Source organism: Aristolochia californica, unplaced genomic scaffold (assembly GCF_029961685.1).
Source record: "Aristolochia californica isolate CCGP_79_NKW_82.1479 unplaced genomic scaffold, dmAriCali1.0.hap1 SCAF_4, whole genome shotgun sequence".
In the NCBI taxonomy this organism is placed as follows: Eukaryota; Viridiplantae; Streptophyta; class Magnoliopsida; order Piperales; family Aristolochiaceae; genus Aristolochia; species Aristolochia californica.
Genome location: NW_027182103.1, coordinates 35,680,152 through 35,752,240, shown reverse-complemented (window position 1 = coordinate 35,752,240; position 72,089 = coordinate 35,680,152). Strand labels below are relative to the sequence as shown.

The window sequence follows — 72,089 nt, the reverse complement described above, 5'->3', positions numbered from 1 at the left end:
ACATATAACACGAACCAAAATAATAAACCTGGTAGAAGGACCCATGAAATAATCATAATCCAATATAAATATTTTTTCTTAGATGCATAAGCTTCATCTTTTGTGCTCCCCTTTTCCTGAATATTTTGGTCACATAAACTTATCTACAACATATGGAATAAAATACCTCTTTCTTTTACTTCTTGTACTTCTCCCCGTCAAGCTGGAAGGTAATGGCAGTGATCCCAACTTGAACCAAATATCATAGAGATAGCAATAAGCCAAAATAACATAGATGTAGTAATAAGCCCTTAAACCAAGGAGAAGTGAGATATTTTCCAAATATAGCAACTCAAATAGTGACGCAAAACAAAGGGCATAAATTCAGATTTTTTAATACAACAAAATACCAACATGACCTTTGATTCTTCCAATGCGAATAGATCTTTAAATATAGATCAGATTGACATGAAATTTTATCCTTATGAAACTAGAATTAACTACCTTTCATGCAATTATAAATTCTCTTCATATAATATAATTATCAGAAGATAAATAATCTGATAGATTTCGGTCTCTATCATTTGGCCGAACTAAGCATTGTTTTTCCTTTTTTTCCAGCATGACTATTGATACTGCCAAGATCAATATCTCCTTATAAAAAACTCAGATCTGGAATTGGTTGAGTAGGTATGAAAATAGACTTACATATATTACTTTTAATATATAATTCTCCATGTAAAGTCTCATTCTTGATAGCATAAAATACCTCAAAAGTTAAAGCTTTCTGCAGCTGGTCGAACATTTTTTTCAATCTGACCTTTGCTGCTTCAAATATCAATTTCTATTTGTAGATAAATCTGATTGAAATTTTGTTGAATATGTAAGAGAATATACTTACAGATATTTCTTTTGATATATATATCTCCATATAAAGTTTCATTCTTGATAGCATAAAATACCTCAAAATTTGAAGCTTTCTGCTGCTGCTCTAACCTCTTTCGCAATCTGACCTTCTCTCATTCAAATATCAATATCTCTTTGTAGATATCTCAGATTGGAAAAAATATATTTTCCTTGGAAATTAGACTCAAATATATAATTTTCAATATGAAAATCTCAGTATAGAGGTGAAAATGCAAGGAAAACAATGAGTGTAGGGACAAATAAAAAATAACTACAGACCTAGACTTAGGGTTTAGAGAAAAGGATCTCATTATCTCTGTGGGTTGACCTAGTCAACTCACAGAACCTTCTCTGATGCCATGTTGAATTTATGAAAAAATTTGTTTAACTTATTATAATCAGAGTACATGAACCTTTATTTATAATAGAGGAAGGTAGTAGAATCCAATTACAATAAACTACATTTGTCCCAATTACACCCAAACTTTAACACTTAAAGATAAGTCCTAGCATAATTAAATAACTTAATATAGATAAAAGACAAACATAACTCAAACTAGAACTCTTCTAGGACGTGACCATAAGATAAAGATGCCTTTGTGAGTCCTTGATCTTCCAACTTATGTGATAAGGATGTCAGCTTGTGGCAATCATGGTGGGTCCTAGTTATTATGGGCTTGGGCCCATCTTCTAGGCCTTTCTTGGTCGTGTGGCCCATCTTATAATACCTTTAGATATGTGGTCTTTCCTTGGTCGTGTGGGTCGGAGACCATCTTCCAACAGATGAAGTATGTGCCACATTACTCCGCATTCTAGACTCTTCTTCTCCTTCTCCTACTGAAGTGTCGTCCACTATGTACTTCGGGCATAGGGAAACATCAACCGACCGCGGCCGAGACCCGGGAAGAAATTATAGAGAATGACAAGGAAGAGGTGGAAGGAAGGGTTTTGTCAGAACAAACGGTAGGGAATGCACCAATTGTGGGAAATATGGCCACACTATAGATGAGTGTTTTAAAATCCATGGCATACCTGATTGGGTTAAGGCTAATCAAGCCTCAATAAGTGATATGAAAGAGGACTAGTCTTCCCCATCAACAGAAAAGAAAATCCTTACTGATGATGAGTATGACTTACTCTAGAAAATGAAAAAATTTATGGATTTTCCTCCAAGTTTCTCCTCAACTGCTGCTGCTACCATCGCTTCAGGTATGCTCTCTGCCACTTCCTCCTCTTCATCCTGGGTAATTGACTCAGGGGCCTCCGAGCATCTCATAGGTAACAAAAATCTACTCCACTCAGTTTATCCTTGTCTCTCAAATAAACTTGTTACCATAGCTAACGGCTCCTAAACTAAAGTTCTTGGGAAAGGATCCACCTCAGTTACACCATCAGTTCCGCTCACAGATATTCTTTTTTTTCCTACCTTTCCCTTGAATCTTTTATCTGTTAGTCAACTAGCACAACATTTTAATTGCTCAATTACCTTCTCAACAACTTCTTGTGTGTTTTAGGATCTTATAACAAAGCAGGTGATTGGTGGAGACCATGAACAAGTGGGGCTCTACTACCTAGACGTGCCTCAAATAAAAGTCATCTCAATTAAGGAAACTGAGACAAGTCTATGGCACCATCAGTTAGGGCATCCATCTACACAATCTCTTCATCTTCTTTTTCCAACCTTTAAGGATAGGTCGAATTTAAATTGTGAAATGTGTCAACCGAACAAACACCAGAGGACCACATACTCACCTTGTCCTGAACTTAAAAGCGTTGCTCCTTTTTCATTGATCCACATAGATGTATGGAGACCCTTGAGTGTCTAAAAGATTTCCCGAGTCAAGTACTCTATTACCTTTATTGATGATTTTACTCATACGACATGGCTATTTCTTTTTAAAGAGAGATCTGAAATACCATCCATATTTAAATCCTTTCATGCTATGGTTGTCACTTAGTTTGGTAAAAAAATCAAAGTACTTCAGTTTGATAATGCCAAAGAATATACTTCCCGAGATCTTGACTATTTTTTTTCAAGAGAATGACATTATCCATCAAATATCTTGTGCCTACACCCCCCAACAGAATGGTGTAGTAGAACGGAAGAACCGTCACCTTCTTGAGGTAGCTCGCAACTTATTGTATACCATGAAGTCCCATACTTTTATTGGCAGCATGCCATCCTTATTACATGTTTTCTTATAAATAGGCTACCCTCGTCCGTTCTTGGTCATAAATCCCCATATTCCTTATTGTTTCCACATGGTGATCCTTTTTCGCTTCCCTTGAAAGTCTTCGGTTGTACATGCTATGTTATACACGTAATAACATTATTATTTTAATTATTTTTATTTAATTTACATTATTTTATTTCAGTTAAAGAATTAATAAGCCATAGGGGCATTTTTGGAATATTTCATTTATAGGGGTATTTTTGGAATATTTTATCTTAAACCTTGTAAGGGTGAACCCTATTTAAGGGGTAAGAGTAATGAAAAAGACAAACATTGATTTAGAGTAAACAGGGTTTTGAGTTCTCCTCAATGAGCTCAGGGGTGTGCGTTCTCCTTAACAAACCTAGGGTTTTCAAGATTCTCTTTGGCTTGATTTTCATCTTTCTCTTATTCCTATCTACGAATCCATGTGTCAGATCCGGGACCATAACAACTAGTATCAAATAAAAATGGATTGCCATGCTCGATTTATTGGAAGAAATACGGGATGGAATGGATAGAACCTCCATTCAAATTTCTACAATGAATAGATATCTAGATGTTGCAGAAAAGAAAGTCATACGACCTAAAATCTCTGAGTACGAAAATTTCACAGAATAAAAGATAGCAGGCACTGTCTCGAACTGGAAGCAAGGCAAAGGGCTAGAAAAATTACCAATTTCGGCATAGGGAAATCCAAAGCCGAACAACTGGGAACCTATACATCAGAAATCAGAGTCTAAGACATCAAATCCAAAATCGGCCTCAAAACTTCCGAAATCAGACGGAGGGGACGAAGATTTTGGGAAATCGGAATGGTATTCTACCAAAACCTCGTTGGTAATGGCTGATTTGGGTGTGACATCAAATCTGAAGCAGAGTCTGTTGTAGAGGAACCAAGAGGCCTGTTCATCATCTCACTTCAAGGTTCTTCAGACCAACCCTATTCTAAATTTCGGCCACGATGTGCTGCTATTCACCTTCAAAAAAAAGTGAGACAACAATTTGCTGCTATTCACCACTGGAAACTCAAGAGGCTCCATCGGTGCCATCAGAAACAAATCTAGTGGGCTTTGGCTTCCGGATTCTCATTGTCAGTCTCAATCTCGCTCTCGGCAGTCCAGTGGGGAAAAAACTTCAACGTATTTGGGGGTAAGTTTCTGAAACACCCTCAATTTTTAGGTCCAATCTGTTGTTCCATGGTGTTGATGGAGCTCCAAGGGCCTGAGCAGCCGCAATGCTGCTCGAAAATTGTGGAAGGAGCTTCTCTATTCCATGAAGTAGAGAACCAATGCCCAATTGCTGGAATTCCGGCTGGGGTGTATGAATTTCGAGATGATATTTTTCTAGGGATACCAGGATTCATAAAAAAAAAATTTTGGGGACTGCGGAAATTATTTTTTGGGGCCTTTGTTTTTCTGTTGATGTATAGTACCTGTGCGTAGTTCGTTGTCAAATTGAAAAGGTGGGGCTTAATTTTTTGGGTTTCATAATTGCTTCTCAGGCACTGTTCGTGGAATGTTTCAATTCAGTGGGAGCTTATAATATGAGAAGGGAGCCAAGGTGGTAAGAAATGGAGATAAAAAGTTTTTGGGTGTGGGTTCTACTAAGACCATTGTTTAATCTAAACCTTCAGACGTGGAGGTTCCCTTCGTTGTTGCTGATTTGCTCAACATACAATCAATTCATGAAGAGGGTTAAACGGAAGACTTGTATGGTGCACATAATTATCTGAGTACCTGGACAGCATGGGCATGTATGGACTAGTTAGAAGAACAAATTGAAAGAATGTCACTTGATCAAGGAATTCAATGCTTTTCCTCAGGTTTTGGAATTACAACTTATTCTATGGGAGAAAATTTTCATCTAGATGAAAAAGCTGCGGAAGAATCTCTTGGTGACTCTCTGAAAGATGTCTAGGACATGCCTTTCAGGCTCTCTGTGGATGACAAATCTTCATCGAATGTTTCAGTAGAGGATAATCAGATTGAACTAGAGAAAGCTGCAAAAAAGGGAGACCTGGAGCTTCAAAACCAGGTCAAAACTATCTTGAGCAGGTTTCAGAAACCAAGCTCTGAAGCCAAAGAAAATGAAGTGGGAAGGAAACATAATGAAATTGGAGCAGGTATAGTTAATAAGTATACTGCTTTGAGGCGAAGCAAGAGGCTTATTGTTATTACATTCGGTATGTTTGAAATGACCTCTTGGTACCTAGACTATGCATACTTCAATGACATAGGGGTAGTGATTGCTAGCATAGTTTTGCCCTATTCTAAATTTCGGCCACGATGTACTACTGTTCACCTTCAGAAAAAAGTGAGAACACGATTTGCTGCTATTCACCTTTGGAAATTCAGGAGGCTCCGTCGGTGCTGTCGGAAACAGATCCAGTGGACTTTGGCTTCTGGATTCTCATTGTCTGTCTCAATCTCGCTCTCGGCAGTCTAGTGGGGAAACAACTTCAACGTATTTGGGGGTAAGTTTCTGAAACACCCTCGATTTTTAGGTCAAATCGGTTGTTCCATGGCGTTGATGGAGCTCCAACGGCCTAAGCAGCAGCAATGCTGCTCAAAAATTGGGGAAGGAGCTTCTCTGTTCCATGAGAACCAATGCCAATTTGCTGGAATTCCGGCTGGGGTGTATGAATTTCGAGATGAAATTTTTCTAGGGATGCCGGGATTCATAAAAAAAATTTTATGGGGACTGTGGAAATATTTTTTTGGGGCCTTTGTTTTTCTGTTTATGTACAGTACATGTGCGTATGTTCATTGTCAAATTGAAAAGGTGGGGCTTAATTTTTTGGGTTCCATAATTGCTGATCAGGCACTGTTCGTGGAAATGTTTCAATTTAGTGGGAGCTTATAATATGAGAAGGGAGCCAAGGTGGTAAGAAATGGAGATAAAAAATTTTTGGGTGTGGATTCTACTAAGACCATTGTTTAATCTAAACCTTCAGACGTGGAGGTTCCCTTCATTGTTGCTGCTTTGCTCAACATACAATCAATTCGTGAAGAGGGTGAAATGGAAGACTTGTATGGTGCACATAATTATCTGAGTACCTGGACAGCACGGGCATGTATGGACTAGCTGGAAGAACAAATTGAAAGAATGTCACTTGTCAAGGAATTCAATGCTTTTCCTCAGGTTTTGGAATTACAACTTATTCTATGGGAGAAAATTTTCATCTAGATGAAAAAGCTGCAGAAGAATCTCTTGGTGACTCTCTGAAAGATGTCCAGGACATGTCTTTCAGGCTCTCTATGGATGACAAATCTTCATCGAATGTGTCAGTAGAGGATAATCAGATTGAACTAGAGAAAGCTGCAAAAAAGGAAGACCTGGAGCTTCAAGACCAGGTCAAAACTATCTTGAGCACGATTCAGAAACCAAGCTCTGAAGCTAAAGAAAATGAAGTGGGAAGGAAACATAATGAAATTGGAGTAGGTATAGTTAATAAGTACCCTGCTTTGAGGCGAAGCAAGAGGCTTATTGTTATTACATTCGGTTTGTTTGAAATGACCTCTTGGTACCTAGACTATGTATACTTCAATGACACAGGGCAGTGATTGCAAGCATAGTTTTGCCCTATTCTAAATTTCGGCCACGATGTGCTGGTGTTCACCTTCAGAAAAAAGTGAGACCACGATTTGCTGCTATTCGCAACTGGAAATTCAGGAGGCTCCGTCGGTGCCGTCGGAAACAAATCCGGTGGGCTTTGGCTTCCGGATTCTCATTGTCAGTCTCAATCTCGCTCTCGGCGGTCCAGTGGGGAAACAACTTCAACGTATTTGGGGGTAAGTTTCTGAAACACCCTCGATTTTTAGGTCAAATCGGTTGTTCCATGGCATTGATGGAGCTCCAAGGGCCTGAGCAGCAGCAATGCAGCTCGAAAATTTGGGAAGGAGCTTCTCTGTTCCATGAAGTAGAGAACCAATGCCCAATTGCTGGAATTCCGGTTGGGGTGTATGAATTTCGAGATGAAATTTTTCTAGGGATGCCGGGATTTATAAAAAAAAAATTTATGGGGACTGCGGATTTTTTTTTTGGGGCCTTTGTTTTTCTGTTGATGTACAGTACCTGTGCGTATGTTCGTTGTCAAATTGAAAAGGTGGGGCTTAATTTTTTGGGTTCCATAATGGCTTCTCAGGCACTGTTCGTGGAAATGTTTCAATTCAGCGGGAGCTTATAATATGAGAAGGGAGCCAAGGTGGTAAGAAATGGAGATAAAAAGTTTTTGGGTGTGGGTTCTACTATGACCATTGTTTAATCTAAACCTTCAAACGTGGAGGTTCCTTTTGTTGTTGCTGCTTTGCTCAACATACAATCAATTCGTGAAGAGGGTGAAACGGGAGACTTGCATGGTGCACATAATTATCTGAGTACCTGGACAGCACGGGCATGTATGGACTAGTTGGAAGAAAAAATTGAAAGAATGTCACTTGGTCAAGGAATTCAATGCTTTTCCTCAGGTTTTGGAATTACCATTATTCTATGGTAGAAAATTTTCATCTAGATGAAAAGCTGCAGAAGAATCTCTTGGTGACTCTCTGAAAGACGTCCAGGACATGTCTTTCAGGCTCTCTGTGGATGACAAATCTTCATTGAATGTGTCAGTAGAGGATAATCAGATTGAACTAGAGAAAGTTACAGAAAAGGGAGACCTGGAGCTGCAAGATCAGGTCAAAACTATCTTGATCAGGATTCAGAAACCAAGCTCTGAAGCTAAAGAAAATGAAGTGGGAAGGAAACATAATGAAATTGGAGAAGGTATAGTTAATAAGTACCCTACTTTGAGGCGAAGCAAGAGGCTTATTGTTATTACATTCGGTTCGTCTGAAATGACCTCTTGGTACCTAGACTATGCATACTTCAATGACACAGGGGCAGTGATTGCTAGAATAGTTTTGGAACAATTAGCACAAAGGAAATTATAGTGCTGGACAACAATCACGTTGGGACACAGGATTCGGAGATATCTTGCAGCGTTTGGTTTCTTCCACAAATTGTTTTGTGTTGCTGCTGTGGCACTACAACAATCAATGCTGCCAGCCAGCCAAGCAAAAAATTTTGTTGTAGTAGTCCAGCAAACATTGTTGCTAGGCAGCCAAGCCAAGGTGCTTCTTGAGGATGCAGATGGCTATTTTCATGCAATCAAGGCATTAAACCAGAGTGCTGGAAAAGGAAAGTATGATTCAAGAACTCTTACATTAGTAGGTGCTGAAGTTTATCAATCTGTGATTGACATAGTGTATTTTTTCTGCTCATGGTTTGGAATTGAAACGTCAAAGGTGAGTCCCCTTCTTAGTATTGTTAATGAGATGGAAGATATACTGCAATAGGACATAAATGAATATGAAAGGGCCTTCAGCCTCAGTTGTACTCCTTTATTGGTATCATTGATCTCTCGCATGGTTAGTAATGGTGCTCGATTACTTCTGCCACTAACTAGCTCCAATAATGCTGTAATTGTTGTTTTTGACATTGAAGTGGGTGAAAGTGCCAAGGCAATAGATGTAATGAGTTTTCTACCCTAAGAATATGTAGCGGCGCCATTGCAGGAAGAGAGTGCAAAAATAGTGGAGATATATATATAATGTGTTCTGCTGAGCCTTCTCAATCCCAGGGGGCTGGTCAGGTTGTGTTGCTGGCATGCTGGAAAAGTGTGGGTAGTGCAACCTTGCATTATTGGGGGACGTCGTGAGGGGCAGTTTCACACCAGTCCAGGACTGATGAAGGGCAGAGATGCTACTTGGGGAGATGTGGCGACATTCGGCATGCCTCCCTATATTCAACCTTAAAAAAATTGTTACTATGGTGGAATGTTCCAGTTTTGGGCGTCCAAAGGGCGGACACAGCTACTGCAGATGCTACTTGGGAACAAGTGGCGACGTCAGTATACAGAACCTACCTTCGAGCTTGAGGACAAGCTCTTTCTCCCAGGGGGGTTTAATGTTATGCACGAATTAACATTATTATTTTAATTTTTTTTAATTTACTTTATTTTATTTCAGTTAAAGAATTAATAGGCCATAGGGGCATTTTTAGAATATTTCATTTATAGGGGTATTTTTGTAATATTTTATCTTAAACCTTGTAAGGGTGAACCCTATTTAAGGGGTAAGAGTAATGAGAAAGACAAACATTGATTTAGAGTTAACGGGGTTTTGAGTTCTCCTCAACGAACTCAGGGGTGTGCGTTCTCCTTAACAAACCTAAGGTTTTCAAGCTTCCCTTTGGCTTGATTTTCATCTTTCTCTTCTTCATCCCAACGAATCCATGTGTCAAATCCGGGACCATAACATGCTATGTTCATATTACCTCCCCACAACATAGTAAACTTGATCCAAAATTTGTCAAGTGTATCTTCTTAGGATACTCTCACACACAGAAGGGTTATATTGTTAAGTTGTGGAGCCTAATTAATGCCCTACATTGAGTTGTGGAGTCTATGACTTATTCCATGCTATATTAACTGCTATTTCACTAATGGTAATTTTTGAATTTTACTCTTGTATTGCGATTGCCCTAATTTTCTATTTATTATGAGGGGCACCGCTATTAGGGTTTCATGATCTTAATCTAAGGAGCATCTCGAGTTGCAGCCAAGAGGTTAGAGAGAAACACTTTTAAGTGTGTGATTGCTCTTGTAAACTATTTCATCTTCAGAGTGGATTACTGCAACGGTAGAAGACAGTACGTAGTCTCACCTTGAGGTGAACATATATAAATCTTTTTGTGCTTTTCCGTGCTTGTTTAGAATTATGGTGTCTAATTCCTTGCAAGTGGTATCAGAGCTTTGGTTCACTATTGAGAGCAATGGCTAGTGGAGAAGGATCAACACTAGGGATCAACAAGTTTGATGGTAAGGACTTTGCGTTCTTGAGGATGCAAATTGAAGATTATTTGTACAGTAAAAAGTTGCACGCACCACTTCTTGATATGAAACCAGAAGGTATGAAAGATGATGAGTGGAATCTCCTCGATAGACAAGTATTGGGAGTATTCTAGTTTAACATTGTCAAAAAAGGTTGCTAACAACATTGCGTCGAAGAAAACCACTGTGAGGATGATGAAGATTCTATCCGACATGTATGAGAAGCCATCCGCAAATAATAAGATACATCTCATGAAAAAACTCTTCAATTTAAAGATGATAAAAAATACATCAGCTGCATCGCATTTGAATGAGTTCAGCATGATTATCAATCAATTGGCACCTGTTCAAATTAAAATTGATGATCAGGTTCATGCTTTAATTTATTTGGCGTTTCTGCCAAATTGTTGGGAGACTATGAGGGTTGCGGTCAGCAACTCTATAGGCAATGGGAAGTTGATCTTTAATGATGTCCGGGATACCATTCTCATAGAAGAAGTTTGTAGAAAGGACTTCAGAGAATCGTTGACATCTAATTTTGCCCTAAGTGGCAATACTAGGGGTAGGAACTTTGAGAGGAATTCCAACAAGGGCAATGGTAGGGGGAAGTCAAGGAATGGTAGAAGCAAGTCCAAATTCGGAAGGAATGTGGAATGCTGGAATTGTGGCAATTCTGGTCACATAAAGAAGAATTGAAAAGCACCGAAGATGGATGAAAATAAAAATGATGTTTCAATTGCGGTGACTGAAGAAGTACAAGATGCTTTACTCTTGTCGGATTATAGCCCTATCGACTCTTGGGTATTAGATTCAGGAGCTTCTTTTCACACCACTGCACATTGTGAGATCATGGAGAATTATGTTGTTGGAGATCATGGGAAGGTATATCTTGCTGATGGAGAACCTTTGGTTATTGTCAGTTTGAGGATGTCAAACGGGACAGTGTGGAAAATTCACAAGGTGAGACGTGTACCAAAGTTGATGTGTAATCTGATCTCAGTATGGAAACTTGATGATGAAGGTTATAATGTAACTTTAATGGTGCTGCCTGGAAAGTCACAAAGGGATCCGTAGTTGTTGCACAGGGAGTTAAAACTGGAACACTTTACATCACTTCCAGTTGCAGAGACACAATTGTAGTTGTTGATGCTGTTACTGATTCTAACTTGTGGCATTATAGGCTCGATCACATGAGAGAGAAGGAAATTAAAGTGCTTCAATCCAAAGGGAAGCTACTAGGGTTGAAAACTATAAACAACAGTTTGTGTGAAGGCTGTATTTTTGGGAAGCCGAAAAGAGTTAGCTTTTCTAAGGCCAGAAAGAAACAAAAGGCAACACAGTTGGAGTTGGTTCACACTGATGTGTGGGGGCCTGCAACAGTTACTTCCCTTGGCGGTTCTAACTACTATGTGACATTTATTGATGATGCAAGTAGAAAAGGTATAGGTTTATGTCTTGAAAAAGACATTTGATGTCTTTGATACATTCAAGAGATGGAGAGCAATGGTTGAGAGTGAGACAGATTTGAAGGTGAAGTTTCTGTGTTGGAAGAAAAGATCAAGCCCAAACGACCAAGGAAGACCCACATATGTAAGATTATTATAAGATGGGCCACATGACCAAGGAAGACCCATAAGATGGGCCCAAGCCCATAAGAAGTAGGACCCACAATGATTACCAAGAGCTGGCATCCTTATCACATCAGTTGGAAGATCAAGAAGGACTCACAAAAATATCATTATCTTAGGGTCACCACCAAGAAGAGTTTTAGTTTAAGTTATATTTGTCTTTTATCAATATTGAGTTACCTAATTATGTTAGGACTTACCTTAAGTGTTAGAATTTGGGTGTAATTGGGACAAGGGTAGTTTTATTGTAATTGGACTCTACTACCTTCCTATATTATAAATAGAGGTTCATGTACTCTGATCACAACAAGTTATTGATGTCAATGAAGTATCTCACTTTTCCATAAATTCAACATGGTATCAGAGCAGGTTCTGTAAGTTGACTTGGTCAACTCACGGAGGTAATGTGATCATTTTTTCATTCCCTACACAATTAATTTTTGTTGTGATTTTCACCTCTATACGTAATTTTTCATATTACAAATTAGATATTGATGGAAATATATTTGAGTCTACTTTCCAAAGAAGAAGTATTTTTTCCAATCGGAGTTATCGACATAGAGATATCGATATTTCAATGAGTGAAGGTCAGTTTGCAAAAAGGTTCGAGAAGCAGCAGCAATCTTCAGATTCCGAGGTATTTTTTGCTATCAAAACCTAGAATTTATATGAAGAAATATATATCAAAAGAAATATCTATAATTCTATTCTTTTACCTATTAACCAATTTTTAATCTGAGTTATTTACAAAGAAAAATCGATATTTGAAGCAAGAAAGGTCAGATTGAAAAAGAGGTTCGAACGGCAGTAGAAAGCATAAATTTTTGAGGTATTTTATGCTATCAAGAAAGAGACTTTATATGGAGAATTATATATCAAATTAAATATAAGCACGTCTATTTTCTTACCTATTCAACAAATTCTCGGTATGATTTTTTTATAAGGAGATATTGATCTTGGAAGAGTCAATGGTCGTTCTGGAAAAACAGGAGAAACAGAACTAAGTTCAGTCAGATGACAGAGACCGAAAACTATCATATTATTTATCTTATGATAATTATATTTAATGAAGTTATTTCATAATTATATGAAAGGTATTTAATTCTAGTTTCAGAAGGAAAAAATTTCATGTCAATCTGATCTATATTGAAAGATATATTCGAATTGGAAGAATCAAAGGTCATGATGGTATCCTATTGTATTGAAAAATCATAATTTATGCTTTTTTTTTGCGTCATTGTTTAAGTGGATATATCAGGAAAATATCTCACTTCTCCCTGGTTTGAGGGCTTATTTAAAAATATCTATTATTTTGAATTATTGCTACTTCTATGATATTTGGTTCAAGCTGGGATCACTGCCCTTACCTCCCAGCTTGAGGGGAAGAAGTAGAACAAGAACAAGAAAGATGTATTTTATTCCTTATGTTATGGATAAGTTTATGTGACCAAAATATTCAAGAAAGGGGGAGCACAAAAGATGAAGCTTGTGCATCAAAGAAGAAATTTTCATATCGAATTATTCCATGGGTTCTTTGACAAAGTTTACTATTTGGTTCGTGTTATATGTGTTGGAAGATGGTCGTGTTATATGTATTTGCAGCTATTATGTCTCTTTGGGGACATTATTATTGAATAAGAGGTGGCCTCATGTCATCATTTATTTAACCCCGTCAAAAAGATCAAAATTGTTAGTGGTTGGGAGTCCACGATGGAGGAACTTCATCCCCGTCAAAAAGATGAAAATTATTTGTGGTTGGGAGTCCACAACGGAGGAACTTCATCCCTGTCAAAAAGATGAAAATTATTTGTGGTTGGAAGTCCATGATGGAGGAACTTCATCCCCATCAAAAAGATGAAAATTATTTTTGGTTGGGACTCCATGATGGAGGAACTTCATCCCCGTCAAAAAGATTAAAATTATTTGTGGTTGGAAGTCCATGACGAAGGAACTTATGATTACATCTATGTTATCCCCCCCCCCCCCCCCCCCCCCCCCCCTATAATGGCTTTTATGTTTCCTACCACTTGAGATTCGTTGTCCTGTGGAGGGACACGGTGGTGGACACTTCAGAGCAATGCCAATAGACACACTACCGATAGCAATAGAGTGTGCCCTACATCCAACATTAAGACTGGAGTATGAAGCAATGGCTTACCGGCTAGGAGTGAATTTTACGCTCTTATAATGCCGCATGGCCTCACGGAAGGACGCAACAGTGTGAGGGGGGATGTTGGAAGATGAATGCATATTGGAAGATGTGCCATTTTATACAAAAATATTTTATACATAATTTGTAGCAAGCTGGGAGTTCATGTTGTTCTCTCACCCCTAGCTTGAGGGGGAGTGTTGGAAGAGAAGATCAAGCCCAAGGGACAAAGGAAGGCCCACATATGTAATATTATTATAAGATGGGCCACATGACCAAGGAAGGCCCATAAAAAGTAGGACCCACAATGATTACCAAGAGTTGGCATCCTTATCACATCAGTTGGAAGATCAAGAAGGACTCACAAAAGTATATTTATCTTAGGGTCACAACCAAGAAGAGTTTTAGTTTAAGTTATATTTGTATTTTATCAATATTGAGTTACCTAATTATGTTAGGACTTACCTTAAGTGTTAGAGTTTGGGTGTAATTGGGACAAGGGTAGTTTTATTGTAATTGGACTATACTACCTTCCTCTATTATAAATAGAGGTTCATGTACTCTGATTACAACAAGTTATTGATGTCAATGAAGTATTTCACTTTTCCATAAATTCAATAGTCTGCAATCAGAAAAAGTGGGAGAATATGTAGATGATGATTTCAAGCGGTACCGTGCTGATAATGGAATTAATATGAAGAAGACCATTCCTGGAAAATCTCAACAGAATGGTGTGGCTGAGAAGATGAAGAGAACTTTGAACGAGCATGCAAGGAGCATGAGATTACATGTGGGATTGCCATAGATGTTCTGGTTTGAGGCTATTATCACTGCTGCCTATTTGATCAATAGAGGTCTCTCAACACCATTGGATTGCAAAATACTAGAAGAGGTCTGAAGCGGTAAAGAGGTAAACCTTTCTTTCTTGAAACTGTTTGGTTGTGTTTCTTTTATTCACATTGATTCTACTGCTAGAAGTAAACTTGATACTAAATCTAAACTATGTTTCTTTATTGGCTATGGTGGTACCGAGTATGGTTATCGCTTCTCAGATGACCAAATTCATAAGGTTATCAGGAGCTAGGACGTGATATTTAATGAAGGAGACTTGTATAAAGACAGATCAAGAATAGAGTCTAAGAGCACAAGTGATGAAGCCAAGAAGTCTGATGTGATTCAGTTGAGAGATCTTCCAGCTAATGAGATGGACAATATTGCTCAGAAAGACCAGGAGAACATACCCCCAGAAGTAAATCAAAACATTCATGTGATTAAACTCAGAAGATCTACCAGAACTAGTAGACCACCACAGAGGTACTCCCCTACATTTAATTATATTTTGTTGACTAATAAAGGTGAACCAGAGAGTTATGAGGAAGTCGTGTAAGTTGATGAATCAACCAAGTGGGAGTTGGCCATGTGGGATGAGATGGATTCATTATTATCCAATTAGACATAGCAATTGACCAAGCTACCCAAAGGAAAGAAGGCCTTGCAGAATAAATGGGTGTACCAAATAAAAGACAAACATGATGGCAACAAGTGGTACAAGGAAAGACTGGTGGAAAGGACTTTCAACAAAAAGAAGGCGTTGACCACATTGAGATTTTCTCTCAAGTAGTGAAATTGGCCACTTTGAGAACGGTGCTTGGACTAGTGGCAAAAAAGACTTGCACTTACAACATTTGGATGTAAAAACAATCTTTCTTCGTGGTGATTTGGTGGAAGAAATTTACATGATGCGGCCATAGGGTTTCAAAGCACAAGGAAAGAAGAAAATGGTGTGCAAACTTGAAAAGAGCTTGTATGGTCTTAAACAAGCTTCAAGATAGTGGTATAAGAAGTTTGACACTTGCATAAGTAGTAATAGTTTCTTGAGGTGCCAGGTAGATCATTGTTATTATGTGAAGAAGCTAGATGACTCCTACATCATTCTACTACTATATGTTGATGACATGTTGATAACAGGATCTTGCAAATAGGAAATGTATAATTTGAAAAGGGAGTTATCAAAGTTTGCAATGAAGGATTTGAGTGATGCAAAATAAATCCTTGGGATGAGGATTACTAGACATACTGATTTCTTGAAACTATCACAAGAAGAATATGTGAAGAAGGTGTTAAGAAGATTCAACATGAATGATAAAAAACCAAAGAGTACTCCTTTGGCTAGTCACTTTAGGCTATCTAAGGAGCAATCATCTTCTACAAAGCAGGAGCGAACCAATATAGCCAATGTGTTTTATGCTTCTGCTATTGGCAGTCTCATGTATGCCATGGAGTTGTGAGCTGATATATGAGTAATCCGGGTAAACAACATTGGAAAGCAGTGAAGTGGATTCTCAGGTATTTGAGAGGCACTATAGACTCAACCTTATGTTTTAGAAAGTCAGACATGGGATTACAGGGTTATGTAGATGCTAACATGGCTGGAGACATTAATGGCAGAAAGAGTACCACTGGATATGTATACACATTGGGTGGTACAACAGTTAGCTGGGTCTCTAAGTTGTAGAAGATAGTTGTTCTTTCCACCATTGAGGTAGAATACATCGCTGTGACCGAAGCCAGCAAAGAGATGGTATGGCTACAGTCTCTCTAGGAAAAATTAGGTCTCAAACATGGGAGGAATGTGTTATATTGTGACAGTCAAAGTGCTATTAATTTAGCAAAGAATCCTATTTATTATGCCAGAACAAAGCACATACAGGTGTGTTATCACTTCATCGGGTCGACTATGGTGGATGGAGTCTTAGCTCTTGAGAAGATTCAAGGAAGTCAAAATCTGGCAGATATGTTGACAAAGATTGTTGCAATTGTGAAATTGCAATTCTGTTCAGCTTCAGTTGGACTTCTCTCCAAGGATTGAGAAGTTGTTACCACTGCAGAGGAGATATTGATGATGGATTAGTCTCCAAGTGGGAGATTGTAAAGTTGTGGAGCCTAATTAATGCCCCCGCCCAGACCACGATATATTAACTATTATTTCATTAAGGGAGGTTTGAGAATTTTACTCTTGTATCACGATTGTCCTAATTTTCTCTTTATTATGAGGGGCGTTGCCATTAGGGTTTTATGATCTTAATCCAAGGAGCATCTCGGGTAGCAGCCCGAGAGGTTAGAGAGAAACACTTGTAAGTGAGTGATTTCTCTTGTAAACTATTTCATCTTCATAGTGGATTACCACATCGACAGATGACAAGACGTAGTCTCACATTGAGGCGAACCTGTATAAATTTGGTCATGCTTTTCCATGCTTATTTTTTCCCTTATTTGGTGTTTATTATTATTGCTCTCATTGGTTCGGAATTAGGATGTCTAATTCCTAACATATATTAGTTACAATCCCACTATCCAAAGGTTACTTGTGTCCATGGATGTAACTTTTTTTTAAGGTTCTTCATAATACTTTGACAATGCTTCTCCAAGTCTTCCTTCTATACCAGGCTCTCCTCGACCGGTTGTGCCCCGTGCTACGGAAACTTTTCAACCCCCTGAAGCCTTGGTTGACCCTATACCTACGGATTTTGTGGATTCCATTGAGGTAAGCTCATCTTCTCCTATTCTTTTTGGACCACAATATGATACTCGACCCATTGCCTTAAGAAAAGAACCCATAACTTGCACTAGGTCCTCTACTTCTCACCCCATATCTAATTTTGTGTCTCACCATATTTAATCCTCTTCATGTTGTCAATTTCTTGCATCTATCACCTACATCTCAGTCTCACAATCCTATCAGGAGGCTCTGAAACATCCAGGGTGGAAGGTGGCGATGGATGAAGAAATGTAGGCACTCTATGAGAATCAGACATGGGCTCTAGTTCCTCTTCCATCAGATAAAAAACCTATCAGCTGTAAGTGGGTTTTTACTATTAAACACAATCTGGATGGATCAGTTGCTTGCCTTAAGGCCTGCCTCGTTGCTAAAGGCTATATGTAGTGTTATGGAATCGATTATGTGGAAACATTCTCTCCAGTGGCCAAAATGAACTCAGTATGTATTTTATTATCTCTTACTGCTAATTCTTTTTGGCTAGTTTATTAGCTTGATGTGAAAAATGATTTTCTCAATAGGGATATAAAGGAATAAACTTATCTGCAACAACCACCTGGATTTGTGGTTGAGAGGGAGTCGGTATGTCAATTGAAGAAATCCCTTTATGGTCTAAAACAATCTCCTCGTGCATGGTTTGATAAATTTAGCAAAGCACTCATACGGGCTGGATTTAATAGATGTTTTGTAGATCATTCCGTATTTCTTAAAGACACACCTAAAGGCAAAGTGATTTTGGCTATATTTGTTGATGATATTGTCTTAACAGGTAGTGATCCCGAGGGCATTCAGAAAACCAAGGAAAAGATATGTGAAGAATTCAAGACAAAAGATCTTGTACTTAAATACTTTCTGGGTATTGAAGTACTATAGTCCAAACATGGGATTATACTATCTCAAAGGAAGTATGTCCTTGATCTACTAGAAGAGACGGGAACGATGGGGTGTAGACCAGTAGAAACCCCTATGGATTCCAATACAAAATTATCTGCAAGCATTAGAGGATATGTGGATTTTGAAAAATATAAAAGACTTGTGGGGAAACTCATTTATCTCCGTGTAACAAGTCCAGATATATCATATGTAGTACATGTGGTGAGTCAATACATGCACAAACCACAACTTAGTCACTAGAAATCACTAGAAAGAATATTGCAATAATTGAAAGGAGATCCTGGAAGAGGGATTCTCTATAAGAACCATGGTCATTTCAAGATAGAAGGGTTCTCAGATACAGACTGCGTCGGATCCCCGAATGACAGAAAATCTACTTCGGGATATTATACAATGGTTGGAAGGAAATTGGTTACATGGAGAAGCAAGAAGCATAATGTAGTTGCAAGGTCTAGTGCAGAAGCAGAATACAGGGCCATGGCACACACAATTAGTGAGCTTCTATGGATCACATCCATTCTCACTGAACTGGGATTCTATAAAGAAGCCCCTATGGATCTACATTGTGATAATCAGGCGACAATAGATATCACTTCAAATCTGGTCTTCCATGAGAGAACAAAGCACATTGAAGTAGATTGCCATTTCATACAAGTGAAATTCCAAGCCGGCATATTATCTCTCAAACATATCTCCTCACAAGGGCAAGTTGTAGACATTTTCACCAATTTAGTCACTCATAAGATCTTGTCCACCATCTGTAGCAAGCTGGGCATTTACGATATTTTCTCACCCCCATCTTAGAGGGAGAGTGTTACAAGGTGGGACCCACCACGATTACACGAGCTAGTGGGACCCATCGTGATCACGTGAGGTGGCATGATGAGTCATCACATGAGCTGTCATCCTTATCACATGAGTTGGAAGATTTGGAAATCTTCCTTGATTAATGTAATCGATTTATCTTTCATTTATTTATGTAGAATTGGATAATCATGATTGATGTAATTAGGGATATTAGGGATCTTATCTTATCTCTAATTATGTAATGAAAATAGTATAAATAGGGGTCTTGGTTGACGCGGGTTCAATCAAGCTTTCCTCTTCTCAACTCATGTAGAATCTCTCTCTAGCCTAAACTCTTTTTCTCTCTTTACTCTTCTCTCCTCTCTACCCTAGCTCTCTCTCTCTCTCTCTCTCTCACTCACTCTTTGCTCTTTTTCTTCTCCCTCTCTCATCTTGCTTGAGGTTTCAATCATGGGGTTCTAAATTCAACTACTCCCTTATTGCTTTTGATGATAAAAAAACTTAATAGAGCTAGAAATTTACAAACTATGTATTTTAGATACTTTACCTTCAAGAGACATGCATCTCAAGGTCTAAAACCTCAAAATGTTTGAGCCAAATCAAGACCTCAAGCATCATTGAAAGACAACTCATGAAGAACCACTCTTGAAGAAGACAACAAAGGATAGGAGTGTGCCCAACATCCAACGTGAATCAAGTCTATTATTCTCCCAAGAAGTGTTTGTTTAAGCTACCCTAAGAAAGTTGGTAAAAATTTTGCCCCACAGTAGGCCTACTTTTTTGCCTATGAAATTGAGCAAAAATTATTTTTGATTATGACCATTTGACTTGAGTATGGAGCGATGTCTTAAGGCTAGGAGTGATTTTAATCTCTCTTAATATTATTCCAGTTGGGTCTCTTGGAAATGAACAAAGAGACCACCAGCTTGAGGGGAGTGTTAGAAGATATGGTGGTCTGCCATTTTATACAGGAAGATCCTATACACCATTTGTAGCAAACTGGGTGTTTAAGATTTTATTTCACCCCTAGCTTGAGGGGGAGTGTTGGAAGATGATCACAAGTCCACACGACCAAGGAAGGCCCACATGTACAAGTGTGTGGAAGATGGGTTCAAACCCACAAAACAAGGTGAAGGTCCATAGGTCCACCCAATGGTGGCATGATGGTAAATAAAGAGTCATCTCATAAAGATGACACTGATGTAATTAGTTTATGATTTATGTGTCTTAATCACTCTTACTAGGGTGAAGGGTATTCTTGTAATATTAGTACTTTTGATATCTATAAATACAACTTAAGTGGGAGGGTTTGGACAAGTCCATTACCCTATTCTTCCTCTTTTTCTCCAAATTCGTCACTCTTCCTCTTCTCCTCCTAAAACCTTCTCTTCACAACTCTTCTTCTTCTTCTCACCCCTTATCCCTCTTCTACTATGATTATACATCATGGAATCCTAATTTTCAATAATGTCTACATTCTTCTCTATAATGATCAAACTAATAATCTTCGTCTTCAACACTAACTTGAACCTGAACCAAGAGTTTTGTCTGCATCTAAAAGATCTTCTTTATCACCTCCATGCATGAGTAATGCTTTTAGATGTTGGGGAAGACTACCAGTGTTGCATTTTTTAACTGAGCGTTGACTCCAATCTTGATTTTGATGGTAACAAAACTTAATTAATCTAACATTGGAAAATCTAGCATTTCAAATGCAATTCCTTCAAGAGACAAAAATCAAAGTCTATGCAAAGAACTGTAAAAAGCTTCCTAAAGACCACGAGCAACACTACCGTGTCAAAGTGATCTTGAAGAAGCACCTTCAAAAATAAGAATTAAAGAATTGAAGACTAGAGTTTCCAAAGTCTTGGAAAATCTCAAACACTCAGCCTATGTAAGAGAGAACCCTCAAACCTTCAAACTTGAGGTACAATGGAAGTTTTTGAAGCCTTGGGACAAAATTACATTATCTACATGTTTTATCGATGCATAAATAATGTTGATTTTCAGGACTCCATGGATTTAACTCATGGAGAAAAAGAGAGAGACACCCATTGAGAGAAAACAAGAGGAAGAAGAAGCTATGGACTTATGTACTAACCCTTTTCCTGAAGCTCAATTTATATATTAATAATCCTAAAATATCATAATTATGCCCTTAAAACTTAAATTAAGAAAAAACAAGAGGAAGAAGAAGCTATGGACTTATGTACTAACCCTTTTCCTGAAGCTCAATTTATATATTAATAATCCTAAAATATCATAATTATGCCCCTAAAACTTAAACTAATTACATTAACGTCATCTTTATAAGATGACTTTTTAGTTACCATCCTGCCATAATTGTATGGGCATGTGGGCCTTCTCCTTGGTCTATGGGCCTTGAGCCCATCTTCCACATCTCTTGGATGTGTGGGCCTTCCTTGGTCGTGTGGGCTTGGGCTCATCTTCCAACACTCGTCCTTGAGTGGGGGGTGAGAGAACATCATGAACGCCAACTTGCTGCAAATGGTGTATAGGATCTTCCCGTATAAAATGGCAGTCCCCCATATCTTCCAACACTCCCCCTCATGCTAGTGGTCTCCTCCATGAGGCCCAGTTGGCATAATATAAATGAGAGTAAAATCACTCATAGTTGTAAGACGTCACTTCATACTCTAGTCAAATAACTCATGTTGGATGTTGGGTACACTCCTATCTTTTGTAGGTAGTGGGTCTATACACAGTGCTCAGAAGTGTAATAAAACTCCTCCATCTTTGTGTCCCTCCATAGGACACCGACTCTCAAATGGTAGGAGTAAAGATGTCAATTAAGGGGGTAATGGGTAAATACCCAGAAGATAATATTTCGGGGCCACCATGTGTTTTTTCTTCATTAGAATAACCAATGCTGACAACAATCAACAACTGAAAAGCCCTTCAATAATAATGTCTCAGCCAAAGTGACACAATAGCAGTTGAAATGGGCATGGGCTCATTAACACGTACCAATTAATGAAAATCCTTAAAAAAGGACGCATAAAATAATATGTTTTGAGTCTGTGCATCAAATAACATGCTGACCAATGAATAAGCTGCCAATACTCCAAAATAATAATCCAAACAAAGAAAAAGGCACCAAGTCTAGCCGAGTCGAGTATCAGACCAATATAGCTGAGTCACGTAAGAAATAGTTATAGAACTCGGGGCCCAGACACGTATAACCAAGGTGGAAAACAAGTGGGCCAAGTCAAGTTGACCCAGAACCGAGTTGTCCTAGACCCTAGTTAACTCGGTTCGAGTTGACCGGACTGAGTTAACTCGGAAAAATAGAAGCAACCTCGGGTTCGCAGGTTTGTTGGGTTAACTCAGTCTGGTTCGGGTTGGGCTGAATGGGCGCTAGATTAAATCAAGTTTCCTAACCTGGATCCCTACTCCATCCCCTCCTCCTATTGATGCTCCACCGCCTATGTTCTCCGGTAGTCGGGATACATCATCCTCATACCGAGGACAAGGCAGAAATATGAGAGGGGGCAAAACTATGAAGGAGGCAGAAAAAAGAGGCAGTCGAATGAGTTTGAATAATTCCCGTACTGAGCCTCGACTTTGCACTTATTGTGGTGGTCAGAACCACCTTGTGGAAATATACTGGAAACTTCATGGCAAGCCTGATTGGGCCACAACTAACCCAGTCTCTATTAATGTTGAGAAACGTGAAGAAAAGGCCAACTCCCACTCCATAAATGTGACTCTCACTGTTGAAGATTACATTGAATTTTAGAAGATGAAGTCCTTAATGGAATCCTCCATTCCTTCATTATCTACTACTGCTACCACTATTGCCTTAGGTATGTTTTCTTCTTCTTCATCCTCTTCTTCTTGGATCATCGACTCAAGGGCCTTCGAATATCTGTCAGGTAACAAACACTTGTTTTAGTCATCATCTCCTTGTCTTCCTCATAAATTTGTTACTATTACTAATGGTACCCAAACCAAGCTCCTTGGCAAAGGTTCCTCCTCTCTTACCTCGTCTATTCCTCTTCAAGATGTTTTGTTTGTCCCTCAATTTCCTTTAAATTTGCTTTCTGTTAGTCAATTAACAAAATAGTTGAATTGCTCTGTCACCTTCTCACCGTCTTCTTGTATATTTCAGGATCTCACTACGAAGTGGGTGATTGGTGGTGGCCATAAAAAGGGGAGCTTGTACTACTTCACTCTTCTACCATTAGCTGCCCATTCATCCACTACATTCAAGGCCCAACTTTGGCACAACCGGCTTTGTCATCTGTCTACTTCTTGACTTCATTCTTTGCTTCCATCTTTAAAAGTACTTTCTAATTTTAGTTTTGAGGTTTGTCAATTAAGTAAACATATTAGGAGTACATATTCTCTTCGTCTTACAACTACAAGTGCTACTCCTTTTGAGTTAATACATTCTGATGTATGGGGACCTTTATATGTCTCAAATATTTCTCAAGTAAAATATTTTGTCACTTTTGTTGATGATTTGTCCCGAGTGACTTGGTTATATTTATTTAAAAAATGTTTAGAAATTCTTCCTCTGTTTAAAAATTTTCATGCTATGGTATTGATGCAATTTGGGAAGAAAATTTAAATCCTTAGGTCTGATAATGCTAAGGAAATTTGTCTAATGAATTAAAATCATTTTGTGAGGGTAATGAGCTTATCCATCAAACATCATGTGCCTATACCCCTCAACAAAATGGTGTTTCTGAAAGGAAGAATCATCACCATCTTGAAGTTGCTCAGGGCCTCCTCTACTTCATGAAGGTACCCTATTTATATTGGCCTCATGTTATACTTATGGCATGCTTTCTTATTAATAGGTTACCTTCATCAGTTCTTCATGATAAAACTCCTTACTCTGTTATATTTCATGGTGAAGATCCGTTTTATCTTCCTCTTAAAGTGTTTTGGATATACATGTATTGTTCATGTACATTTTTTTGGGGTACTCTCGCACCTAGAAAGGTTAGGTTTGTTAGAATCCTACCCTTCGGAGGATGCATGTTTCTTTGGATGTGACTTTCTTTGAGGACACCTCCTTCTACTCCTGCCATGATGTTCCTCCAGGATGGACATTTCCTTCTACCACTCTGTGTCTGCTTGTGTCTTTCAATGTTGATATTAATCCATCCCTTGACACACAAGCCATACCTTCACCTATGGAGTTGTCAGATCCACCAGAGGTAAGTCCTTCTCCTCCTATGTTTGGGCCTGATTTTGATACTAGGCCCATTACTTTAAGAAAGGAACGTCGTTCCTGTACTACTTTTCATCCTATGTCAAATTTTATGTCTCACCATCGCTTGTCTTCCGAGTGTTTTCAGTTCCATGCTTCTCTTTCTTCTACTTCCATTCCATAGTCGTCTCAGGAGGCTCTGAAGCATCTAGGATGGAAGGCGGCTATGGATGAAGAAATGCATGCCTTATATAAAAATCAAACCTGGTCCTTAGCATCACTCCCGAAAGGTAAAAGATCGGTTGGTTGTAGATGGGTGTTTTTGGTGAAACATAACCCGAATGGATCGGTTGCTCGACTCATTGCAAAATTTTATTCTCAGTGCTATGGGATAGATTATGAGGAGACCTTCTCTCCTGTTGCCAAATTGAATTCGGTATGTATCATCTTATTTATTGCTGCTAACTCATCATGGCATTTATATCAATTGAATGTCAAAAATACCTTTTTAAATGGTGATATACGTGAGGAAATTTATATGGTTCAATGTGGTTGAGGGGGAGTTGGTATGACGGTTAAAAAATTCTTTATAGTCCCCTCAGGATTGGTTTGATAAATTTAGTCAAGCACTTCTACGGTTTGGTTTTCACCAGCGCTCGATTGATCATTCAATATATTTTAAAGATATTGTCAAAGAGAAAATATTATTGGTTGTATATGTTGATGATATTATCTTAACTGGTGATGATGCTCGGAGCATTCAAGAAGTGAAGAATATGATATGTCAAGAATTCGAGACTAAAGATTTGGGTATGCTTAAATATTTTTAGGCATAGAAGTTCTTCAATCCAAGCATGGGATAATATTGTCTCAACGGAAATATGTCTTGGATCTCCTTGAAGAAACAGGAATGAAGGGTTGTCAACCAATTGACACACCTATGGATACAAATGTAAAATTGTGTACTATGACTGGAGAAGATATTGATACTGGTAAATATTCATGGGAAAACTGATATATCTCATGGTAACTAGGCCAGAGAAATCATATGTTGTAAGTGTGGTGAGTCAATTCATGCACAAACCACAAATTATCCACTAGCAGGCTTTAGAGAGAATATTACGATACCTAAAAGGAGCTCCGGGAAGAGGATTGTTGTATAAAAACATGGGCACTTCAACATAGAAGGCTTCTCAGATGTAAATTAGGTTGGATCACCTGATAATCGAAAATCTACATCGGGATATTGTAAGCTTGTTGGAGGGAAGTTGGTTACATGGAAAAGTAAGAAGTAGAATATAGAGCTATGGCCCATACAGTTAGTGAACTCTTATGGATGAGGACCCTTCTTACCGAATTAGGATTTTATAAAAGTGGTTTCATGGGTCTGCATTGTGATAACCAAATAACCATTCATATTACTTCAAATCTAGACTTCCATTAAAGAACTAAACATATTGAGGTGGATTGTCACTTTATACGGGAGAAGTTTCAAGCAGGAATAATCTCCCTCAAACATGTTTCATCTCAAGAGCAAGTGGCTGATATTCTCACTAAACTTGTTACATCTAAAATCCTATCTTTTATATGTGGCAAGTTGGGTATTTATGATGTCTTTTCTCCTCCAGCTTGATGGGGAGTGTTAGAAGATGGGTTCAAGCCCACAAGCTCAAGACAAGAAGCCCACACGTCAAAAGAGTGGCATATGTGTAAAATATGGCACTTTCCATAAAGATGGCATAGAGGTGTAAATATGTGTTCCTTTTATGTCTTTTGTTTTATCAAGTTGTAGCCCTAAGGGCATTGTAAAACTATAAATAAAGGCATTGGCTAAGAGGTAAAACATTGAAGTCATGTCCTCTTCTTCCACAAATTCATCCAACCTCTTTCCTTCTTATTTGACACAAACCCTTCTTCTCGGAATCTAAACTTTCTCCTTCTATGTTCTTCTTCTTCTCCTCTCCTTTCTCTCTTCTTATTCTTCTTCCTTGTTGATCTAAAGTTCTTCTCATGGGATCCTAAATTCTTCAACAAGTAAACACTGAAGAGTGGGATTGTATCAAACATAGCCCTTTTGTGTGTGAGAGTATCCTAAAAAGATACACTTGATAGATTTGGGATCAAGTTTACTGTGTTGTGGGGAGTTAACATGAAAAAAATATTGACACCCAAAGACTTTCAATGGAAGTGAAAAAGGATCATCATGTGGCAATAATAACGAGTATGGGGATTTATTACCTAGAACGGAAGAGGGTAACCTATTTATAAGAAAACATGCAGTAAGGATGGCATGCGGCCAATAAAAGTATGGAACTTTCATGGTATATAGTAAACTGCGAGCTACCTCAAGAAGATAAAGGTTCTTCCGTTCTGCTACACCATTTTTTTGAGGAGTGTAGGCACATGATGTTTGATTGATAACGCCATTTTCTTGACAAAAGGAGTAGGAGTCAAGGTCTCTGGAAGTATATTCATTGGCATTATCAAACCGAAGTATTTTTATTTTCTAACAAAATTGAGTGAGTACCATAGCATGAAACGATGTAAATATGGATAGTATTTCAGAACGTTCCTTAAAAAGAAATAACCAAGTGGTACGAGTAAAATCATCAATAAATGTAGTAAAGTACTTGACTCGAAAAATATTTGAGACACTCAGAGGTCCCCATACATCTGTATGAATCAATGAAAAAAGAGTAATACTTTTAAGTTCTGGATGAAGTGAGTATGTAGTCCTTTGGTGTTTGCTCAATTGACAGAATTCACAATTTAAACCTGACCTTTCATTAAGAGTAGGAAAATGACAATGAAGAGATTATGCTGATGGATGTCCCGACCAGTTGTGCCATAGACTTGTCTCAGTTTCACTGGTTGAAATAGTATTTAGTTTAGGCACATCCAGATAGTAGAACCCCCCTTGTTCACAAACTCCACCAATCACCTGTTTCGTTATAAGATCCTTAAACACACAAGAAGTGGGTGAGAAGGTGATGGAGCAATTAAAATATTTTGTGAGCTGACTAACAGATAAAAGATTCAAGGTAAAAGTAGGAATAAACAAAATGTCTGTGAGCAGAAGTGATGGTGTAACAGAAGTGGACCCTTTCCCTAGAACTTTAGTTTGAGAACCGTCAGTTATTATAATAAATTTATGTGAGAGACAAGGACAAACTGAGTGTAGTAGATTTTTCTTACTTGTAAGATACTCGGAGGCCCCTGAGTCAATTATCCAGGATGAAGAGGAAGCAGATAGCATACCTGAAGCGGTGGTGGCAGTAGCAGTTGAGGACGAACTTGGAGGAGAACCCATCAATGTTTTCATTTTTTGGAATAAATCATAGTCATCATCGGTAAGAGTTCTCTTTACTATTGATGTAGTAGCATGATCCTCCTTTGTATCACTTACTAAGGCTTGATTCGCCTTTGTCCATTCTGGTTTGCTATGGACTTTATAACATGTTTCTATAGTGTGGCCATATCTTTCAAAATAGGTGCATTCCTTGATATAGCAACGTATTTATAGTGTGGTCGTACCTCCCACACCTAGTGCATTCCTTTCAATAATAGGCAATTCAATTTAAAAAAATTATTCAATCAAATACTAATAAAAAAAAAAAACAAGTAGAGGTTTTTAACCAACTCGGTTTATGGAGAGGCTTAGCATAAAAGCTAAGTAATCATATTTCTGAAATTTAATGAATAATCACTCATAATAGGCTCAATACCAATCTTATTTATCAGGGAATCTTGTTCCCACATAATTATAACTCTTTATGCAAAAATCTCAACATACACTGGTGTCGGTCAAAAAAAAATCCTAACCAACAAAACTGCCTTGGTAACTTCTTCTAATCCAAGATGCATATATTTTCATAATCTCATAAGATGAAGTCATTCATAAAAAAATCTCTAAACTATATTCTAATATCCAAAAACCAGTAGCATAAATTGATAATATCATAAACAAAAAAACTTATCTCATGACCTTCAATCTTGCTTCATAAAGAGCCTTCTATGAGCAGCTTTGATCATACTTTCTTAGAGCATTCCTTTGATGTGGGGATCCTAAATTTGATGCTTTGATACCATGTTGAATTTAGGACCGCATTACTGATATCTCGAGCAAGGTGAGAGAGGGAAAAAGAAAAATAAGGAGAGAGAGAGAGAGAGAGAGAGAGAGAGAGAAGAAGAAGAAGAAAAAAAAGAGTTTAGGCAAGAAGAGAACTCTACACGAGAGAGAAGGGAGAACTACTTCCTTTGATGATTTAGTTTCGAGTACAAGCTCCTCTATTTATAGTAGAGGAGTGATAGAGTCCATGTACAATTAACTCCATTCTCCTAATTACATTCCAACTCTAACTCTTAAAGATAAACTTTTCATCAACATAATTTAGAAGTCTAACATAACTCAAACTCTAACTCTTCTATAAGGATGGCCATAAGCTGAAGATGTCAGCTCGTGCTTTATCTTTGTGGCTCCCACTTGATCTTCCAGCTCATGTGATATGGATACCAGCTCGTGCTTCTTATCTTCCAACTCATGCCACCTTGTGTTACGACTCCTCTTGGCTTCTCATGTCCTCATGGTGGGTCCCACCATCTCGTGCAACCATGGTGGGTCCCACATTGTAACAATTGCCAAAGGGTTTCACTAGGGCCCAGGGGTTGATTATCATGAAACCTTTGCTCCCGTTGTCAAGCGTACCACTACTCGCAATATTCTTAGCCTTGCAGTAAATCATGGATGGTCGCTTCAATAACTTGATGTCTATAATGTGTTTCTCCAAGGTACTCTATCTTAGGATGTCTTCATGGCACAATCATCAGGCTTCAGTGATCGTGATCACCCTCATCATGTCTACAAACTTTGCAAGGCCATCTACTGTCTCAAGCAAGCTCTTCGTTCTTGGTATCATGAGTTTCACGAGTTTCTCATCACCTATGGTTTCACCAACTCTCATGCAGACTTCTCTCTATTTATCTCTCACACAGTACTGTTGTGTTGTATACTTTGGTCTATGTGGATGACATTATCATTACTGGAGATAATGATCAAGCTATGGCAACATTCATCCACCTTCTTGCTTAGTGATTTTCACTCAAGGATATTGACTCCTTGACTTACTTTCTCGGAATTGAAGTTGTTACTCATTCTCAAGGATTTATTATGTATCAACGATGGTATATCTTTGATCTACTTGCTTTCACACGCATGACAATTGCGCATGTATTTGCACTCCTTGCCACATCATCTACACTCACACTTCCGTTTGGCACGACACTTTCTGATGCATCTGAATATCGGACTATTTTTGGTAGTCTACAATACTTGTCTGTTACTTGCCCTAACATTGCTTATGTGGTGAATAAGTTATCTTAGTAAATGCATTGCCCTACTACTGACCATTGGGATGTTGTCAAGCAATTGTTGCACTATCTTTATGGGACTCTGGATCATGGTATTGTACTACAACAATAATCTTTTTTGTCTTTCTATGTGTTCTTTGATGTTGACTACGTAGGAAACATGGATGATTTCACTTTCACAAGTGCCTATCTTGTTTACCTAGGTGGCAATTTTATCTCTTAGAATTCTAAGAAGCAACGGACTGTGGCTCGATTCTCTATTGAGGCAGAATATCGATCTGTTGCAACCATTGAAGTTGAGATCCGTTGGATATATTTTTTTCTCACTAAACTTAGTGTTTTTATTCTATAATAATCGGTGCTTTATTGTGACAATATCGGTGCTATAAATTTGTGCTCTAATCCAGTGTTTCACTCATGCATGAAACATGTAGTTTTGGATTACCACTTCATTCGAGAACAAGTTCAGAGTGGTGCTCTTCGGGTTACTCATGTCTCTTTTGCTGATCAGTTAGCATATGCTCTCACCAAACTGCTTCCATGAACACGCTTCCTCTTCTTGAAGACCAAGATTGGATTCTCCTCTCGGAGCTCCATTTTGCGGGGGCATGATAGAGATAAAATATATGGGCAGTCTCAAACTGTAACTTGTATCCAGCTATGTCGCGTAGCTTAAGAATTGTAAACTCTATGGTTCTATTGTAGATCATGCTACGACACTTGTTGTAAACCTATAAATACTGCATACCTATTCAATGAAATAAACATCAAATTATTCTTCGATCTACTTCTTCTATAGTCAAGAGGCATGTAGATGGGCTATTGAAGAGATCTATACAACTTATGTAAATATAATATTAGTACTACATTTTAATTATGAAAATATTAATCTACTTTTAAATTTATAATGTGATGTGCATATGTTTATGTCTTTGACTAAGTAATATGTTAACCCCATTAGTGTCATAAAGGTAGTTACATCTCCATCGGGAATTAGATCACACTATGTGGTAGACATAGGGAGCCTTATGAGCATTCTACTTTTAGTCATAAAAATTCCCATCTTGCAACAAACTTTACACAAAGCAGGGAAAAGCTCATGGAGACAAATGGATGACCAAAAGAGACATTATGCATTTTTTCATTATTATGACATTATTTATTTTTATTCTTGTAACATTATGTTCATAATTGTGACATATAATTTTGTAATATATTGTTTTATGAAATTTCATGAATTGTATCTTTTTAAAGATTGAGTGATATCTTATTATTATTTTAAGTTAAATAAACAATATAATAGGAGACACAAAATCATTTTTAAAAATAAAAAATAAAAATTATAGTGATGAAGTAGGTTTTGTCGTTAAAAAACTTTATCGACAAAGGACTTCATTGCTAATGGTGAAACAACATAATTGAACCATTGTTGCCTCATTTTTAGCGATGATGTTGTTCATTGCTAAAATAGAGTATTAATATCAAAATTTGTCTTCATCTTTAATAATGTTTCAGTGACAACTGAAGTTTATGGTTGGTAATATTTTTTAAGGTGAACTATAGCCTTGTTGTTAAAATTATTCTCAATAAAAAATGTCTAGGTCATTGCTAAAGGTCTTTGTGATAACTTCTCTTTTCGTCACTAAAAATACTTTTTGTGACACAAAATTGGGTTTTACAAGTAATTCTCTTTTCGTCACTAAAAATACTTTTTGTGACACAAAATTGGGTTTTACAAGTAATTTTTTAGTTGCTAACTTTTCTTGTATTAAAACACTTAATTTTGAAAGTTACTTTCAATAAAACGTTTTTTTTAAAATGAATATACATTTTTGTCATTTAAAACTTAATGCAGCAAGCTTTTAACAATGAGTTTTAGCTCCAAAATTATTCATTGTTAAGGATTTTAATGAAACATTTTGGACTTTTTAACAATCTAAACTTTTTTTAAAAGTCAAATTATTGAGTTGATAAAATTTCATTTTGTCAAACCCACTAAAAATGAAAAACTAACTTTAACCCCTTTATGAACAAATTCTATTAAACCTCATTAAAAAACATTATAATCCAACATCTTTAACATCCTACAAAAGTCATTTGCACCCATGCTTTTTAATGATTCTCTAAGATTGACATTTTTTTATACTTTTTTTTTCAAGAATGACAATCCTTTATACTCGTTTTCACAAATGACACTACATTAAGATAATGAATATTGTATTATATTATTGAAACTACATCATTAAGTCCTTTTTTCTGGGGTTAACAGAATGAAAACATTGTCAACTGAAGTTAAAGAAATAAAAATAGAGTTGAGAAGGTGGTGAAAACCGGGTTTTAGATATTTCCTTTCTTAATGTTGTGACAATGAATTAAAACCCAAAATCCAGATTTTTCAGCAGTTCTTAATTTACATCCACTCACAAGTCACTTGCCACCAAACATTCTCATAGAGCCTCGATCAATCCGGAAACGCCAACTGCTTTTCCGCTACTCCAGATCAAAATATAAAATATAAAGTACAATAGATCAAACTCCAGTGCATTCGGAGGCCTTAATCCTTCCTCCCGATTCCCAGAGTCGATCGTTGGCACCCAAATTATCATGGAAGAGAAGTGGCTGAGACGTTTCAGGTAATCCAGAAAACATATAAGAACGTTTCTAATGATAAACGGCTTGTCAGTCTCCGAATTAATCAGATTGTTTTCTCTCCAATTTGCTCTTCCTAGTCCATGCCGAAGGAATGACTCATGTTTGGATCAGAGGCAGCGACGTGAAGTTTTCTTGCCGAAGTGCCACTGCCTTTCCGGGTGCTCATTCCACGGAAAAAGGAGCACTCACAGCCATAGGAATCACCGAAACAAGAGAATAGACCCCCACTGCCGTCCGTCTTCCGCCTATTGTGCCGGTTCTGCACAAGTGATTCATCTGACGGAATGGTCCTATTGCCACCGTCATATATGGGCGGCACCTCCGTCTTCCACAGCTTCGACTTGAAATCATCTTTGCTGCTGGCCACACTCCTGTCCTCCAAAACTGAGCTCCCTACTTCATACTCCTCGTCAGCGACTTTGGCAGCTACAACAGACGGTGACTCAGGGACTTCGATGCTGGAGACGATTGGTTTTTCTGTGCCGACTTCGGAATGGATATCGCTCTTACTTTGGCGCAGGTGGGGAATGGGGTTCCCAGGCTGGGGTTGCTGCTGGTGTTGGTGGGAGTCTCCCATAAAATCACGGTAGCCCAAACCACTGGCGTTAAGTTGGGAGTAGAGGCGCATACTTCGCATTGTGTCGTCGAGGAGAGCCACGCCGACGTTTAGAATACCTTGGGGCCGACCAGATGGCCGACGAACCTGTTTGACAACATTAGTGAATAGGGGTCTAGAAGCCTAAAACGCGGAAGAGGCCGTGTTAAGATGAGAAGCGTTTTAGTTTCTCTATCATGACCAAAATCAAGCAACTTAATTTTTCCGTTCCGACAAACTGAAAGAAGAAAAGTGCGTAAATTGGCACACACAGATCACCTTCATTCTACGAGACAAATGTACCTGTAAGGCGACGAAGTGGCTGGGTATACTGCGAGGGGTGGCGGATGAGAAGGTCTGGAACGGGAAGAGATTGCTGAGGAGAACCCGCACGGTCCCAATATGGGAATCACGAAACGACCGAAGGCAATAGATCTCGATCATGATAGCAGAGGTATAGGAGCGGAGAAAGTCGTCATCGATACGGAAAACGAACTTATCGTTCCAGGTAGGGTTGGTGTGTCCATCCGGATCAACGCGCGTAGAGAGCTTGAGTTCGGAATGCACCCAGGCGACAGCGTAGGATTCCATTCGAGAGCCGACTGCATGGAGGTCCTGAGCTGAGATGACATTGATCTCCAGGAGGTGAAACAGTGGGGCGGTCTCTGCAGGGAGGGGCATAGTGGCGACGGGAGAGGGAGCGACCAGCCCTACCATGACCGAGATCCAAGGCTGATAAAAGCAGAAGAGAACTACGGTTTTTTAGTAGGTTTGTTGCGGATTACAGGGTGGGGCTCCGCGTGGTGCAGTTTTGCCTGCCAGGTTGATTATGGTTATTTCTGGTGTTGAATGCCAGTCCTCACCAACGCATCGCAAGTCGGAAACCCCCACTCCTCAGGCTTTATTTTTCTGGAAGGCTCCGCGGATGTTTGAAATTGCTCAACGGCCACGATTGCCTATTGGTCCATTTTGGCACCCTTACTTTTTTAAACCAATATTTCTGCATCTTTAGTCCATTTTGGTCCAGTCTAGCAGGTATGAGCTCTAAATATGTTTTTAATTATTGTTAATATTACTTTTAATCATTTATAATCATACTTTAAAGATTATCTATTATAATTTGTAATTATATTGCTTGAGATATTGAAGTGCTATGAAAGATTTTTCATGGGGGCAAGAAGAACATAATCATCGTGAATGAGGGAGAATACAATGGGACCGTCACATGGATATTATTGTTTTAAGTTTTATATATTTCAAATAAAAGCCATTGTTTACTAAGTAGGGTGCTCGAGGGCGTACCTAAACCAAGCATAATGACATAATTTAATGTATAATGACATAATTATAATAATAATATCTTAATTATCACAATAATGACATAAGTTAATGTATAATAACAATAAGTATAACACAATTAAAACATAATTATATAAGAAGATAATTTAATGTAGAGCTATGAACTTTGACATAATGCATTAAAAACCAGCATAATAAGAATTTTAATTTTTGCAATAGGAAACTAAAGCAATGAGCAATTTGATACTAATTGTAAGAGTAACATGTAACTAAGTGGATAATATGAAAGCATAAACTATAACACTGCAAAATACATAACGTGTTCGACCAAACTTTAGCTTAGGTAGGTATTTTTTTGGGTTACTCTTGTACTCAAAAAAGGTTATGTATGTTATAATCCCTCTCTTTGGGAGTTAACTGTTTCTAGGGAAGTCACTTGTTTCAGGACACATCTTTTTATTCCTCAAAAGATGATCCTCTTGGTCTTTCATAAGTTCAGGTAGCTCTGAAGCCCTTTGTGTCACTTGATGTAGATCTACTTTAGCCCTTTGAAGCATCGACCGACACCATACCTATGGAGTTTACGGATCCCTTCGAGGTAAGCCCATTTTCCCCTATTGTATTTGGCCCTCAATTTGATACTCGGCCCACACCTCTACGGAACGAGCCTAGGACATGCACTAGGCTCTTCACTTCTCATCCTATATACAATTTTTTTTCTCACCATTGATTGTCTTTTTCATGCTATCAATTTATTGCATTTATTTCTTCTATATTTGTTCCACAGTCGTATTAGGACGCGTTGAGACATTCAGGACGGAAAGCAGTAATGGAAGAAGAAATGCATGCATTATATGTAATTAGGGTGGCACTGATATAATTATTTTAAGTTTTTTTGTATCTTCTTCACTCTTATTAGGGTGAAGGGTATACTTATAATATTGGTATTTCTGGAATCTACAACTAAAGCTTTTGGGGGAGGGAGTGAAATGAACTACGCTAATTATTCCTCTTTTTTTTCTCAATGTGCTCCCTCTCCCTCTCCTTAGTCGTCTCTATCTATGGAATCCTGAAAATCAACATAGTATCGGAGCAATAATTTTCAGGATTCTAATTATTTTTCCTTGCTTAGATTATGCGTCATGCAGGAAACAGCTGACAAAGTTTTATTCTAAGAATCATTTTCTTCTCTGTTTTGTTTACTTCTGTTCGGTGGATGATCAACATGATGATCAATCTATCATTTTTTTTACTCTATCTTTGTTGCCTTAGTGTTTTGGTTTATGGATATTGGTTTCCAATAACCTTATCATCGTGGATAAAAAAACAATTCTACGGCATCATGATAGTTTTTTTGCTACGTGTTTTCTTCTCTTGTTTGTTGTTGCATGTGATTCAAATTATATAGTATCTTATCTTTTGGTTATCTCTGAGTATTTATGGCTGATCAACGTTCTTGTTTTTCAAGAACTTACAACAATTAGATAGAATCCTTATTAATCCATTCTCGGTTCAGCACAGTAATTGTTCTGATCATAAACTTATCAAATCAGAACACATCTTGTCTATTGTCTTCTATTTTCTGCTACTAGTTTTTTTCTTGGGTGTAGTCATTATTGTTGTTGTTGTTAACATTGTTGTGCTTGTTCATCGGGATTCTTCTATGCAGTTGTTTTTTTGGTTACTAGAGTTCCTCTCATCTTTTGGAGATTGTTATAGGAGTTGAGTCATTGTCTTCGGTTATTAACTTTTGTTGGTATTAACAAGGCTGAACATATGGATTAACAGAAGCTGGTGTGGCAGCTAAGATACAATTGACTCAACTTTAGAGGTTTCTCTTTATGGTTTCTCTATTTTGAGTATACCAGTAGCAGATATTATATTCTTAGAAACATAAGGAAGACATTACTCTTCTCTCAGACATCTATTATGGCAGCTACCTTTCTTATTGAAATTCTGCAGATTACGCATCTATGGCACGTTGTTGATTGAATATCAGCACCGGTATCTTCTTTGTCTGCAATAGCAATGTCATCTTCTAAATTATTGTATAATTTAGGGCCCCATGATTGAAACCTCGAGCAAGATGAGAGAGGGAGAATAAAAAGAGCAAAGAGAGAAAGAGAGGGCTCAGATAGAGAGGAGAGAAGAGAAAAGAGAGAAAAAGAATTTAGGCTAGAGAGAGATTCTTCACGAGTTGAGAAGTAGAGAGCTTGATTGAACCCTTCAACCAAGACCCCTATTTATATTATTTTCATTACATATTTAGAGATAAGATAAGATCCCTAATATCCCTAATTATGTCAATCATGGTTATCCAAATCTACATAAATCAAGAAAAAATAAATCGATTACATTAGTCAAGGAAGATTGCCAAATCTTCCAACTCATGTGATAAGGATGCCAGCTCGTGTGATGACTCATCATGCCACCTCACATGATCATGGTGGGTCCAACCAACTCGTGTGATCATGGTGGGTCCCACCTTGTAACACTCCCCCTCCAGCTAGGGGTGAGAAAACATCGTAAATGCCCAGCTTGTTGTTGATGGTGGACAAGATTTTATGAGTGACCGGTTTGGTGAGAATGTATGCAACTTGCCCTTGTGAGGAGATATGTTTGAGAGAAAATATGCCGGCTTGGAATTTCTCTCTTATGAAATGGGAATCTACTTCAATGTGCTTTGTTCTCTAATGGAAGACCGGATTTGAGGTGATATGTATTGCCCCCTGATTATCACCATGTAGAACCATAAGGGGTTCTTAATAGAATCCCTCTTCAGTGAAATGGAATCTGATCCATAGAAGCTCACTAATTGTGTGTGTCATGGCCCTGTATTCTACTTTTGCATTATACCTTGCAACTACTTTCTATTTCTTGCTTCTCCATGTAACCAAGTTCCCACCAACCATTGTACAATATCCCGAAGTAGATTTTTAGTCATCCGGGGATCCGGCCCAGTCTGTATTTGAGAACCCTTCTATGTTGAAGTGATCATGGTTCTTCTAGAGAAGTCTTGTTTCTGGAGCTCCTTTCAAATATTGCAATATTCTTTCTAGTGATTGCCAGTGAGTAAGTTGTGGTTTGTGTATGTATTGACTCACCACACTTACTGCATATGATATATTCGACCTTATTACATAGAGATAAATTAATCTTTCCACATGTCTTTGATATTTTTCGATATCCACATCTTCTCCAGTGCCTGCAAATAATGTTTTATTGGAATCCATAAGGGTTTCTACTGGTCTACACCCCATCATTCATGTCTCCTCCAATAGATCAATAACATGCTTCCTTTGAGATAGTATAATCCCATGTGTGGATTGTAGTACTTCAATACCCAGAAAGTATTTTAAGTAGTCTAAGATCTTTTATCGTGAATTCTTAACATATATTTTCCTTGGTTTTCTGAATGTCCTCGGGATCACTATCAGTTTAGACAATATCATCAACATATTCGGCCAAAATCACTTTGCCTTTAGGTGTGTCTTTAAGAAATACGGAGTGATCTACGAAACATCTATGAAATCCTACCAGAATGAGTGCTTGGCTAAATTGATCAAACCATGCATGAGAAGAATGTTTCAGATTATAAAGGGATTTCTTCAATCAACATACTCACTCCCCCTCAGCCACAAATCCAGGTGGTTATTGCATATAAATTTCTTCCTTTATACCCCATTGAGAAAAATATTTTTCACATCAAACTAATAGACTGGCCAGGAAAAATTAGCAACAAGATAGAATAAAATACATAACGAGTTCATTTTGTCCACTAGAGAGAATTTTTTCTCATAATCGATCCCATAACACTGCGTATAGCCTTTGGCAACGAGGTGGGCCTTAAGGCGAGCAACTGACCCATCCAAATTGAGTTTAACAGTAAAATCCACGTATAGTCAACATGCTATTTATTTGATGGAAGAGGAACTAGAGCCCATGTCTGATTCTCATAGAGTGCCTGCATTTCTTTGTCCATTGCCACCTTCCACCCTGGATATTCCAGAGCCTCCTGATAGGACTATGGAACAGAGATGGGGGAGACAGACGCAAGAAATTGACAACATGAAGAGGATAAATGATGGTGAGACATAAAATTGGATATGGGGTGAGAAGTAGAGGGCCTAGTGCAAATTCTGGGTTCTTTTCTTAAGGCAATGGGTCGAATATCATATTGTGGTCCAAAAAGAACATGGGAAGATAGACTTACCTCGATGGTATCCGCAAACTCCATAGGTGTGGTGTCAGCTAGCGCGTCAGGGGTTGAAAAGTTTTTGTACCACAAAGCACAACCGGTGGAGGAGAGGATGGTAGGGAAGAGAGACCAGGAGGAGCATTGTCAAAGTAGTATGAAGAGCCTTCAAAAAATGTTACATCCCTGGACACAAGTAACCTTTGGAGAGTGGGATTGCAGCAAATATAACCCTTCTATGTGCGAGAGTATCCTAACAAGATACACTTGACATATTTTGGGTCAAGTTTACTATATTTTGGGGAGGTAATATGAACAAAACATGTACAACCGAAGCCTTTCAAGGGAAGCGAAAAAGGATCAACATGTGGAAACAATAAGAAATATGGGGATTTATGACTGAGAGCGGAAGAGGATAGCCTATTTATAAGAAAACATGCAGTAAGGATGGCATGTAGCAAATAAAAGTATAAGACTTTCATGGTATACAATAAGTTGTGAGCTACCTCAAGAAGGTGATGGTTCTTCCGTTCTACTACACCATTCTGTTGGGGGGTGTAGACACAAGATGTTTGATGGATAATACCATTTTCTTGACAAAAATAGTCAAGATCTCTGGAAGTATATTTTTTGGCATTATCAAACTAAAGTACTATAATTTTCTTATCAAATTGAGTGACGACCATAGCATGAAAGGATTTAAATATGGATGGTATTTCAAATTGCTCTTTAAAAAGAAATAGCCATGTGGTATAAGTAAAATCGTCGATAAAGGTAATAAAGTACTTGACTCAGAAAATGTTTGAGGTGCTCGAAGGTCCCCATACATCTGTATGGGTCAATGAAAAAGGAGCAACACTTTTAAGTTCATGATGAGGTGAGTATGTGGTCCATTGGTGTTTGCTCAGTTGACACACTTCACAATTTAAATTTGACCTATCCTTAAAGGTAGGAAAAAGAAGATGAAGAGATTGTACGAATGGATGTCCTAACCGATTGTGCCATAGATTTTTTTCAGTTTCCTTGGTTGACACAACATTTATTTGAGGCACGTCCAGGTAGTAGAGCCCCCCTTGTTCATGGCCTCCACAAATCACCTACTTCGTTATAAGATCCTGAAACACACATGAAATGGGTGAGAAGGTAATTGAGCAATTAAAATGTTGAGTTAGCTGACTAATAGATAAAAGATTCAAGGAAAATGTAAGAACAAAAAGAATATATGTGAGAGGAAGTGATGGTATATAGATGTGGATCCCTTCCCGAGAACTATAGTTTTGGAGTCGTCAACTATGGTAACAAGTTTATTCGAGAGATAAGGAGAAACTGAGTGGAGTATATTTTTGTTACTAGTGAGATGCTCACAAACCCCTGAGTCAATTATCCAGGACGAAGAGGAGGACCTTGCAGAGAGCATACGTGAACCAGTGGTGGCAGCAGCAGTTGAGGAGGAACTTGGAGGAGAGACCATAAGTGTATTCATTTTCTGGAATAAGTCATTCTCATCATCGGTAAGGGTTTTCTTTTCTGTCGATGGGGTAGACTAGTCCTCCTTTGTACCACTTACTGAGGCTTGATTAGCCTTAACCCAATCCACTATGCCATGGATTTTAAAACATTGATCTATAGTGTGGCCATATTTCCCACGATGGGTTCATTCCCTACCATTTGTTCTGAAAAAATCCTTCCTTCCACCTCTAACTCATCCTCTTCAATAATTTGTTCCACAGCCGTGGCCATAGTCAGTTGATGTTCCCCTATGCCTAGTGTACAAAGCAGATGACACTTCAATAGGAGAAGGAGAAGAAGAATCTGGAATGCGGAGTAATGTGACGTATACATCATCAAAGGTGGGAATAGCAGAGGCGCTAAGGAGTTGACTTTTAGCAACTTCGAGATATGGCTTAATGTTTGATGGGCAAATGGCAGTGGCTACGGCTTCCTTCTGCTTGTCTAGGATAGAAACATTGATGGAGGTAGGCTGAGCTAGCTTCCATTCTTGAAGAAGGCCTCTAAAATGAGCCAAATATTCATGGATATTTTCTCCTTGTTTAGTGTTGAAAACTCTTTGGAGAGTATCATATGGCCTGTGTAAGTTGTCAGGGCTAGAGTACAGCTTAACACATGTCTCCCAAATTTGTTTGGAAATGTCAAGATAAATAACATTGTTGGAGACAAGTTCTTCCATGTTGTAGATGAGCCAAATAATTACCAAAGTGTTATTTTTTAACCACTTAGCAAAAGCATAATCTTCTTCATCAAAGGGTGGCCCAAGTTTGGTGACGTGACCAAGTAGCTCCCTTATTATAAGGAACCGTCGAACTGATGTGGACCAGCTCAAGAAATTTGATCCCTCGCAAGAGTATGGTAGTATTCTTGAGAATATCATTCTTGTTACCCATGTATTCTTCAGCCATAAGAGGCAATTCCTGAGTAAAAATGTACTCAAATTTAAAGTAGCCTACGTAAGCTGCTTGGAGATTCAAGACAAGCCAAGGCTTGGTCGGGTAGATGGGAGGAGAACCCAAGCATATCAAGTCTTTTGGCAAGGATGAAACCCTCTTAGGCCAGTCAACTTGTTGGCCAAAAAATTATATAATTATTTCTTTAGTCTTCCTTGTAGAGAATAGTAAAAATCAATCAATAAGCAAGAGATCAGGTAAGGTAAGGTAGCAATTCCGAATTAGATCATTCCAAGACTGTAGCTTGGGATAAACCATTATATATTAAGTTCCTCATGAATTAGGCAAGATATAATTGATGGAAAATCAAACAAAATCAGACCTAATCAAGAAGATATTGTAAGACCTTCAACAACAACAATCTTTCTTCAAATGGATTGGCGTCAACTAGCTACTTCCTTTCTTATTTTTGTGCTTGATTCCTTTTATTTAAAACACAATATTCAATGTTTTATTTTCCAAGAACAATCAGCCACCTCGTGGCTCTCAAAAAATTCTCCAAAAACTTACAAAATCGAGTAGAGTTTTTCAAACAACTCGGTTAATGGAGAAGCTCAGCATAGAAGCTAAGTAATTTGATTTATTAAATCCAATGGATAAAAAACCACTCATAATAGGCTCAAGAATAATTTCATTCATCAGGAAAATCTTGTTCCAAAAAATTATAACCTTTTATGCAAAAAATCTCAACATAAACCCTTTTCAGCCAAAAAGTTTCAAACCGACAAAACTGCCTTGGTAAACTTCTTCTAATACAAGATGCATAAATCTCAATAATTTAATAATATGAAGAAGAAAATAAAATCATCTCTAAACCATCTTCTAAATATCCAAAAACCAAGAGCATGAAGTAATAATAACAAGAATAAAAATTTATCTCACAAGCTTCACTCTTGCTTGACAAAGAGCCTTCTATGAGTAGCTTTGATCATAACTTCTTAGAGCATTCTTTTGACTTGGGGATCCTAAATTTAATGTTTTGATACCATTTTGAATGTAGGCACCCATGATTGAAACCTCGAGAGAGAGGGAGAAGAAAAAGAGCAAAGAGAGAGAGAGAGAGAGAGAGCCCGTTTAGAGAGGAGAGAAAAGAAAAGAGAGAAAAAGATTTTAGGCTTGAGAGAGATTCTTCACGATTTGAGAAATGTTGAGCTTGATTGAACCCTTCAACCAAGACCCCTATTTATACTATTTTCATTACATATTTAGAGATAAGATAGGATCCCTAATATCCCTAATTACATCGATCATGATTATCCAAATCTACATAAATCAAGGGAAGATAAATTGATTACATTAATGAAGGAAGATTGCCAAATCTTCCAACTCATGTGATATGGATGCCAGCTCATGTGATGACTCATCATGCCACCTCACGTGATCATGGTGGGTTCCACCTTGTAACAATTATCTTCCTCTAGTTTGCAATAGCTTTTGAGACTAGCCATTGGATCAACAGATTTTGATTTGAATTATCTCAGGAACAAAAGTTTTATTCTTCTCACCGTGTCTAGCCAAACTCAAAAACCAAAGTGTTGTGTTAAGTGTCACCTACTTTGATAAGAGAAGCAGTTTTTACCTTCTCATCTCTCCTGTATTAGAAAATGGGCTCAAGCCCATACGTCCATGGAATAAAGCCCACACATCCAAGAGGTGGCATATTGATAAATAAGAAGACTTCTCATAAAGATGGCATGAAGTTGTAATTACTTGTCTATTTATGTGTCCTCTTGTAATGTTGTAGCCCTAAGGGCATTGTAAAAACTATAAATAGAGGCCCTTGACTAAGAGGTAGAGCATCAAGTTCTCTCCTCCCTTCTCAAATTCCTCCAAGCTCTCTCCTTCTTTGGTAGTCGATCTCCACTCTCTCTTTTCAATACACGTTGTTGAAACTCTTCTAACACTTGGTGCTTTTATTGGTGACAATGCGGTTAGAAAATCGTAATCTTAAATCATAATCCAATTTTTTCATCATGCTAGAATAATAGGATTCGGAATACATACCTGGATCCATTCTGAATTTCATCTTTCTAATGAGGAATTTTTATGACGAACAGATGAAGGGTTTTATGTTCTTCCTCAACTAAATCACCTTTATTCCACTACGGGACCGTCGTCAGACTTCTGGATGGGGAGAAGAGAAACCAGGTTTGGTGTAGTCTCTAGGGGCCACAACCTGATGTTCTATTTATATTGTTTAATTAGGATTCCCATAATTCCCAAATTAAGACAATATGGGTATCTACTCAATTGGCCCATATTCCTTCTTTAGCAGTCTATGGGTTACCAAAATTAGACCACTTAATTTTAGCCCATATTAAATACAATTGAATAAAATATGTTGCCCAACTTAGGAAACATGAGTTTCCTAACAATTGCTACTTGATGATGGTGCTTTGATACAACAGCCTTCATTGGTGATTGTTGTGTTAATTGAAATACACTTGATGCTGAGATATTTGAGTGGCATTGTTGCTCTTGATGTCTTTATTTAACTAGTGAATCAGCATGGTTTTAAATTCCAGCATGATGAAGATTCATCTATGTGCCTTTGTTATTCTACTGCTTGCTTTTTTTTGTTCTTTTGAATTCCAGTATCAAGATGACTTCCACATGTTGCAATTTCAATTGGCTATTTTTATCAAGCTGGTGAATCAGCTACTGTAATCAGCAATGGGATTTAATCAGCACCTTTGCATCTTTTGTTTGAATCTAGCTGGTCAATAATTACTCTCCATGGAGTATCATGGATGCACATGTGAGTTCAGTATAGTCCTCCTAAGGATTTGATTTTCTCACTCTTATGCTGATTAACACATGTTGTTATCTAGTATACGTATCTACATTTTTTTATGTTTTGATTATCAGTAGACATAATTCTAGTTATTATTGAAGTCTTTTGTTGTCCAAGAGGTTGTTGGTGTTTATTGGTGGTAATAAATTTGTATTTTGTTACATTGATGATATATTGTTGATATACAGATGTTTGTTGCTAATATATTGCTAATAAAGCCTGTCAAATTTGGACTATCTATATCAAATGGTCAACAAGTTTTTTAAATGTTGTTTGGATAACAGAAATTGAAGATTACAGAATTGGATTCCCACTAAAGAATCTAGGTTTAATGTTGTTCCTTATTTGCACCAAATCACTAGTTCAGCAATTATCATTTGGCGTTGCTTGCTCAGTTTCAGAACTCGTTTAGTTCTAGAGTTATACCTTAGCTTATCATTCAGTTCAACTTATAGTTTGCAGTCTATTACTTGGATCGAGCATATTACTTGGGGCACAACTTCCTGATGGACTCATTGCAGATTATTTCATGTATCCTTATTACTCTTAAGGATGGACTTCCATTATTTACCGATTATCCGCAACTATACAATTGCACATTTGGTACATGTTATTTGATCATTGACCCATTTTCATTGAAGTTATTGTGTCTCTTTGATTGAGACTTTATTTATGAAGAAGAACTCCTTGGTGGCTTGCCTTGGGTTCATTCTTTGCTAACTGTTGTTGGCATTGGTTCATCTGATGCAGAATTTGAATTTCTTAGAAAAATAAAGCACATGTTGGCCTCAGCATCTTATCTTCCTCTTTACCCATTACCTATTGGTTATTTGGCAGTCTTTCTCTTACCGTCTTTTAATTGACTCTCACTTACTCCTATTGGCCAACCCTATTAGAGCATTGTTTTGGTTGGTCCCTTTTATTTATATGGGTGTTTTTAAGTCATTTGAGATTTTTTTATTAGTACCCTTAGGTTTTTTTATCGTTGTCTTGTGAATGATAGGAATTACCCATTTTAGTGGCTATTATAACTAAATTTATTCCAAATCATTTGAGGTTGGTTTCGACTTATATTTTATCTCCCATTTCTATCCTTTGAGAGTTTGTACCCAGTGTCGTACTTATCCTTGGGACACCATGATAGAGGAGCTTATTACTATATCTATATTATTTGGTTCAAGTTGGGATCACTACCATTACCTCCTAGATTGAGGGGCAGTGCTGGAAGATATGATATAATTAGCATGGCACAAATGTAATTAGTTTAAGTTTCTTGTCTCTTCTTTTCACTTATTAGGGTGAAGGGTATACTTATAATAATGGTATTTATGGAATCAATAAATAAATCTTATGGGGGAGGTTGTGAAATGAACTACCCTAATTATTCCTCTTTTTTTCTCAATGTGATCTCTCCCCCACTCCATGGTTGTCTCTTTTATTTTTCCTTTTACTTCTCTTGCTTTCTTGTATCCATTGCATAACAATGTGATCTATTGAATCTTGAAAATCAACACATTATATGAAAATAAGACTTGGGCTCTAGATCCTCTTCCTCCCAACAAGAAACAAGTGGGTTGTAAATGGTCACTATCAAGAACAATCTGGATGGTTTTGTTGCTCACCTCAATGTCCGACTTATTGCAAAAGGGTACCCTCAATGTCATGGAGTGGATTAAGAAGAAACATTCTCCCTAGTTGCTAAATTAAAGTTGATACTATCCTATTATCTCTAGCCACTAATTCCTCTTAATTTTTCGAATGGGGACATTAAAGAAGATATATATATATATAGATAGATAGATAGATATAGATATATAAACCATCTGTTGTTGTGGTTGAGGGGAAGTCGGTAGACAGATTGTCTCTATATGGGCTTAAACAGTCTCCTACGAACTTTGTTTAACAAATTTAGCCAAGCAATGTTGCGGTTTGGATTCAATCGGTGCTCCGTAGATCATTCTATCTTTGTCAAAAATAACTTGAAGGGAAAAATATTACCAACAGTTTATGTAGATGATATCGCCTTAACTAGCAGTGATGAGGACAACATAAAAGAATTCAAAGAGAGGATATACAAAGAATTCAAAACGAAGGATCTTGGACTTCTAAATTATTTTCTGGGTATTGAGGTATTCCATTCAAAGCATGGGATTTAATTATCTCAAAGGAAGTATGTATTGGATCTACTTGAGGACACAGGAATGATGGGGTGTCGACCAGCAGACATCCCTATGGATGCCAATACAAAGCAACGTGAAAGCTCTGGATAAGATGTTGATATAGGTAAGTATCATAGGCTTGTGGGAAGGCTTATTTGCCTAATAGTGGTCAGACTAGATATATCATATATAGTAACTATGGTGACTTAATATATGTACAAACCACAACTTACCCATTGGCAAGCCTTGGAAAGGATACTGAGATATTTAAAAGAGGCTCCAAGAAAAGAGCTTCTCTATAAGAATCATGTCCACTTCAACTTTAAAAGGTTTTACGCATACAGATTGGGTTAGATCACCCGATGACAAGAAGTCTCCTTTTGGGTATTTCACCTTAGTTGGAGGTAACCTAGTTAAACGGAGAAGCAAAAAGCAGAATATTACTGCGAGATCTAGTACAGAAGCAGAGTCAGTGAGCTTCTTTGGATAAGATATCTTCTTATGGAATTGGATTTCTATAAAGTAGCTTTTATACAATTATATTACGACAACCAGGCAGCTATTCATATCACTTAAAATCTGGTCTTCCACGAAAGGATATAACACATTGAGGTAGACTGCCACTTTATATTGGACAAATTTTAGGTTGGTATCATATCTCTCAGACATGTTTTGTCATAAGGGCATGTGGTAGACATTCTTAAAAAACTGGTCACATTCAAGATTTTAACCACTATATGCAACAAGCTTGGTATCTATGATGTTTTCTCTCCCCGACTTGAGGGGGAATGTTGGAAGACATCTCTAAGTGGCATCTCTAAGACCTCTCCCTCGTCAAAGATATGGCAAAGGAGATAATTAAAAGGTCTTCACATAATAATGGCACATGGGTGTAATTACGGAAGATGATGTATGTCTACCTATGTATTTTTTATTTTTAAAAGCTTGTAGCTTTAAGGGCATTGTAACCATCGTGAACCTCCTTACACAACTATAAATAGAGGCTCAAAGCATGGGTTAGATCATTAAGTCTCTCCCCTTTCTCGCAAGTTTGTCTCTTGCTTCTCTCTTTTCCCAAACTCTCTCCCTCTCTCTCTATCTCTCTAGCTGTCTCTTCCCTTTAGCTCTCTTCTTCTTTGTTCCTCTTCCTTTCTTCTTCTCCTCTCTCACCACCATCGTTGTGGACCTTATCATGGGATCTTAAATCCAACAGTAATCTTTCTTCTGCAATACAAGTCTTTCTTTGTTAGTATATTTTAGTTAATTCCCTTGAGTATCTAATATTTTCATTTACATAGTTAGATTGAAATGTGATAGTCATTCAAGAGAATGTAATGTATATGTTAATATTGTACTAACTTTGGGATTTTTATTACATATTACATCCAAATAAATTGCACAAATTCTAAACATATTCGTGCAACTCTTGAAATTGTCATGGAGGATATCTGAGGAGTCACAAATTTTTTTACTATTACTAGTATTATAATTTGACATAGTTGTTGATGCATTCCTATGCCTTTCCCACAAATTCCTTTAGTGCTATACTACGTACTTCGTTGACTGGAATACATTGGCCTCTGGTAATCGAGTGTGGTGATGCATGTCAACTAATTATGTCAGCTTAACATGAGGGGTGTAGAGAGATATTGCCAAAATTATGACAAGTATCTTAAATTTTAATCTTACAAAAGTGAACAACTGCTAGTTCTGGATGGGCAAGGTGGAGTCACGAACTCAAGAGAATAATGAAGTTGGATGTGATCTAGGAGTAGTAGTTTGGACCTCTCCCATCTAGACTTAAATGTGCTAAAGTAGATTATTCTCCAATATAGTTGGGCATTGTTGATTTTTGATATGTGGCTTTTTATATTTTGGTGGAATGTAAAAAATGGATAAGAGTTGGACAAACATTATTTGCAATAGACCCTTGAACTAAGTATAAGAAGGGGGTAGAGGCATTTTATTCGTAAGAATACACTAATCGTGTGGTAGGGTAAGACAATAAAATGTTTTGTCCATGCAAAGTTTGTGCTAGACGTTTTTTTTTTAAGATATACACTTGATTGAGGATCACTTGTATGTGAAATGGGATGTTGCCTAGTAATACCCAATGGATCTTACATGGTGAATAATTTGATACCTTTAAAGAAACCCCTCATTGGTGAAACTCTACATCATTAAACTACCATCAAATGGGAAGTGAGGGTAGTGGTATCCATGATCCCACCCATGATATACAAGTTGAACGTATCTTTATTAATGGTAGTCAAATAGAATCTAGTAGTCATGCTGAAGAGCCAGGAGTTGGACCAAGTGGGTTTGATAAATTCATTCACTTATTCATGGATGCTAACATACCATTATATACTAGTTGTCAATGCTTTTTAAGTTGAAGTTTCTCATCTAGTTGTTACACATCAAAACAACTTCCAATATGAATAATAAAGCATTAGGTAATATACTTTCTCTTTTTGCAAAGAAGCATTTTCTCCTGGGGAGTCATTGCCTTACAACTATTACGAGGCCAAAACACTTTTATGTGAGTTGGGGTTCCATTAAAAAAAGATACATGCATGTAAAAATAATAAAAAAAGAGTGAAATAATTCAAAAAAGTATTTTAATGATAAAAATAAGTTAAGATTGTTATATACTTATGGATAGAACCACATCTATTTGCCCATGCAGTCGCACCTTAGTCTCCTAAACACACAGGCAACATGAAGGCAGGAAAATAAACCTATTAGACAATTTGAAATGTTAGACATGATAGTAATTATTATGATTATAAAAAAATAATTATATGAGTAATTTTAATATTACACATAATAAGAGAAAAAATATTTTAATCACTAACATCTTCATTATCATAATTGATAAAAAAAATTCATGTCCTGCCTCTATCTCTTGTTATTTAGAAGTATCAATTATTAAATCAATATCTTTGCTTACTTGATCAAATAACTTTGAGAGTTGAACATGTGTAACACAGATTAAAACATCAACTTGTCATCTTCATCCTCATCACCTTGTGTAGTGTCACTATATTGCATAAGCTTCAGTTTGCCCCATAATGGTATCATTCATATTGTTTCACTTTGGTAGATCAAATATATTCTTAACAATCACCTTTTGTGCAACATGCCATGAAAAACCATGTTTAAAGTCATCAACATAAAACACTCGTTGACCTTAGATGCCAATACAAATAGTTCATCATTGTATCACATTAAGAAGTATTTACACTTGTGAACCAATTATCAATTATAACATAATACTTTTTGTTATTAGCATCCTGCCATTTGCATTTAAACACATGTACTCTAATATTTGATATTCACCAAATATATTCTTAATAGACTCCTTTTGTGCAATATGCCATAAAACACCATGTCTATTGCCATCAACATAAAACACTTGTTGAACTTGACATACCAATACAAATGGATCATCATTGTACCATGTTGAGAAGTATTTACACTTGTGAACCAATTATCAATTCTAACATCATACTTTTTGTTGTAACAATCCTACCATTTACATTTAAACACATGTACTCTCATATTTGATAAGTAATTCACTCCTAATATGTCTATAAACACTCTATAGACGTCAATATCAGCACCCTCATAATCCCCATTGACAACGATGCCACTAATTTGAGTTTATGATTTTATTCTACTTGCTTAGTTTAAAATCGCATATGGTTTATGATGCAACTTGAGTGACTAAGAACAATTTCATATGAGCCATATTCGAGTTCATATACATCAAGGGATATGTTGAGGTTATTTTGGTTCACTAGATCTTTGACTTATCATTGAAGAAATTATTGTTAACTTTACCGGTTTCTATCTATGAAGGGACATGTGGCTACTATCCACAAATAACCTTCTATTGAAAATATTTAACAAGTTGTTCTACATCGAAATACTCCACATAAATAATACCTTGCCTTTGAATATTTTTTTTGGTTTGCCAATGTATTATTATTAAAAGAGAAAAATCCAAAAAAAAACTAAATATTATTGATCTTGTCACAATTATTTAGTATTGTCCAACAATTGTTTTTTGAATCTTGGGGTTATTGGTTATCAAACATTTGTCGCTTAGATTACAATAGTACCAAGAAAAAACTATTATTTTTATGTTTACTATACATTTGATGTTGTTCAATCCTATTAAAAAGCTTATTTCAACAATGTTTGGATACTTGGAGTAAAAATGTGAGCATTGCGTCAATAACAAGCCTTAGCAATAGATCTCCACTATAGTAAAAACTTGCTCTACCCATGAAAACTCTACCTAAGAATTTATTTTTGTGGGTAGAAAACTCTACCCGTGAAAATGATTTTCATCAAAAAAAATTTTAATCTATTCATGTGCAATTAATTAGGTAACGATTAATTATTGTAATTTTATAAATAATCCATAATTTCGCCAATGGGATGAATTAGTTAATTAAGTGTTCTCAAATAATGATTATATGATTAATTTTAATGATTAATTAGTTAACTAAGCTATCATTAATGTATAATTTTCCTAATTTAATCAGAATTAAACTATAATTAAATTATTTAAATCCTAATTTAATTAAATTGTAATAGTTAAACAATAATGTACTCAAACTACATTATTTAACTACAATTTAATTGAACTATTATGTAAATAATGATTCATTACCCAATTGCAATGATTATTTAGTTAACTAATCTATAATTAAAAATTATTATTAACTTATAAAGTTAGTGCAAAAAATTTTTTAATTAATGATTAAATAAAATAATAAGTCAAGTATTATTGAATTAATGAAACCTTAAGTAAATGAATGCATTAAAATTTAATTAAACTATAATTTAATAACATAATAGTAATTATAGTAATCAAATAACTAACTTTTAACTTAGTGCATAAAAATAATTTTATCTTATTTAATTAATTAATCTATTAAAATAATTAATTCTTTATTATTAGGTCTTAGAAGGATAAACCTAGAGGGCGGAAGAGGTGAATAAGTTTATCAATATTTATGGAAATTTTTAAATCTAAATCATCATAGGCAACAATCACAGTAATGTACCACAAATAAACTAGTATTTTTTGTAGAGGTTCACAACTTAACACTATCTCTGATTACTAATCCATTCCCGAGGTGCTTTCGCTTTAAAGTTAACTTACTATGTTTATAGGTTGAATGACCTCTATAACAATAGGGTGTAAATGTTCAATTATAGCACTTGCCAAACACTTGGGATTTATGGTTAATAGTTACTAGATCCTTAAAAAAAGAATTTTCAATAGCAACTTCCAATCAACTTATTTAGGTTTTGATTGGTTTACAACATAGCAAAGGATACTTACTTTTCAATTAACCACAAGGCATCTTGAATAAAAAAAGTATTAAAATAATAGCTTTAGATACTTGATTTCACATGCTGAAATATAGGAAGTTTGGATTTCACTAGGAGAAGGTTGTTTCTCCAAAAAGGTGTAAGTTTTAATTTTTCTTTTGCATTTTCACCTTTTTTTAGAGATATTTTTTAACCTATAATTCTAGAAGGAAATTGCCCATTAGAGTTGGAATCTAATTGTATGAGAATCTCTATTGGAAAGATTGGGATAAGTATAATTCAGTATTTCACTTTGCTTATAAAGAGATAGTTAATGCCTTTGTATTTCATCTACTTGTGGTAGATATTGAAACTTTAGTCAAACAAAGGTTCTTGGGCGATTATTACCACTAGAGGAACATCAAGAACATTAAATATTTGCCTCTTTGTGTTTGTGCTTGTGCTTTTATATTTTCCTTTTTACTTTGTTCAATCGCACTACAAGCACCCAATTTTTAATTTTAGATTATCAATTTAACACATATAAGAGAAGGTCTTAGCTTATTGAGATCCAAAATTTAACTTGATTTTATTCAATTTACTTTATGGCATCTCAAGAAAATGTCATATTCAAAGAGGGTCATGATCCCAAATCTTCACCCATGCTTGATAGTTCAAAATACCAATGGTGGAAAATTATGATGATTTAAAAAAAAATCTATTAGGTTTAAATTATGAAAAGAAACCATTAATGGATCCTTGATCCCATTCCAAATATAAAAGGATGATCTATTCTGAAATCAGTAAGTGGGGATGGTATAGACATTACAAAAGTTGATGGAAATGCTAAGGCAATGAAATTAGTACTTGCATCCTTAAGCTATGAAATTCTAGATTCGTTTCCATCTTGTAAATCAGCCAAGGATTTACTGTAAAAACTTGATAGATTCATGTTCTCACTTAAAAGAAAAAGGAAAAAAAAGAAGTTAAGTAGGCAACTTTTGAACTTAAATAAAGAGATTGAATCTTGAATTGTTTGTTCCTCCAAGCTAGAAGAGCTTAGAGAAGAAATGAAAGACTCATCTTAGAATGTGAAAAAAATTAAAAATCCTTTATTCAAACATTCATGAGTTGAGAAATGAAAATGAAAAACTTTGCCATAGGATTTTAGAACTTCAAAAAGAAAAAAAATTGCTAAAATTCCACAAAAGGTTAGTCGATAGAAAAGCTTCTGACTCATCCCATGCTTTAGAGACATTGACTTTTAGAATAGCTACTCATATGGATAATCAAAATATGAAAGAAGAAATGTGAGAAAATCAAAAGTTTGACCTAAGGTCTATGAGACTAGAAAGAAAAGAAAATATAGGAGTTCTCATAGGACAAGTGTGACAAATGTTACAACATCACCTTTGCATAATGCTGCATAATATATATGTGATATCTCGACAATTATGCATTTGAGTGCTCAACTGGGAGAGCTAAGTTAAATGGGATGAAGTAAATTTGAATACCCAATGGAAGTCTAAATTTGTCTTCAAATGATAGGACTATGGGACTCAAACAAATTTGGGTGCCTAAGGCAACTTGATCTCCAAGCAATGAGTGTTGTCTCCAAGCCATGCAATATGTGAAATGAAAAATATCTCGGTACAAGTGAAAGAAAATGACTTCAAAGTCCTAAAAAATTACAAGTATTGTCACTCAAGTACTTAATTATAAGATATGCCACTAATGCTTCTTAATAGATACTTAAACACATTCATAGGTTTCGTATATGAACAATGAAACCCATAGCTGATTGTTCTATTTATACTTCGTCTTGCTCGTACTAAAGCTATTCACATATGGTATATTTTGTTGTAATGTGGATTAGAAAAAAGACAAGTCCATCCATATTTTGTAGAGAACTTTGACTGTTATCACATTGGAGAAAGGGATCCATCAATATTAATGGAAAATAGTATGACAAATTAGCGGACCAAAACTTAAAAAGCGAAAGGAAATAATGTCTAATTGTCTTTGGAAGACCAACCAAGAAAAAGAATAATATAAGTTAAACAACTATATAAAAATACTTGTACCTTCCACCAATGTTTTAAAACTTGACTAGGGGGGGTTAGTGCTCTTTTCCTAGTGTAAGTGAAAGTAAAAATGAAAGTAAATCACTTGTTTGTGTTAGAGTGGTAGATGAAAACACTTTCTTGTGTTACAGCCCAAAATGAAAGATGTAGTGTAAATAAGAGAATGAGTCACTTTTTATAATAACCCTAAATAGATAATTAACCAAAATTAACATGGTTACTATCCTAATAAGTAATTTAAAGTAGTATTAAAATATATTAATATAATAATTAATTAAATAAGATATTTTATTAATAAATTACTATTGATTGCAGTTTATTCTAAATTAAACAATAATTACATGTGACAATTAACTGGTGCACTAATTAATTATAAAAAATAAATAAATAAAATAAAAAATAACAGTACTAAATATAATAAATAAATAAATAAAATATTTTATTAATAACTTAATATATATTTTACGTAGTATAAATTAATAATATATTTCAACAAAATTAAAAATTATTAGTATAATTAATGATAAAATAAAAAATTAAACAAAAATACTTGATTAATTGCTTACTTTAACAATATTTTTGTTACAACTCTTAAATCACTAATTTAATATAGTAATAAAAATAATGAATATAATAAATAAATACATAACATATTTTATTAATAACATAAGATAAAATTTTATGTAGTATAAATTAATAATATATTTCCAAAAATTTAAAATAATTATTTTAATTAATGATAAAAATAGAATAATTAAACAAAAAGATATGATCAATTGCTTACTTTAACAATATTTTAATTACCACTCTTAAATCACTAATTAAAAAAGTAATAAAATAATGAATTTAAATAAAAAATATAATATTTTATTAATAACATAAGATAGATTTTTAGTAGAATAAATTAATAAAATATTTCCACAAAATAAAAAAATAATTAGTTTAATTAATGGTTAAAAAATATAATAATTAAACAAAAATACTTGATCAATTGCTTACTTTAACTATATTTTAATTACCACTCTTAAATCACTAATTTAATATAGTAATAAAAATAATTAATATAATAAATTAATATAATATAGTATTTTATTAATAATATAAGATAGATTTTTACTTTCTATAAATTAATAATATATTTCCAAAAAATTAAAAATCATTATTTTAATTAATTAAAAAATTAAATAATTAAACAAAAATATTTGATCAAATGCTGACTTTAACCGTATGTTAATTACCACTTTTAAATCACTAATTGAAGATAGGAATAAAAATAATGAATATAATAAATAAATAAATATAATATTTTATTAATAAAATTAAATAGATTTTTACTTAGTATAAATTAATAATATATTTCAAAAAAATTAAAAATAATTAGTATAATTAATAATAAAATAAAATAATTAAACAAAAATGCTTGATAATGAACCAAATTAATAATGAGAGAGAGCGAGAGCGACGAGCGGATAACAAGATCCATTTTCGTGAGCCAAGACGCAAGTTTAAGTGGATGAACCAGGATTTCGGTGAGAATTTTGATTCACCCATTTTACTCATGGGCGAGTTCAAATAGATGAACATGTTCATCCACTTGAACTTACACCCAGTGCATGCACTAACGCATTCGGGTCAAGTGACAATGTCATCTAATTCACTTTCACTTGATCCATAGGTACACAAATAGGCCCTAGGTTGATCTCATTGATTCGGTTAGATGGACTATATTAAATTAAATAAAAACCCTATGAGTTATAAACTTGCAATTTCTATTTTAGTTAAATTCTTATACCAGTATTCTTATTGAAACTTTAACCTAGTAAAATTACCAATATAAATAAAGTGGGATCAATCATATTATCTTTGACTATCCTTTTTTTTTTATTTTTTTTTCTGTTTTCATGCAATTTTTGCATTCTAACATGGTACAAATTTAGAACCTTGTCCAAGGGATAGGAGGATAAAAATACTACAAAATATATTTTTATTTATTATAATTTAAATTTACAAATTATCTAAATATAATAATTTATAATGGATACTAATTTTTGAGTTACTATAGTGGTAAAAATCTAAAGAATTTTTGGACTGAAGAAATATATTATATAAAAATATAAAATAAATAATAAAATAAATAGTTTACATATCTTGTGATTGGTTTCATAGTGTTTATAAAGTAAGTGGACTCAAAGTTTCTATAATAAAAAAATCAACAAAATTATAAGAAAATTCATTGGAAGAAGTGATGATGATGATGGTGGTGATTATTATTATTATTATTATTATTATTATTATTGTTATTATTATATAAAATATAAGAGAAAAAAGATACATGAATTTCTTTCAAAAAGGTTAGTGAGGATAAAAAAAAAATACCTGATTTTTGTCGAACTCTCTTTTAATCCTCGTGAAATATTTTTATGAAGAAAATAAGCCTCTCACATAGATATGTTTGCTCACAAATTAAGGACCCTTTATTGTATCGATAATGACAACTTATCTTTTATACTGGTCTTTATTATTTTCATAGTTATTTCGCAATTTCACATTTTTAAATTTGTGTGTTAATATGGGAGTAACAAGTTTACTTGTTTACTCATAAGAAACTCACCTGAGAAAAACAAAATACTGGGAAAAAATATTTTTTCCTTTAAACCAAATTTCCTCTTAGAAAATTTTCTTATGAGAATTTATTTTTTTTATGGATTTTCTTAAGTTTGTGCTACTATGGGTAACAATCGCAAAACTTTTTTTCGTGTTATTCTTAAACCGAAAATTAAAGGAAATTTTCTATGAATAATAAAAGACAAGGCAAGAGATAAGAGAGATAAGTAGTCAAGGACAAAGTTAATGCATGTTGGTTTGTTTTTTAAATTGTTTCCCTTTGTATGAGAAAATTTTGAAATAAATAATTTTTTGAAAACTTATAATGGAGAAAAAACATTGTTACCTTTTTCTAGTATATAGACTTTTGGAACCATGAGATGTGGAAGAAAAGTTTTTAGGGTGACATAAAGATGAAGTGTCTGTCTTTTAATGGAATCATCAACCACCTCTCTTGTAATGAATAAAAACTAAAAGGAGCCAAGCAGTCGAGCGTAATCCATGAAGAAGTTAGTGCAGAATAGTACAAATCCAGCTAATACTTACCAGGAAGCATTAAGCCCGAGTTAAGGCAGTTTAATAAGCTCGCTTACCAGGCAAGAACTCATCTTTCCTGTTTCCTCGATTTCTCGCGATTTAGGATTTGCAGGTAAAGAAGTGCAATTGCTAATAGGCTCGCTGTAATTTCTTTATCGATCAGCTTTCAGGGGAGAGATTTTCGTCATCAATGGAGGATTGCAGGGTTTAATTGTGACAACAAATGACGATTTTTACGCAGACCAGCAACAAGGCGAAAATTCAAAATTTCCAGTGCTTTTCCGCCGAAAAATCATTTCATCCTCCAAAAATTCCAGACTGCGAATCCCAAAAACCAATCGCGTTCTTTTAGGCCCGAACTCCCAAGCAGCGTACCAACTTGCCTCTCCCAACCCATAAACATCCCTTCACGTTTCAGGCTTCGGACTGCAGTCAAAAGTCACAAAATCCACAAATGTTTATTTTTGATTTGTCTGCAATCGGCAATAATGAATCAAATGAAATTAAATACTTTGAAATTCAAACAGACTGTTGAATCTCCATCGTCAACCCTCTCTGATTTGCCGAGTGGGAAAGGAAGATTATTTTATGAACTCGCCTCCCGTCATTCTTATTCCAAATTCTATCCCCATATTTCTTTTATTTTTTTCCAATTCATGGAGCCATCCCATCCCTCTTTCTGGTTATTTTAATGGAATATAAAGAGGAAAAGATAGCCATCTCTGCATCTCTAAAGTTAGACAGCAGTAGGCCACCCAAGAAAAAGACCCAAAAAGAAGCCCACCGGCTCTCCTCAGAACGCTCCTCACTTTCTCTCTCTCCCCGGCTCTCCAAATGCTCTGAAAACCCCGAACCCTTCTTTTCTTCTGAATCCATCATGATTTGATCAAAAACATCAGATGGGTTTTTCCAACATCGGCTTCTTCTCCGTCTCTTTAGTTGCTTCCATTCTTATTAGCTTTCTTTTTGGTTCCACCCCAGCCGCCGACGTCAGCAGCTTGGTATACAAGGGATGCGCTAAACAGACTTTCACCTCCAACAGTGGTTCCCAAGAAACCCTAACCGCCCTCTTCAACTCCCTGGTTGCCCAAGCTTCCGGTGCACGCTTCTTCAAGAGCAGCTCCGGAGGCGGCCAAACCGCCATCACGGGGCTCTTTCAATGCAGGGGAGATCTCAGTAATGCCGACTGCAACAGCTGCGTGCGTAGGGTCCCTGAGATGGCCAGTAACTTGTGCGGCCAGAGCGTCGCCGGACGAGTCCAACTTACCGGCTGCTACTTGGTGTACCAAACTTCTGGTTTTCCTCAGATTTCGGGCACCGAGATGCTCTATAAGATGTGCAGTTCATCTGAGTCGAAAGGGGCCGGATTCGAGGAGAAGAGGGACATTGTTTTTAACCAGCTACAGACTGGTATTTCAGGTGGGAGTGGCTTCTACGCTACGACGTATTCCTCCGTTTATGCTATTGCACAATGCGAGGGGGATTTGGGTGTCTCAGACTGTGGGTCTTGCATCAAAGTGGCAGTGCAGCGAGCACAGGTGGAGTGTGGAACCGCCATTGCTGGTCAGATTTATTTGAGTAGGTGCTACATGAGTTACAGTTACTACCCAAATGGACTTCCAGGCCATTCTTCTTCAGGTGATTTTTCTTACATTTTGGATCCCCATCATAAGAAATCTGATTCACTCTCCACATAGCTATTATTTTTCATCTTTCAGAATTGGAAGTGGGTAACTGAGTCTTTATTGGTTGTCCATCTCAACGGGAATTCCCCAATTTGGTCTGTTTCAATAAGGAATATACAGGGAAGGCCGGTGTATGTCCCATCTTCCTGCTCTTTTGCTGAGTGTGAAATAGTCGTCAATTGATCAGACGGCCTCTGATGGTGGAGATGGTCCATGATCCCCGTTTCGGTTTTTGTGTGGTATTTTTGGGGAAAGTAAACAAATAATATTCATGGCTTCCCGTTATCGAAGTAATTTCTTATTAGGGTTTGAATATTTGGGGCTTGAAAAGACGGTGTGGTTTTGTTTTTATTTCGTTGTTTTCTTCTTTTATGCGCAGGGCAGCAGACGACGGGGAAGACGGTGGCCATTGTGGTTGGAGGAGCCGCTGCTCTGGGGTTCGTAGTCATTTGTCTCCTCTTCGTTAGATCTGTATTGAAGAAACGCGACGGTACGCTACCAACTTCACCCGAAATATTTTCTCGTTTCGTCGTTCTGGCATTGGCACTTGAGGAGCAAGCGATGAAATTTTTTTCAGTGTTTTCTCTCTTTCGTCTTAAACAGATTACTAAGATCTGGAGCATTCTTCAAATTAAGGTGGTTTTGACGACGGAAACAAGAATTTTTGGAAGTGGTGGGTGAGTTTGGCGGGGAAAGGTTGAAAAGGAGAAGGAAAAAAAGGGATTTGTTTAGTGGGAAAGAAGAATCTGCGTTGGGGAGGCCATTGTTGTTGAAAAATAGGAGTGAATGTTTGTCTCGTTGGGCGAGCGGGAGAGAGAGACGGTGACTGTGAGAAAGGGGATTTTGGTTGTTTTTACTCATGCCCTGTGAGTTTTCCTCCCAACATGGAGAAAAACCAAGGAAAACACAATAAGAGAACATTACCTCCATTTTCACCACGCTTCTCACATTCCTTCATTTGAGTTAATCTTTTTGTGAATTAGTTTTGATTCATGTAAATGATCATATGATCACTTTCTAATCTGTTCTCTTCAATTGGGGACGACGGCCATGTTTCGAGAGGCCAGTTTGTCGCCTCTGCTGTATGCTAACCATTCATTGAAGTGACATTTGTCTTCTTCCCTAGATCAGTACTAAAGAGTAGGGATGATTTTCACTGACTGATATAACTACAGAGCTGAACTTACACCGCATCAGCTTTAAGCTAAGGCTCCTGTGAATTATAAAATATAAAAACCCTATCCAATATGAAATAACACATTTTGATCTTGTTCGCTAGCCGAGCTACTCTGTTGCGGTTCATGCGTATGGAAATGTTCAAGATTCAGGTGATTATCCTTCCTTTTTTAGCTAGTGAAGCTTCAATCAGAGCTTTTCAATTTCAAGAACTTCGCAGAATGGAAGTTATGGACGAGACGACTGACAAGTTGGTCATTGAGACGCGAGGGTACCACGGTGGATCCTCGACTTCTTCATGCCCGTGCAGTCACAAGTGGTTTTGCGCTCTTCCACCATCTCATTACTCTCTATGACAGGAGCTCCATCACACACCCCTACTCATCTAGCCTCATGCAGCAGCTCCCGGTGCCTTCCCACGTGGTTTCATGGACTTGCGCGTCTGTCTTTCCTCTCTTCCGGTCTCCAGTTACACTCTCTTGCAGTCAAGTTCTCCCTCTCTCATCTCCCTTGCGTTGGCTGTGCACTTGTTCATTTTTATTCAAAATGTAAGTTACCTGGACTCACTCTCCAGGAGTTCGACGAAATACGTCACCGAGATGAAGTCTGCTATGCTGCGGCCATACTCGGTGTAGCTGAGAATTCGTGGTCGGGAGATGCGTTGTCGCTCTTCGCCAGCATGAGATCTGTCGGTAATGGGTCAACCATGTACATTATGTCAGGTACTCTGCGTGCGGCTGCGGAGGCTTCAGCCCTTGAACAATGCCTGGTGTTGCGGCGGATTCCATTGCTGCGCATGCGGGACTTGGATTAAACATGGTGGTGGGTACCGCGCTAGTAGATGCATATGGGATGGCAGGATGGAATCTGACGATCGTCAGGCATTTGATTGGCTCTTGTCGCAGGTGAATATAGTCGGCCGGAATTCGGTAATGGCTTGTTATGCGCAGCTCGGCGGTGTAAGCCCTGCCCTGGAGCTATTTAATGAAATGCAAGCGAGAGGGCACCCGCCGGGACAAGCTCACCTTTCTTGCGCTCCTAACTGCTTTTAGCGTGAGGCGGTTCAGGGAACGGAAAGGTGGTGCGGTCGCGCGGTCTGGCCATGTGGAGGAGGCACTCCATACCACTGAAACCATGCCATTCGAGCCCAACTCGGCTGTCTGGTGGACTCAGCTCTCCGCTTCTATGGTCCACGGCAACGCAAACATAGGTGAAACCGCCAGCCGGCCGCTCCTGGAGCTGGACCCACAAGATGGTGCTGCTTACATCATGCTTGCGAACGGCCGGAAGGTGCGCTGAGGTGGCAGAATCCTGGACGGCGATGGAAGGTAAAGTAGTGAAGAAGAAAGGTGGACGAATCTGGTCGTAGTAAGAGAAAAGGTGCACGTGTTCGTGGCGGCTGACGGAAGGCACACACAAACTGCTGAGATTTATGCCCTAGGTTGATAAGTTGATGGGGAAGATAACCTAATTGGATAAAAAAATTGAAATCTCAGATCTATCGGATCTGAAAGAAAAGGATCTGGATCTGAAATTGAAGCAAGACGTCCGGATCTTATTAAAATCTGGATACACAAACCTCTTATTAAGGTGTTGAAAAATTCCCTTTCCCTTTTTTCAATTTTTCCTCCCTCTTTCTCTCTTTTACCGTCTAAACTTTGTTCTCCTTCAAACGATGCATCTCTCATGTCTGGAATATTATTTCTCTCTTCTTTCTCACTTTACCCTTTTTACTTTAACTTCCATCTGTTTGTTGTTAAAACCTAGGTTTGCTTTCGATTCTCTCATCTTTGTCTCTTCTTTCTTTACTCTTTCAACCTTGTTATTGAGGAAGGTGAAGTTCAATATTCCTCTTAGTATTTAGATTTTGATGATAACACATATATAAAAATTTGATAATTTGTTTTTAAGTGGTTAACTTCGTGCAAAGGAAAAAAAAAGAGATTTTTGTAAATTTTTTAAAACGGAAATGACTCCGTACCATAGAAGTTGAGCTCTAACACAAGAGATAGAAAAGGAATTCAAAAGTCATTAATAACAAATTTTAGAAGAAAAAAGGGAGTTGAGCACACATTCATAGAATCGAGTACATGCACGTGGAATTGAGCAAAAAGCAAAAAAAAGCAAGGAGTCGAATCCATCTACAAGAAGAACCATAACCGAATTTCAAATTCAATTCACAGTTAGTTCTAGAGTAAAAAGAAAGAGTCAAGTGCACCTTCAAGTAGTCAAATACACCTTCAAGAACTGAGTACATCTTCATGGAGTCGAATACATACAAAAGGGGTCAAATTTATCAAAAGAGAACCAGGTTAAATTCCATGCTACAATTTCAAGAGTCTAGCCCATAAGGAAGGAGCCGACCCCATAGAGCAAGTAGACTGGACCAATGAGTCAAACCCTATAAGTAGTATGTTTGAAATTAAAAAGGATTCGACCTTGCAGGAAAGAACAATGTGTAGGAATCAATCACATGAGAGGGATTCTACCCTAGTTGAAAAAAAGAAAGAACATAGAGAATTTGACCATGCAATGGTGCAGTCGATTCCCATAGGAAGCAGAAGACAAATGATTCAAGTAAGGAAAAACTAAAAGAGCCATCGGAAGAAAAAATTATTCAACCCCAGGAAGAGGATTCAATCTCATGCTACAAATATGGAAATTTCAGACTTTCTAGAGGTTATATCAGGAGAAGTCTTTAAATCTTATGACCTATCAAAATGTTTAACAGATGTCTTTTAATGTCTTTTAATAATTTTAAAATATTTTTCACTAAATGTTTGTGTTGGAAGATGAGCCCAAACCCACACAACCAAGGAAGACCCACATATCCAGTGTGTTGGAAGATGGGCCCAAGCCAATAAGACCAAGGATGACCCACACATCCAAGAGATGTGGAAGATGAGTTCAAGGTCTATAGAGCAAGGAAAAGGCCCACATGCCCACACAATGATAGCAGGATGATAAATAAAGAGTCATCTCATAGAAATGATGTTGAATTTATGGAAAAATGAAATCCTTCATTGATATCAATAACTTGTTGTAATCAGAGTACATGAACCTTTATTTATAATAGAGGAAGGTAGTAGAGTCCAATTACAATAAAACTACCCTTGTCCCAATTACACCCAAACTCTAACACTTAAAGATAAGTCCTAACATAATTAAATAACTCAATATAGATAAAAGACAAACATAACTCAAACTAAAACTTTTCTTCGACGTGACCATAAGATATAATACTTTTGTGAGTCCTTCTTGACCTTCCAACTTATGTGATAAGGATTCCAACTCATGGTAATCATTGTGGGTCCTACTTCTTATGGGTTTGGGCCCATCTTGTGGGCCTTCCTTGGTCGTGTGGCCCATCTTATAATAATCTTAGATATGTGGGCCTTCTTTGGTTGTGTGGGCTTGAACTTATCTTCCAACACTCCCCTCAAGCTGGGAGTGAGAGAACAACATGAACTCCCAGCTTGCTGCAAATGATGTATAGAATATTTTTGTATAAAATGGCACATTTTCTAATATGCCTTCATCTTCCAATATTCCCCCTCACGTTGTTGCATCCTTCCATGAGCCCCTGTTGGCATAATATAAGTGAGAGTAAAAATCACTCCTAGCTGGTAAGCCATTGCTTCATACTCCAGTCCTAATGCTGGATGTAGGGCACACTCCGTCTTCTATCGGTAGTATGTCTATCGGCATTGCTCTAAAGTGTCCACCACCATGTCCCTCCACTAGACAATGACTCTCAAGTGGAAGGAATCATTAAAACCATTACAAGGGGGGGTGGTGGAGATAAATAGATGTAATAATAAATTCCTCCGTCATGGTTTCCCAACCGTGATATATATATTTATTTTTTTTATTTTTACAAGGGCCATCATGGTTTCCAATTGTGATATTTTTTTTATAGGGTATCCTCCGGCATGGTTTCCCAACCATGATATTTTTTTATGGGGTAAAATAAATTATGATTTCAGGCCACCTCTTCTTCAATAATAATGTCCCCAAAGAGACATAATAACAACAATTGCATATAACACGACTATCTTCTAATACATATAACACGAATCAAATAATAAAATTTGTAAAAGAACCCATGCAATAATCCAATATAATTTTTTTTTCTTAGATGCACAAGCTTCATCTTTTGTGCTCCCCCTTTCTTGAATATTTTGGTCACATAAACTTATTCACAACATATGAAATAAAATACATCTTTCTAGTACTTCTTCTACCTCTCCCCCTCATGCTGGGAGGTAATGACAGTGATCCCAGTTTGAACCAAATATCATAGATGTAGCAATATACCAAAATAACAAAGATGTATAAATAAGCCCTCAAACCAGGGAGAAGTGAGATATTTTCCTGATATATCAACTCAAAAAATGACATAAAACAATTGGCTTAAATTCGGATTTTCAATATAATAGAATACCAGCATGACCTTTGATTCTTCCAATGCGAATATTTCTTTAAATATAGATCAGATTAACATGAAATTTTTAGATTATGAAATTAGACTTAAATACCTTTCATCCAACTATAACTTCCCTTCATAAAATATAATTATCATAGGATAAATAATTTGATAGATTTCTGTCTCTGTCATCTGTTCGAACTAAGTACTATTTCTCCTTTTTTTCCAGAATGACCATCGACTCTTCCAAGAACAATATCTCCTTATAAAAAAATATTACCGAGAATTGGTTGAATATATAAGAAAATAGACTTACGTATCTTTATTTTTATATATAATTATCCATATAAAATCTCTTTCTTGTTAGCATAAAATACCTCAGAATTTGAGGCTTTTTGCTGCCGCTCGAACCTCTTTTTCAATCTGACCTTTGTTGCTTCAAATATCAATTTCTCTTTGTAGATAACTCAAATAAAAAATTGATTGAATAGGTAAAATAATAGACTTATATATATTTATTTTGATATATATTTCTCCATATAAAATATAGTTCTTGATAGCAAAACATACGTAGGAATCTGAAGATTGCTGCTGCTGGTTGAACCTTTTTGCAATATGACCTTTGCTCATTCAAATATCGACATCTCTCTGTAGATAACTCTGATTGAAATAAATCATTTTTATTTGAAAAGTAGACTCAAATATATTTTTGTCAATATATATTTTTAAGTATGAAAAACTCCTTATAGAGGTAAAAAATGCAAAGAAAATTACAGGTATAGGGACTAAAAAAATAACTACGAACCTAGACTTAGAGTTGTGTTTAGAGAAAAGGATCACATTACCTCCGTGAGTTGACCAACTCACAGAAACTGCTCTGATACCATGTTGAATTTATGGAAAAGTGAAATACTTCATTGACATCAATAACTTGTTGTAATCAGAATACATGAACCTCTATTTATAATAGAGGAAGGTAGTAGAATCCAATTACAACAAAACGACCCTTGTCCCAATTATACCCAAACTCTAACACTTAAAGATAAGTCTTAACATAATTAAATAACTCAATATAGATAAAAGACAAACATAACTCAAACTAAAACTCTTCTTTGACGTGACCATAAGATAAGATACTTTTGTGAGTCCTTCTTGATCTTCCAACTTATATGATAAGGATGATAAAGATGCCAGCTCTTGGTAATCATTGTGGGTCCTACTTCTTATGGGTTTGGGCCCATCTTGTGGGCCTTGCTTGGTCGTGTGACCCATCTTATAATAATCTTAGATTTGTGGGCCTTCCTTGGTCGTGTGGGCTTGTGCTTATCTTCCAACACTCCCCCTCAAGCTGGGGGTGAGAGAACAACATGAACTCCCAGCTTGCTGTAAATGATGTAAAATTTTTTTTTTTTGTATAAAATGGCATATCTTCCAATATACCTTCATCTTCTAACATTCCCCCTCACGCTATTGCATCCTTCCATGAGGCCCTGCTGGCATATGATACTCTAGTCCTAATGCTGGATGTAGGGCACACTCCGTCTTCTTTCGGTATTGTGTCTTTCGGCATTGCTCTGAAGTGTCCACCACCGTGTCCCTCCACAAGACAATGACTCTCAAGTGGAAGGAGTCATAAAAGCCATTACAAGAGGGAGGGTGTGTGCGGAGGGGAGGGGGGGGGGGGGGGGGGGGGGGGGGTGTAGGGAAGGAATAAATAGATGTAATAATAAGTTCCTCCGTCAAGGTTTCCCAACCGTGATATTTTTTTACAGGGCCTATCATGGTTTCCAAACCATGTTATTTTTTGACAGGGTATCCTCTGTCATGGTTTCCCAACCGTGATATTTTTTTTTTTGATAGGGGCCATCATGGTTTCCCAATCGTGATATTTTTTTTATAGGGTATCCTCCTTCATGGTTTCCCAACCGTGATTTTTTTTACGGGGTAAAATAAATTATGATATGAGGCCACTTCTTCTTCAATAATAATGTCCCCAAAGAGACATAATAGTAACAACTGTATATAACTTCCAGCACATATAACACGAACCAAATAATAAACTTTGCAAAAGAACCCATGAAATAATCCGATATAAAAATTTCTTCTTAGATGCACAAGCTTCATCTTTTGTGCTCGCTCTTTCTTGAATATTTTGGTCACATAAACTTATTCACAACATATAAAATAAAATACCTTTTTCTTGTATTTGTTCTACTTCTTCCTTGAACCAAATATCATAGATGTAGCAATATGCCCAAATAATAGAGATGTATAAATAAGCCCTCAAACCAGGGAGAAGTGAAATATTTTCCTGATACATCAAGACACAAAACAATCGGCTTAAATTCGGATTTCAATGTAACAGGATACTAGCATAACCTTGGATTCTTCCAATGAGAATACTTCTTTAAATATAGATCAGATTAATATAAAATTTTCTCATTATGAAAGTAGACTTAAATACCTTTCATCTAAGTATAATTTACTTCATAAAATATATTTATCAGAAGATAAATAATTTGATAGATTTAGTTCTCTATCATCTGTTTGAACTAAGTTGTTTTTCATTTTTTTTCCAGAATGACCATCGACTCTTCCAAGAACAATATCTCCTTATATAAAAATTATACCGAGAATTGGTTGAATAAGTAAGAAAATAGACTTACGTATATTTTATTTGATATATAATTCTCCATATAAAGTCTCTTTCTTGATAGCATAAAATACCTCGGAATTTGAAGTTTTCTACAACCGCTCTAACCTCTTTTTCAATCTGACCTTTGCTGCTTCAAATATCGATTTCTCTTTGCAGATAACTCAGATAAAAAATTGATTGTATAGGTAAAATAATAGACTTATAGATATTTCTTTTGACATATATTTCTCCATATAAAATCTAGTTCTTGATAGCAAAAAATACCTCAGAATCTGAAGATTTCTGCTGCTGCTCAAACCTGTTTTCAATCTGACCTTTGTTCATTAAAATATTGACATCTCTCTGTATATAACTCCGATTGAAAAAAATAATTTTTCTTTGGAAAGTAGACTCAAATATATTTTCGTAAATATATAATTTTAAATATTAAAAACTATGTATAGAGGTAAAAATGCAAAGAAAACTAAGGGCATAGGGATAGAAAAAAATAACTACGAACCTAGATTTAGGGTTTAGGGTTTAGAGAAAAGGATCACAGTACCTCCGTGAGTTGACCAAGTCAACTTACTCTGATACCATGTTGAGTTTATGAAATAGTGAAATACTTCATTGACATCAATAACTTATTGTAATTAGAATACATGAACTTCTATTTATAATAGAGGAAGGTAGTAGAGTCCAATTACAATAAAACTTCCCTTGTCCCAATTACACCCAAATTCTAACACTTAAAGATAAGTCCTAACATAATTAAATAACTCAATATAGATAAAAGACAAATATAACTAAAACTAAAACTCTTCTTTGACATGACCATAAGATAAGTTACTTTTGTGAGTCCTTCTTGATCTTCCAACTGATGTGATAAGGATGCCAGCTCATGGTAATCATTGTAGGTCCTACTTCTTATGGGCTTGGGCCCATCTTGTGGGCCTTCCTAGGTCGTATGGCCCATCTTATAATAATCTTAGATATGTGGGCCTTCCTTTGTCGTGTGGGCTTGAGCTTATCTTCCAACATATGGCATTGATGTAATTAGGTTAAGTACTAGGGGCATAATTATAATATTGAAGTTTAATCAATTTATAAATTGAACTTGGGGGAGGACAACAAGTCCATAACCTCTTCTTCCTCCTGTTTTCTCCCAATGGGTGTCCTTATCTTTTTCTCCATGAGCTAAATCCATGAAGTCCTGAAAATCAACAATTTGCAAGGGTTAGAAACATGCCTAATCTTGGATAACAACTAGTTTTTTGAATTTGGAATTTGTTTTATAAATAATCAAGTCCTCTCTATCCTAATATCAATTGTTTGTATGAATTTTCAAAGCACCCTAGTCCATTCTCAATGCCTCTAAAGTCAAAATCCAAGAAGGAGGTATCTTCTCAAGGTTTTCTTCAAAAGAGCTAAGTATTCTTGTTCTATATTTATATACATATTTAGAATACTTTTCAATAGAAAGAAGTACATTTTATTATTCAAATATTTATTGTGAATTTCAAAACTGCTCTTTAGCTAGCCATTCTCGATTGAATTTTGACATCGATATTAGTGTTGCTAATATCTTGATAGTTTCACCTAAGAGTATGGTGTAACTAAACAATGTTGTATTTAATATCTACCTTTCAATAAGCTTTTGTCTTTTAAAATATTTTTTTTGTGGATTTTCCCAAATTATCAATAAAATTTAGATTGCCATAAAACTTAGAGAAACCTATTCACACCAACTCCCTCCCTCTCTCTAGATTTATCCTTTTGAAATCTTTGAAGTGGTATAAGAATAAGGTTACTTTAGAAGCTTGGTTTATGAGTTGAGTATTAATGATCCGATTATGATTACTAGTAACTATTCTCAAGATTTTGCCACATGAATGTCTATCACAAAGCCACCTCTATTTGATGGGACAAATTACTCCTATTAGAAGTAAAGGATGAAGCACTAATGAAATAAGGGTAATAAAGTCAGTCGCAATTGGTGAGCTGATGGATAATCTCCTCACTCATGAAATGAGCCTCAAAGAGTTTGAAAAAGGAAACGTAAATAAAATAAGGCTTCTAATGCATAATTGACGAATTTGATGACTCTGACATGAAACTGACTTAGATGATATAACTTTACTTATGAAGAAATTTAATAGGTTCTCTAGGTTTATGAAAACTAAAAGATAGAAAGGAGAAGAAAAAAGAAGCAAGAACCATTTCATTGCTGATTGTATTGGTTAAGAAGGAAACAAAGTTATCCAAGAAAAAGGCATTGAGAGATAAAACATGGGATGAAGCCCTCTCTAGTCCAGAGAAAGAAACCTAAAAGGAAGATGTTACTTAGCCTTCATAGCCTTAGAAGAAGAGGTATGTTCTGAACTAGAGGGTGATGAATATAACATAAATGGTATAGTTCTATGAAATTTGAGAAAGATAATGTAATTGCTAGCCTATGCACATTAAGTTCTAAGAATGAAAAGTTAGTTAAACTACATTGAGTGTAGAAATGAACATAAGTGTAGAATCACACAATGCTTGTGTAAGCATTGAGGAGTATGGGGATTTCAAAGCTGAATACGCATATCTAGTAGAGATAGGCTAGATACCTTGTTCCAATCCCAAATGGTTGCTCAAGATAAGAGAGATCTCAGACATGATAATAATGATAGTCTTGGAAATTTAAAAAACTACTTTGTGAGACCCAACACTATAGAAATCTTTGATATATGTTGTCATCCAAGCAAAGAACCTAGTACCTTGACGAGTCAACAAGACTTAAGGAAATGAGGTGTCTACCAAGACCAGAAAAGGAAAATAATTCAAAAATGAAATCGAAAGAAAGATACAATTACATATTTTTATTGTGGTAAGAAAAGGCAAGCAAGCATAACTTGTTAAGATAAAAGAAAAAAAGGGCAAGGTCAACATCTGTGGAAGAAGTAAAAGGCTAACTTTCATATACCCATACAAAGAGAACCATAACAACCAAGATTTTTTTTAAATGTAAAATAAAAAACAAGATGTATGTCTCAAAAGTCTTGGGAAAGGCGGAACATGTTTCTTAGACAACGGATTGTTCAAGGCACATGGGGACAATAACCTATTCACCTATTTAGATCTCAACGAAGTAGGAACAATCAAGTTTGGAACTGGGCAAGGAGACATTAAGTAGACTAGAACTATAGGTATATACCCTTCTCCTGCTATAGATTATTAAAATTATAGGTTTTCTTAATGTTAAAGTACTAAGAGGAGAAAAGAGAGAAGAAGAGAGAAGATAGAAGAGTGCTAACTAGGGTGTGAGATTGAGAGAGAGAAGACATGTGGAGAAGAACAAGAATAGAGGGCACGTTGGTGTGCTCCCCCTTAGGTCTAGAATGGGGTGAACTCCTCTCTAATCATATATCATGAGTAAATTATAAATATACCCTTAGAGCTTGTTATGAATAATGAACTATAAGAAACTTAAAGGAATATATCATAGTTCTTAACACTCTCCCTTAAGCTGGTGGTGCAAATACATCAAACACACAAAGTTTGGAGCAAGATTACTGAAGAAGACTGGTTGGAACTACTTTGGTGAAAATATCCGCTAGTTGACTCTTTAACATAATGTAGTTCATGCAAATAACTCTAGCTCTAAAATTTTCTCTAATAAAGTGGTAGTCAATTTCAATATACTTTGTTCTCTTATGAAATATTAGATTTTTAGCTATGTAAATGACTGTTTGGCTATCACAATGAATTTGCATAAGAGTTTTAGCATGGAGCCCAAGTTCTATGAGTAAAGAATGAGACCTAAGCATCTCACTAATTGCATGTCCATGGCTCTATATATATTTGTGTTAGAAGATGGGCTCATGCCCACATGTCTAAGTGATGGCATATGGGTAACATAGGATGCTTCTCATAAAGATGCAATGAAGGTGTAAATACTTGTCCTTTTTATGTTTCTTCTTTTATAAAGTTGTAGCCTTAAGGGCATTGTAAAAGCTATAAATAAAGGTATTGGCTAAGAGGTAGAGCATTGAAGCTCTCTCCTCCTTTCTCCCAAATTCGTCCAGCCTCCCTCGTTCCCTTGGTCGGTGCACCTCTACTTCCTCCTTGTCCAAGCTCTCTCCCTTTTGTAGTTAATCCCTTCTTCCTCTCTTCTCCTTCCTCTTCTTCTTCTTGGTTGATCTAAGTCCTCTACATGGTATCAGAGCAAGGAGTTTAGGATCCCCCTTGATGAAGTATACAAGCAAATATTTATGAAGATCTATCCAAGAATTTATTCATAAAAGAAGGAGTCCAGCCATGAAGAAATAAGTCAATTCTGGTCATTATTTACATATTCTCCTTCAATAAGTTGAAGTATTAATTTCTAATTTACATCAAGACAAGATGATCTTCATATAAGAAGTTGTGAACATTAATCTCTTGTGATGTTATAATCTTGATCTTCTTGTAGCTAAATTGCAGGCTTGATCAAAATTGGTTGTTGCTAGTGTTTCATCAAGATTGATGTGTTGATGAAAATGATTTGTGATTTGGTTACCTATATGTAACTTGGGTCAATTTTCTATGAGTTGGAATTCTAGCACATGTTGCTGTAAGTTTTCTCACACTTGGCGTTGTTCATGGGGTCTTGTTATTTTGCTGGATGATCATCATATGGTTCAAATTTCAGCGTCTACTTGCATCTATTATTCTACTACCCCTTCTACTTCCTTGAACTCCAACACTTATTTATTTGAAGTTGGATTGTTCCCATGAGCTAAGGAGTTATAAGAGACTTGACTTGCTACTAAGGATCTCAAAAGAAGATTGTGATTCTTGAGTGTTTGGCCACAGTTTTGGATTAAGGCATAAGGGTTTAAATCTATCCTCTTTTTTAAAGGATATAAGAAGAATTGATTGATTCTGGATGATATCTCCACTTGACATAAGCACAAATTATTTGATGATTTAGTGCCTACTCTTGTGGAAAAATTCTATCTCTCTCTTTGTAAGTGCCTAATTTGGCCCACGGATCTTCCAAGTTGAATTAGAGGATTTTTTTTTGAGATGTCCTTTAAAATTGATCTTGGTGTGATTTAAGCATTTGATTTACTTCATCATGGAGTTTGGACATACAAGTAATAAGAGTGACATACTTAGACTATCTCCTTGAGGGGCCTCTCCAATTATCTTAATTGGTCACAATCGATATGACGGGTTCTCATTATTTGTGATCTTCTTGGTCACTTAAACAAACCCTCTCCTCCGATTGATGAAGAAGATGTAGCCTACTTCAAGTGGGTTACAAATGATAGTCTGTTTATTATTTAGCTCACAAATAGCATGGAAGAACATGTAGCTAACAATGTGGTCCACTTCGAAACAGCCAAGGATATTTGGGACACATGTGCCAAGTTATACAACCTCCTTGCAAAAATTATTTGATGTGTTACAAAATATGCTGAATACTAAGCAAGGGGATAATAATCATGAGTTCTTGGCCTGGTTTCGGGGACTTCTTCAAGAATGGAAGATCACTCAACTGTACTCAACAGACATTGCGGTTCAAGAAAGGCAATGGGAGGCCTTGGTAGCAGCCATTTGCTTGACGAATATCAAGCCATATCTTGAGGTTGCTAAGACCCAACTCCTTATCTCATCTGCACTTCCATCCTTTGATGAAATCAGTGCTACATTGCTACGGATCCCTGACCCATCTTCTACTACTACCTCCCCTATTGATGCTCCATCGATTACATACTCAGGTAATAGGGGTACATCATCCTCACCCAACCTCTATTAATGCTGATAAACGGGAAGAAAAGGTTGACTCCCAATCCAGAAAAATGACTCTTACGACTATGCCACGTTTCAAAAGATGAAGTCCCTTATGGAGTCTTCCTTTCCACCGGTACCTA

At 36.4% G+C, this 72,089-nt stretch overlaps 2 protein-coding genes across 2 annotated transcripts; one reads left to right on the top strand and one right to left on the bottom strand.

Annotated features, from left to right (window-relative positions):
* Positions 1–32,280: 32,280 nt before the first annotated feature.
* Positions 32,281–33,519, bottom strand: LOC137963291 (uncharacterized). Its single transcript, XM_068810433.1, has 2 exons — positions 33,106–33,519; positions 32,281–32,910 (listed from the first exon to the last, which is right to left on the bottom strand). Exons 1-2 carry the CDS (start codon positions 33,517–33,519, stop codon positions 32,281–32,283), a joined length of 1,044 nt encoding a protein of 347 aa, XP_068666534.1.
* A 23,348-nt stretch (positions 33,520–56,867) lies between these two features.
* On the top strand, positions 56,868–59,077 carry LOC137963816 (plasmodesmata-located protein 2-like). Its single transcript, XM_068811021.1, has 3 exons — positions 56,868–57,905; positions 58,332–58,442; positions 58,556–59,077. The coding sequence occupies exons 1-3, from the start codon at positions 57,167–57,169 to the stop codon at positions 58,561–58,563; spliced, it is 858 nt and encodes a 285-aa protein (XP_068667122.1). The 5' UTR covers positions 56,868–57,166; the 3' UTR covers positions 58,564–59,077.
* Positions 59,078–72,089: the final 13,012 nt, after the last annotated feature.

Excerpts from the sequence above, each read along its gene's own strand:
- LOC137963291 (XM_068810433.1), bottom strand. The coding sequence starts at position 33,519 with ATGGTAGGGCTGGTCGCTCCCTCTCCCGTCGCCACTATGCCCCTCCCT. Across the intron at positions 32,911-33,105 it reads GCCACTTCGTCGCCTTACAG|GTTCGTCGGCCATCTGGTCG; the intron begins GTACATTTGTCT and ends GTTGTCAAACAG.
- LOC137963816 (XM_068811021.1), top strand. The coding sequence starts at position 57,167 with ATGGGTTTTTCCAACATCGGCTTCTTCTCCGTCTCTTTAGTTGCTTCC. Across the intron at positions 57,906-58,331 it reads TCCAGGCCATTCTTCTTCAG|GGCAGCAGACGACGGGGAAG; the intron begins GTGATTTTTCTT and ends TTTTATGCGCAG.